General features: G+C 38.9%; 1 protein-coding gene across 1 annotated transcript; it reads right to left on the bottom strand.

Annotated features, from left to right (window-relative positions):
* Nucleotides 1-11,057: 11,057 nt before the first annotated feature.
* LOC127933944 (synaptotagmin-9) lies at nucleotides 11,058-55,121 on the bottom strand. Its single transcript, XM_052531082.1, has 7 exons — nucleotides 54,683-55,121; nucleotides 44,644-45,106; nucleotides 43,611-44,163; nucleotides 20,399-20,519; nucleotides 18,557-18,728; nucleotides 17,129-17,258; nucleotides 11,058-11,718 (listed from the first exon to the last, which is right to left on the bottom strand). Exons 1-7 carry the CDS (start codon nucleotides 54,828-54,830, stop codon nucleotides 11,650-11,652), a joined length of 1,656 nt encoding a protein of 551 aa, XP_052387042.1. The 5' UTR covers nucleotides 54,831-55,121; the 3' UTR covers nucleotides 11,058-11,649.
* Nucleotides 55,122-72,089: the final 16,968 nt, after the last annotated feature.

A 72,089-nucleotide genomic window follows, 5' to 3' on the forward strand; every position in this document is an offset into this window, starting at 1 on the left:
TTATTTGTAGCCTTTTTCACCGCTGCACAAGTTAGCATTTCCGATGTACATTTTCGATTTTTTTTATAAAAACGCCCCAGATCTCAAGAAATTCTCATACCAAGCTTTACTATCGTAATCGCGGGTTTATTATTCGGATATTTTGTGTGTACAGAGGTGTTTCAGTGTTGTTTTGGCCAGATAACTACCAGGAAGTGTGCAGGAAGCATGTGACACGATGGGGCGGTGTCCAGATATGAAACTCTAAGATTGGCGTTTGAAAGACCCAATCAGAGTCTGAGTCACACACCGCACGAGCTGTGACTACTGCACGCACACACAGATCACTGGGAGAGGCTGTTTATCATCTGATCGCGTAAATCCGTGGAAAATGAATAGAAATGACGATTCTGTCTGAAGAAATATGAAGTAAACATCAGTAAATATATCCATATATCTCCGCAGATATGCATCTTTGGTCTGTAAATCCTTATTGACGCTGTTCAGTGAGTCTATGTGAACACAAATAAACCGCTCTTGACGTGACTGAAAATGAGTGAGTTGTGAATTTCTATTCAAAATGTGGCATAATACGGATTTATTATTTTGCACTCCTGACATAAATCACTAAATATCTGTCACTGCAACAATGTTTTATCAAAATATTGGTCAAATATCGAAGCTTGAGTCTTTAAACTTTCCATTGATGCACAGTTTGTCCAGATGAAGTAAGACAGTGATGTTTAATGTGCTGTGAAAGTGAAACAATAATAAACTGGGGCCGTCAGCGATGTTTGCACGCAAAGGGGTTAACATCATTTCATATATAGAGTTATTTCCTGTTCATTTCCAATCCATTCTAGGACAGTGTGATTAATCGAAATCGTCATAAAATCACGATTTAAGCGTGCACGTTTCTGCGGCCCTGACCTCCCACAGTGGCCTATGCTGTCCGATCCAATCAGAATGCAACGTGCCTAGCGCGAGAACAGAACAGATTGGGCATATGCCTACTCCAGGTTCACACACTGTCTGTGATGTGCCTTTTTCCAGAGCCCAAGTTACGGATCAGAGCATTCACACTGCACACGGTAAAAAGCTAGAAATAAAAACGTGCTAAAAATGTATTTATTTCAATTTTTTGCCATACGTCTAGAAATTTTGTCACTGTAGTGATTATTTTGACTTATGTCTATTCTAGAGACATTACAACGTTTTGGTTTCTTTTTGGAAATATGTTTAAAATTCATCCTGAATGCATTTATGACTGTAAAGCATATATGTGTGTGTCAAAATTGTGATTAAAATCAAAATCGCAAAATTGATCATAGAAATCTATCTTTTTTTTTTGTCCATTTTGCACAGCCCTAGTTCATTCAATAAATACAGTTAACAATCTAGCTTCTGAGTAAGTTATTACCCAATAATACCGGGCTGAGTTAATTTTTTTGCAGCCGTGGGCCGTGCAAACATATGTGTTTGGTTGTGTGGGCCGCAAGCTGAAAAAGGTTGCGAACCACTGGTTTACAGAACCTTTCTGTGCTACAAAAGGGAACTCCAAGCTGTGTCCTCTGGAGGGCGCTAGGGGAATGCTGTAAACAAATGAGTGACTGCGGGCATACAAGGGCACCTGTAGAATATGTCATCCTGTTTTTTGTCTTCAAGCCTTGTGTACGGAAGCATATGCTTTTGACTCACGAGAGAGAATGATACGCTCTCTGCATTCGTGGAACTACTAGAGCAGAGGTCTCTAGTTTTTGTCAGAGTTTGCATGAGCGTGTTCGCCAAGCTTAATGCGATGCATTCACGGCGGTTTCTGTTCTTGCCTGACTCTTGAGGGAATTAAGTGTTTGAACAGAGTGTGCTTGGATCTCAGAGGAGAAATAGCCACGCTGATAGATGTGACTGCATTGAGATTGCCTGATTCTCTTTGAGAATTTAGCGGATCTTAACCACATTTCAGGGTCTCGCGGGTGCCAAGGCAGTTAATCAGGCCGATCACAGGGATTGTAGGCAGAGCATGGAAGATATCTGATGAGTAGTACTTTCTCTTCCAGAATTCCTTTTTGTTTCTATTTGTTTTACAGAATAGGAACTATGTATAATGTGAGTTAACTACATTATCAGTGAGCTCCTGACTTGGTGTAGCAAGTTTTTTGAGTTGTTAGGCTCTTGTTTGAGCCTCATCTGAGCTTCCTCATCCTTTCAGCCCAGGTACGTGTATTTAGGTTAGCATGGTTACTGCTATGCTGAGCAATCTGCTCCTTCGTATTTTTGTTTACAGTTTTTTCAGGTTGTGATGCTCTCTGTGAGCCTCCTTGATCAGCTATTTTTGAGCCTGGTAGCTCCCCTCCCTTTGAGGGTCGCTATGCTGAGATCATAGTCCCTAGTGTTCTCTTAACAGAGCTCTGTGGCTGTTAGGTTGTTAGGCTCTTGTAGGCCTCATTGATGAGTCACTCTTCGATTACTCCCCTCACATGAGGGCCTTCGCACCGATTATGACACTAAGGAGTATGGGCTGAGCGTTTTTAGGTTTCCTCTTGTTTTAGAGAGTTGTCCTGCTGAATCCTCCACTTCCTAGAGCTCCGCCAAGGTAGTAATGAGAGTGTAGGCTCTTCTATTTTGAGCCTCACTTACTGACTTTGACACTAGGTCTCCTCTCATTTTAGAGAGTTGTTAAGCTGAGGCCTCTACTCTTAAGAGCTCAAGCTAGGATTGAGCGTGTTATGTTTCCTCTCATTTAAGAGAGTCATTCTGCTCTACATAGGTCTGCTTGTACAGTACTATTGGTAGGTAGCTATCTTTTTGTGAGCCACGCCAACTGTCTTTAGTGCTGAGTGTAGTCAGGTCTCTCATTCTAGAGAGTCGTCATGCTGAGGCCTCCACTCTTAAGAGTTTCTCTAATAGGGTTGAGTGTTAGGCTTCCTCTCATTTTAGAGAATCTTCCTGCTGAGGTTTCTGCTCTTCAGAGCTCCGCTATGGGCAGTGATATGAGTTGTAGACTCTTTCTATGAGACTCGCTAACTGCCTCTGGTGCTGAGTGTAGCCAGGTCTCCTCTCGTTCTAGAGAGTTGTTATGCTGAGACCTCCACTCTTGAGAGCTCCCCTACCAGGGTTGAGTGTGGTAGGTTTCCTCTCATTTTAGAGAGTCATCCTGCTGAAGCCTACGCTCCCCAGAGCTGATGCTTAGGAAGTTAAGTATACACGCTCAGCTCTGTGTACTTTCTGAAATCCACATAACTGTAAAGTGTGCAAGCTAGGACCTTTGCACACTTTCTAAAATCCACATAAGTGGTCAGTTTGCACACAAAACTCTGCACACCTTCTGGAATCCTGTACGGTAAGTGATACGCATATTAGCTTCGTACCCTTTCTCTGAGTTGGTTAGAACCCGGTACCTTGAGCTCCACTCAACCAGTGTGTTTCTACTAACACACTTTGAAGCATTGCTCCACTCAGCTTTGAGGATTATGTTGAGTGGGGTGCTTCCTTTTGGGCACCTGTTGCTTCCTTTTTGGGCTCCTGTTGGCTTCTTGTCTGTTAGGAGAGTCATTCTGTTGAAGCCTCTGCTCTCCAGAGCTCCGCTTACACAGTACTAAGGAATGCAGGCTCCTTTTTTATGAGCCTCGCTGACTGTCTTTAGCACTGAATGTTGTCAGGCCTCCTCTTGGTTTAGAGAGTCATTATGCTGAGGCCTCCACTCTTAAGAGTTCCCCTACCAGGGTTAAGCATTGTTAGGTTTCCTCTTGTTCAAGAGATTCATCCTGCTGAAGCCTCTGCTCCCCAGAGCTCTGCTTAGGCAGTAATGTGAGCTGTATGCTCTTTCTATTTGAGCCTCAATACCTGCCTCAGGCACTGAGTGTAGCTAGGTCTCCTCTCACTTAGGTAGTCATTATGATGAGACCTCCTCTCTTAGAGTTACAGACACTGGCGGTTGAGTTAATCTATGATGACTGGGGCTTGAGCCTGCCGTAAAGCCTAGCGGTTTCATTAGCAGGGATGCTGTTCCTTAAGTCTTGACTTGGGGAAACAGTTACCTGGACACTCTTCCCTCAGCATGGTGGTGTTGGTATACCATTCCCCTAATGCCCTCCAGAGGACACAGCGTGGAGTTCCATTTTGAAAGGGAACGTCTCAGGTTATGCATGTAACCATGGTTCCCTGAGAATAGGGAATGAGATGCTGCATCTCTGTGCCATGCCTCGGTTACAGGGCTGTGTCTCTTCAGACAAAAAAGAGTTGACCTATTCTACAGGTGCCCTTTTATGCCCGCAGGCGCTCACTTGCTTACATCTTAGGCTTCAGCCTGGCAATGACAAGTTCATTGTCATTTTTTCATTCATCCTTCAGACACCAGCCACGCAGACAGCATTCCCCTAGCACCCTCCAGAGCATTTATCAGGGAACCATGGTTACATGTGTAACCTGAGACCTTTATGTGCTACAGAGCACCTTTCTGTGCTACAGAGCACCTTTTTGTGCTACAAAGAACATTTTGTGCAATGGAAAGTTTCTTTGGATATTAAAGGTTCTTTATGGAACCATGCACCATTCCAAATAACCATTTAAGAACCTTTTTTTAAGTGTAAATTGTTAAAATACATAATGTAATACAAAATAAACAGTATTATTCAGTCTGCCCTGGCTAGCTGTCCATTAATTATAATGATCATTTGTGTTCAGCCGCAAACTTGCGGTGAAAGTGGGCACGCCGGTGCAGGCGCAGATCCAGAATGATTTTTGGTTTGACTGTGAAATAATTCTTGTTAAAACTACAAAGTAATTCAGTCAAGAACTTTGAGTGATTTTCTTTCTTAGCCTACCACTTCATGGCAGGGGGCTGCTTATATTGTGCAAGTTAATGAACTACTGGAACCTTCCTAGACCTGTACACGCCTTATCGTTGCTCTGAGACAAAAAGCAGCTGTTCTTGTGTGAATAAGTAAGTGACTGAGACCTCACTGTGTTCAGTACACAGTTGGGAAAGGAAAAGAAGTGATTGGGCAGCTTACTTTCATGATATAAAATATGTCATACTCACTTAAACACTGTAGGGAACGGCAATCCAGGCACCATCCACTGGAGAGCGTGCCTTCAATGGCAATTTTTAGGAGGCTTCATAGCTATGTGTAGGAAAAAAGATTTTGAGGTAATATGGCACTTGACGCTGCATTTATAGAGGCTAAGCCTGCCAATCTGACAAGTGCTCAAACACCACTGGCTACTGCAGCACGTTAGCGCAATTCAGTGAGGCTTCAGGAAGTTTTGGAGAAAGGGATTTCACCTAGTATTCTTCGCAATGTCTAGAGACATACTTGAAAGGGAACAAAAGCTAATAATGCCTTTTTTTTGGACAAACAAATGCTTAATATGCCTGAGATATTACAGTTTTTCTCCATTGGTTTGGCTCATTTCTTGAAACAGAAATTACATTCTGAAAATTCTAAGATCATTTGGCAAAACAGTCTTACAGTTCAGCACAACACTATAGCTCACTTGCAAAATCTAATATATCTCCCAAAACTGTTCACTCATGCTTCAAAACTAAATTCCTTTCCCATGTAAAGAGTCAGTGCCACGAAAATGGCAAAGATCCTTCTCAATTGCTTTGGCTCATTTCTTGAAGCAGACCGGACATTCTCAACACTCTTGGTGCTTTTGCCAAAATAATGTGGATGGTTCGGCACAACACCATGGTTCACCTGCAAAAGCTCATATCTCTCCCAAAAAAATTCACTCATGTGTCAAAACTAAATTTCCTTGTCATTTAAACAGTCAGTGCCCCCAAAATACTTCGTCCCTTTGGCATTGTGTAAGCACTGCAAGTCAAAATGATTAGATGTTTTGTCACTATAGCAGAGGACCATTGAAATATCCCTCATGTCCACCTTTCAGTCTTAGCTCAGTCCTTTATTGACAATGGTTACTGTACAGTTTTTGTATAGCTAACAGAATACAATTTTGTATAAAACTGAAAAAAAAGAAAAAGGATTTTAGGGTAAGAGTAGCCTCTTAGGTTTAACAGCACACATTGCACTCATACTGCCAAGGAAACTGTAACCATTATCATTCACACACATAGTAACTTTCATACATCAGAGTAAAAAGAAAATGTATACAGCATAATATACTTTATAATATGAACAAAAACAAAAAAACAATGAAAATGATATGCAGCCTACAGTGCTGTAAATAATGCTTGAGTTTCACAACTAACAGTTCTTCACTGGTCGCTATCCTCACCCTCCCTCTCCTGGCCACCGTCCTCACCCTGCTGGCCATCTACACGCTGCTGTCTGTCTGGCCATATATCGTCCACATCACAGCGTATATTGTACCTTGCGATGCAACGAGGGAAGAAACGGTGCGCATGTCGCAACCATCCCCTAGACTGATCTCCTGTAATATCCTCACACGCATCATCCATTGCATGGAGCAGGGACCTCTGATCTTGAGCCCGATGCTCATACACTCTCCACCTCCAAGCGGAGAAAAACTCCTCAATAGGATTGTGGAAAGGAGAGTAAGGTGCTAGGAACACTATGACCATCCTTGGATGAGTAGTGAACCAGGCCCTGATGAGCGGGCCACGGTGGAAATTCACATTGTCCTATACAATAACGTAACATAACATATAGTGGTAGGTGAGGCCCTACAAGACCTCTCTCATTTTCAGGGATCAAATCAAAATGAAGGCGGTCCAAGAAGATGAGGAGCTTCTGTGTATTGTATGGGCCAAGACTGGGGATGTGAGCGGCCACACAATTCTCAGATATGGCAGCACACATCGTTAAATGTGTTTTTGCCCCCTCACTGGCCTGGGACATCCACCGTGGCCCGGTGGCCAATAATATTACAGCCACGTCTTCGGCACATGGCCAGGTTGAAGCCAGCTTAATCCACAAACACGAGGATGTGAGGGGTCTCATTTCCTTCCAATGCCATCATTCTCTACAATAGCGTAAAAAAAAGAAAACGAGTCATATACTACAGTTACAGACAATTACATAGGAATGTTCTATGTTCTCCACAAGTTCAATATACTACTGGCCACTACTCCAGTGGTTCCAAACCTGGGGTACATGTACTCCTATGCAGAGGTACTACGGGGGTATTTGACAGAAAGGAGAGGGGGAACATCAATGACTAATGAAATTTTACAGTAAAATCCACAGTATTAGATAGATTTACATGAGTGGCACTAATTGCAGCTAGTTCACCTTTTTTCATATTGTATGTTATATTCTTCAAAATAAGGATTATAATGATCATTGCATCGTACAGTAAGCTGCAGTTTTTAGGCAAAATGTTGAAGTCAGATAAAACAAATACTTTCAAACCTGGATTACCTGGATACACAAATCAGGTAAAGTGGGTACTGAAGCCAAAAAAGTTTGGGAACCACTGCTTAATTGTAAAAAGGTTTTAATGATGGACAACCAGTAACTGACTTACATGTACATACTGGTACCGCAGCTCTTTCACTCTATCAGAGTTCCTCTCAAATGGTACCCTGTAAATTTGCTTCATTGTCATCTGATGCTTCTTCAATATCCGGTCTATTGTGGAGATGCTTATAGAGTTGACATTTTGGAATATGGCATTGCCTTGTAGGATTGCAGTGCGGATAGGTCTCATTGTGATGGCATTATTTGCTAGCACCATGTTACAGATCTCTTGTTCTTGTTGTTCATTGAGAAGTTTCCCTCTGCCACCCGTGTAAGGTTGTCGTCTAATCCTAGACATAGAATTCAAAGGACAACACTTAATGTATACCTTGTGTATTCCTTACAGAATGAGTTACATATATGTAATTGTATTGTTGTTTTACTTACAGTTTTTCTCAATCGCTTTGGTACATTTCTTGAATCAAACTCACAATTTGCAAAACATAAAGTGCATTTCTCAAAACAACCCGTACAAATAGCAAATCACCATGAATTACCTGCAAAAGCCAGTCTCCTGCTCAAAATCCTTAGTTCATCTCTCAAAAGTAAATAGCTGTGTCAATGAACATATCAGTGCCATCAGAATGACAAGTCCTTGTGTCATAGTGTACGGATAAGACAGTCAAATTGCTTAGTCATGTTGTCAATATAACAGTTTACTCTGGAGGGATGATCTGATGTAAACTACTGTATTGAACAATATGCCATATGCTTATGTATGCCATATCCATTTCAAACGTACACATTTACACATTACTGTATGTGGGATATTGACTGAAAGAGACTGGATAGAATTCCCAGTTACACTTTTACAAAGTCTGACCAAAAAAAAAAACCTTTACAATGTCATTGTGATATAGAAAAGGAAAAACAAATATGGACACAAATATGAAAATAAGTCCATTTTCAGAATGTGTAACTCTTGTGTTGTCCTCTGTCTATACAGTATAAGCTTTTCAACTGAAGATTCATGAGATGAACCTTTGAGCTATTTCAGAGAAAGGGTTTATCATTGGTTTATCATCTACATTCTCTTCATAAGTCAAGATTCACTTGGACAATTCATGCCAAATGTACAAAAAGTCTAATAATAATGTGTAAAAATAAATATAAAAAGTGTGCTAGGCAGTTTTTGACAACTAGATTAACCATTTTGCATTTAATGACTTATATGATGAACTAAAGACTAGATGTTTTGAAGGGTAAGACTGTTGCACAGAAAACTATGCAATACGTTTTGAGCAACATGACATGAGCAACTGATAATGTAGGAAACTGCCGATAAACATGCATAATCAATTGCATGAATGTACAAAAGCAATCACAACTTGTTCAAAAGAATGAGAAACTGGTTTTATGATGTGTATAAATGACTAGATGATGTGGAGGTTGTACAAGTAGTTTTGAGAATTTCATTTCGGTTTTGAAAAATGCACCAAAGTGACTGAGAAAAACTGTAAAGTAACTTTACCACAATTCTAATGCATCACTGCACAGTGACTGGAATACTACTGTAAACTGTATCATCATCAATACTGTAGAAAATAAACTATTCCATAGTTTATGGAATAGTTCCATAGTTTATTTTCTCCAATGTTTTTCTTGTCATTTTTAGTATCATAACATCCCAGGCCTATCACACTCACACTAAATGAATAGGTAAATGTGTAAATAAATATATTTCTTGCTCTATGCACAGTGTCCTGTCCTATACAACATATAATTCCATCATTGACTGACTACATACCTGTTTTCTCTGTGAAAGGTTTGGATGATGGAGGAGACTGTAGAGCGAGGCAAATTAGGCTGCACTCGGTGACCAGCTTCCGCCATTGTGAGGCCATGGTTGATGACATGGTCTATAATTGTGGCCCGAATTTTTTCCGGGACAGCCTGGTGTCTTCGTGCTCCTCGGCCTCTTCCCCCTATTCCACCACCACGCACCCTTACTCCTCCTCGTCCTACTCCTCCACCTCCTCTTCCTCGAGCAGGCAGTTGCCCTTGTTCATTTACTTGGCCAGGTGCCTCCATGTTCAGACATTGTACTGGTCCTGCATGGTCAAGCTCTTTACATACATTTTTGGCAGCATTCACAGTCATGGACAGCACCTGTCAGGTACCTAAACATACTGTTTGATTGGTCATCTGAGACGTGTGGAACTCCTCCTTCGTTAGTCAAGTTCTAGTTTCACCTGACTGTCAATTGCTGTAATAAATTTATCAAATGTTCCAAGGGATTCATATATCGTATTCATGGTATTATGTTCTTGACTAATTTTGACAATTGAACAGACTATTGTGCATGTGATGACTTACACAATGAAATTATGCTGACTCATTTTGGAGCGAACAACCATTAGACTGAGAATCAACAATCAGTTTAGATCAACAAGATCTATTCACTTGGAAATTGTGCTAAATGTAGGCTACCTCATTTGCAAAGATGTACTGAGACATTGAGACATGTACTAAGACATTTGCAAATTGATGAAATTAATGAGAAATTCCATTCTGTTGTGAACAATTGCCAAGTGGTTTGGAGGTTTGTCCATGTTGTTTTGAGAATGTAATTTCTGTTTCAAGAAATGAGCCAAACTAATGGAGAAAAACTGTAAGTAGGGATGACCTCCAATTTTGAAAACAATTCAGCATAAGGGATAAGGTGCTGATGCATAGGTTTTTGTTCTATACTGCTTTTTTTGTGTCTGAAGGAACCAGATATATCTCATGAAAGCAAGTCCTCTGGACTCTGACAGGAACAAATGGAGTGTGATTGGCGACAAAGCAAACAGATCAGTGAATGCCTAAATAAATTTTCATGAATCAGAGCCATCTGACATGAGTTGCACCATCCCTGTGACACTTAACACAGCAATTTCAACACGTCTGTTGCTTTGTTTATAATGAGCATACTTGTTTAGAGCTGTATGAGAACAAAATAATTTCTGTCAAACTCAGAATGGGAAAATTAACTAGTCTTAGTCTCTGGAGTCATTACAGCAAAAACTTTTTTTTTTTTTTTTTTTTTTTTTTTAACAACTGTTGTTCAAAGTAAAGTCTTTTTTATCTTAATTCAAAATTCATTGTCAATGAATGTTGTAAAAATATTTACATTCATAAACTGATATAGTGTGCAATACATTATATGTGGTTTTACTAAAAAACAAACGCACACACACACACACACACACACACACACACATATATATATATATATATATATATATATATATATATATATATATATATATATATATATATATAATTATTTCCCCCCTTGTTTTTAATCTTAGAAAAAATAAATAAAGAGAAGATGTTTGCTAATTGTCTTAAATAAAATAACATATAATAAACTCAAATACATTATATAAAGTACTGGGCAAAATCTTATAGACACATACATACACAATCTTTAAAATGGTAATCTTTTGCATTAAGTCAGCCAGTGATTATATATTATATGAAAAAAAAAGATCCAAAATGCCTAAATCCATGATATGTGACATCTTATTCAAGTAAGGTAAGTGCAAGGAAGTATTAAACTAAATCTAAAGATGAGAAAATGTATCCATTACACCCCTAAAATGCAGAGTGATATCAATAATTGAGAAACGCTTCATTTAAACCAGATTGGTTTTGTAAAAAATAGATGTTTAATAACATGAGAAATAACAGTTTACTTTTGCAAAGTCTGTAAACAATTCATCACCATGACGCTTTATGACAAGATCCACAGTATTTCAAACAAGAAACAGAGAACATCTTTACCACACCGAAAAACACACTCATGCACTGTGAGAGGGTATAAATTAAAAAAGGAAAATTGACATTCTATCCTCAAGAGCACTAACACACTGACATTCCATGTAAAAACACACACTGAGAATGATTTAGAAAACATTTACTTGGAATTAAAACATTGAGAACAACACATACTCTTTCCCACTTTTCCCCACTACATTTTCTTTTCCAATTCACCATGATTAGCACAAAATAATCGTACAGTATGTGACCACTCAACATGCAGCTGAAACAATCATGTATCCCAATGCAGTGGAAGGGTTTCCAGGTGCACAGGTAGAAAAAAAAAAATGGCACACTATTCCCTTTGTTGTCAGGAACAGCCAACTGGAGCTCTCTGATTTTGGGCTTCTGGATCCCAGGACAGAAAATCTTGTGCATGTATTTTCTTCTCTTGTTGGTCTAAAGATGAGAACTCAGGCTATGGTGATGGAGGCGCCTTTAGGGAATTACAGGAACCTCCCTGGCTTCCCCCTCCAGTACTGTGATACTGCAGAGAGTGGAGGAGAACAAATCACGAGTCATATTAGCTCACTCAAAACTTGTTATGATTATGAAAACAATCCATGGCAGAAATTAACACATTTAAGAAGTAAAAAGCTGCAATATGTGACCATGTGTCATATGTGAACTGTAAGAGTGATAAATAATAATGATAATGATGATTATAATAATAATAATAATAACTATGCACCCATTTGTAAGGGAGCTTGTAAATTAATTTCTCTATCTAATGGTGTCACATCACATGCTAAAAGAACGAACTATAGGTTAAAGTATTTTATACAGTCTATGGTTAAAGCTTATGGGGCAGTCACGTGATGAAAGAACGACTCAAACCAGAAGACTTATCATATAAGAGGTAGGGTGAGCTAATCATAGACTGAAGACCCAAGTAAACAATGAATGAACCTTTTCCGTTTCTTATAGCATTATAGTTTTGTATTGTTTGTGGTGTGATAAATGTTTGCGTAAATGCTAGTAGAAGTGTTAGGGTAGTAACATGTAACATTTTAATAATATTTTGATAAAATGAATGAAATGACTCAAAAAAAAAAGATTCTGTAAATTTTGCTCATCGAGACACAAAGGTCTGACTCGGTAAAATGATGGGAACTTCCCATCACTACTATATGCAGCTTTTGTGAATATAAAGCCTACCTTCTTTGAATTGATCGGTTATCTCAAATATTTTTGGATATTGATGAGTGGTGACGAGGAAACAATTCTGAGGTCCAGACCTTGGTGACCTCATAGCTGGCTAAGGCTTTGGTCTACTAGTACAGTATGGAATTTACTCCGTCTCTTCCATTCAGCTTTTTACCTTTTGTCATTATAAAAAAATCATGTGATAGCAAACAAGCTATTACAGATATAAATCAATGGTCCTAAACCAGACCTTTTAATTTATTTATTATTTTTGTTCTAATATGTGAGATATAAAGTGGAAGTTTGTTTTGTTCGTTTTTTTGGGTGGGCGGAGAGTGTTAAAAAAAGTTAGCCTATAGGCAACAAATACACAAAAACAGGATCTCTCAGTACTCTTCACCTCAGCCTTCAAAACCATCTGCTGTGAAAGAAAATTATTTGTTCTGGCTCCCTGCAGTGCCACAAACAGAGTATGTGCACAGTGTGATTTTGACTGGAACGAGGAGTGGATTTTTTTAAAAGTCGGAGCATCATGGTTTTCTCTCGCTCCAAGAGTGCTCCACCACTGCTCCATCATGAGTACAATTCATGCCAATGACCCGTAATATAACAACATACTTATTTAGCTTGATAGAGAAGGATCACTCAAATTAGAAATAATGTGAAGGCTATGTTATGTTATTTTCCCCTCAAACTAAATTTGCACTGCAAAAATCAGTAATTATACCTTTCAATGCTGATGACCATGTCATGAAGTAGGAAAAAACTTTGCACACTAGTGTTCCAATAAGCCACTTTAAACTATCCTGTTATTTAGTTTATTATTATTATTATTATAATTTTTTATTTTTTTATTTTATTAATATACGTTATGAACAAAACTGTGCCATTTTAAACATACTGAAATACTTTAGACACTGAGCAAAGGTGGAGCGGTGTTTCTAATCAGTGGAGGAAGGAGCAGGAAATGGTGAACCCGGAGTGGAGCTAGAGCGGAGTGATTATTAAATATTCAGAGTGTGGAGGGGAAATTGTTGATGCTCCACTCCGCTTACATACTTCGGCCACAAATGATAGATTTACATATACAGTATTGTTCAAAATAATAGCAGTACAATGTGACTAACCAGAATAATCAAGGTTTTTAGTATATTTTTTATTGCTACGTGGCAAACAAGTTACCAGTAGGTTCAGTAGATTGTCAGAAAACAAACAAGACCCAGCATTCATGATATGCACGCTCTTAAGGCTGTGCAATTGGGCAATTAGTTGAAAGGGGTGTGTTCAAAAAAATAGCAGTGTCTACCTTTGACTGTACAAACTCAAAACTATTTTGTACAAACATTTTTTTTTTTCTGGGATTTAGCAATCCTGTGAATCACTAAACTAATATTTAGTTGTATGACCACAGTTTTTTAAAACTGCTTGACATCTGTGTGGCATGGAGTCAACCAACTTGTGGCACCTCTCAGCTGTTATTCCACTCCATGATTCTTTAACAACATTCCACAATTCATTCACATTTCTTGGTTTTGCTTCAGAAACAGCATTTTTGATATCACCCCACAAGTTCTCAATTGGATTAAGGTCTGGAGATTGGGCTGGCCACTCCATAACATTAATTTTGTTGGTTTGGAACCAAGACGTTGCTCGTTTACTAGTGTGTTTTGGGTCATTGTCTTGTTGAAACAACCATTTCAAGGGCATGTCCTCTTCAGCATAGGGCAACATGACCTCTTCAAGTATTTTAACATATGCAAACTGATCCATGATCCCTGGTATTCGATAAATAGGCCCAACACCATAGTAGGAGAAACATGCCCATATCATGATGCTTGCACCTCCATGCTTCACTGTCTTCACTGTGTACTGTGGCTTGAATTCAGAGTTTGGGGGTCGTCTCACAAACTGCCTGTGGCCCTTGGACCCAAAAAGAACAATTTTACTCTCATCAGTCCACAAAATGTTCCTCCATTTCTCTTTAGGCCAGTTGATGTGTTCTTTGGCAAATTGTAACCTCTTCTGCACATGCCTTTTTTTTAACAGAGGGACTTTGCGGGGGATTCTTGAAAATAGATTAGCTTCACACAGACGTCTTCTAACTGTCACAGTACTTACAGGTAACTCCAGACTGTCTTTGATCATCCTGGAGGTGATCATTGGCTGAGCCTTTGCCATTCTGGTTATTCTTCTATCCATTTTGATGGTTGTCTTCCGTTTTCTTCCACGTCTCTCTGGTTTTGCTCTCCATTTTAAGGCATTGGAGATCATTTTAGCTGAACAGCCTATCATTTTTTGCACCTCTTTATAGGTTTTCCCCTCTCTAATCAACTTTTTAATCAAAGTACGCTGTTCTTCTGAACAATGTCTTGAACGACCCATTTTCCTCAGCTTTCAAATGCATGTTCAACAAGTGTTGGCTTCATCCTTAAATAGGGGCCACCTGATTCACACCTGTTTCTTCACAAAATTGATGACCTCAGTGATTGAATGCCACACTGCTATTTTTTTGAACACACCCCTTTCAACTAATTCAACTAATTGCCCAATTGCACAGCCTTAAGAGCGTGCATATCATGAATGCTGGGTCTCATTTGTTTTCTGAGAATCTACTGAACCTACTGGTAACTTGTTTGCCACGTAGCAATAAAAAAATATACGAAAAATCTTGATTATTCTGGTTAGTCACATTGTACTGCTATTATTTTGAACAATACTGTATATACAGTGGAAGTTTTCTTTAAATAAAGTCCTTAAACAGTGAGCTTTCAGAGAATTTTGATTTTCAGAGAAATTTGGACCTTTTAAAGTAAGTTATGTTTAAGCGTTTCCTCATGTGAATCAGAATTCCTTCTCAAAAGAAAATAATAATAATAATAATAATAACAGATGAAGAGTCTTTAATAATGTGAAGGTTTTTTTTTTTTTTTTTTTTTTCTTCTTTCCCTGCAGAAGGACTAGTACCTTGACTCAGCTGTCCAGGGAAATGTTCCTTAAAATAGGTCAGATTTGCTTCAAACCATCAGAGCAACCCAGCCATGTCATGTGTGTTTGAGATATATTATTTGTTCTAAATAATTCTAAACTATTTTTTTTTTTTTTTTTGAAGTCAAATTCCAGGCTTACAAATAAACACTGTTGGGAACGTTACTTTAAAAAAAAAAATTAGTTATAGTTACTCACTACTTGTTCCTAAAAGTAACTGAGTTAGTAACTGAATTACTCTATAATAAAAGTAACTCGTTACCAGGTAAAGTAACTATTTGCGTTACTGTAAAAAAAAAAAGTTGCTATATGTCAAAGAATTATTATTATTTTTTTAGCAGTTTTCACAAGTCGGTTGAAATGAGTAGAACAGACAAGTGTTCGTACACAACTTTCGATATTTATTGCACGTCAAAAGACAGCAAGAGATTTATCCTGCACTTCAAGTATTATCTTTGTAAGAAAAGTGTTGTGGGCCACTAGCTTTGTAGATGCGTGTGTCACACATTGCATGTACACATTTCATGCACATTCTTGCCTTTGACCACAATGAATTTGAAATAGCGCTTATATCTCCACCTTGAAAATGCCATTTTCATCGGATTGATCCTGACTGGCCATTTCTGCTGCTGCGAATCTGTGTAGCTGTTGTGTGTGTGTTTGTGTGTGTGTGTGTGTGTGTGTGTGTGTGTGTGTGTGTGTGTGTGTGTGTGTGTGTGTTTGTGTGTGTGTGTGTGTGTGTTTGGCGCCGCTGGCGCGTGTGACGGCATGTGTGTAAAAACACTGACTCTGATTGGCTACCATGAAACATATGACTCGGCCTTACCGAATCATAATTGCTTATCTTGTTTTTAACCCACCTCCACACGCGCTGTGTGAGCCAGGGTTGCGTTCGGATTGCATAGTTTATTAAATCAATGCATAGTAATGTACCGCATTTAACTTTCAGTAATGGTAACGGCGTTGTAACGATGGGAAAAGTAATTAGTTAGATTACCCCGTTACTGAAAAAATAACGTCGTTACCTAACGCCGTTATTCCAAACACTGCAAATAAACACCAATTATATTTATAATTTTCCTTCTCAAGATCAGCAGTACTCAGGGTTTATATGTTGGCAGATTAAAATTAATTCTGAAGAAGTGTTTCATAAATAATAAAGAAAGTTCACTCTACGAGTGCTGATTGACAATTAGTCAAGATACCTGCTGTTAACAAAAAGACATCACCGAACAGAAAAAAAGAAAAGAAAAAGACAAGCAGACACACAAGGATTACAGACAACTTTAGATAACTGCAAATATGAGGATGGTTGAAACATCTGTAAAACATTATTACCATGCTCATTTTTTTATAAAGTAGTATGTTAGCAAAACTTCAGATTTCACATTCAGCCATGATGATCAATCAGCATGAACAAAGGTTTAGTGATAAGCTGATGTAATTGTTGAAATGACTGTCTGAAAAAAAATATTTCTGTAAATATATAAACTATAATACTGCAAACAAGAATATACTCAGTGAAAGAGAATGTCCATATAGTACATGCTTGGTTTTGAAAGATCTCTATTATCTTATATATACTAAACAAAAGGGATTCAAACAGAATGTCAAACAAATCACTGTTTTAATCACTTTTTTTTAAGCTGAAGTGTTATATTTGGGACAGTAAGTTTCATGCCTTATGTATTAGACCTGTTGCCCACGAGAAACTATTAAATCTGTCCTGAATTAACTTTTGAAAGAGAATGTCCATGTGTTCTTACCTCTATGAGAGGGTGCCAATGTGCGATGGGTTTTCGTGGGTATGTCAACATTTCATTCCAGTGTTCTCTGCCCAAACCCTCAGCATCATTCCCTACTCGGCACACGCCAATGACCTCATTGTGACCAACACTGTGAAAGAGAGAGCAATATACTGTGTTTACTTCATAATACTACTCTTTGCCGAATCATTGCTGTAAAAAATCTGACTGTATTATGTATCTCCACTGCCCCTTCTATAAGACTCACATACTGTACGTCTTCATTAAGTTTGAATCACAAATGTGTGTATATGTTGTGTTTTTTATTTTAAAATAGTTTAGATTATTTTAAGAGGAACTAAAAAAAATCATTAGATTGGTATTTGTTTAATATATAAAATGTTTTAATTTTAACAAATCAAAGTTACTTTCAAAGTAGCTCCAACTTCCATGTAAAGTGTAAAGATCAAGGGAATTTTTTGAATGCTGTTACTAGAGAAGACTATTTTAACTTATCTCTCATTTAACAAATAATTCAATGATAAACTGCCTTTAACTGTCATTTTGCGCTATTGACACACTGTTCTCCTAATGAATGTTGTTCAGTTGCTTTGACGCAATGTATTTAGTTTAAAGCGCTATATAAATAAAGGTGACTTGACTTGACAATAATGTACAGTATTTGAAAAATAATGTGTTTTTGAACATTAAAGCATGTCAAAATATTCTTTTACACCAAATACACAAAATAATGATCGCTAAAAAGCATCATATGAGAGGCCTTTAAAGTTCACAAGCATAAGCTACATCCTTATATCCTTGTAAGTTTTAGCTTTGCTTACTAACCTTGTCCATGTAAAGTTATTTCCATGAATAACATCTCAGTATTAAACAATCCAAACAATGCTACACTTACCAATAAATAAATGTAAAAAGTGACTGTGAACAAAGAGAATATTCTAATTTGCAAATATATTTCTGCCTTTAAATGATATTCCTAAATGTCACAAATCACATTTGACACTTTAAAGTGGAATAATCTTTAGAATATTTTTTGAAGGTGATAAAAAAAAAAAAAAAAAAAAAAAATATATATATATATATATATATATATATATATATATATATATATATATATATATATATATATATATATATATATATATAAGAAAGTCACGTCCCATAGAGTTCCATTGTAAGTGTCTTCTGTAAATATCATTATGAAGGATGAGTCAAAATTAATGTCTGGTAATCCACTGGATTTAACATATGATTTGCACAGAGCTGATCTTGTTTTGAGACCGGAACATTGCTTAAAAATCAGAAAGAAAAAAGGAAAGAAAAAGAAGACATTCCAAGAAAGCGATCATATTTAATTTCAATAGTTGCCTTATACCATGTGTCTGTAATGGTCAGAAAGGACAGAAAAGACATTTAGGAGACTCTCACCGGTCATAGTCCATAACAGCTATGAGAAGGCTGATTTGGTCAATGTTCTCTGGAGGGACATCAAACACTATGGCCTCATTGTACACAGGGTTCAATGTGTTCCTCTTGGTAGAGGTTTTTCTTTTCTTCAGTCTCCGTCCATCACACATCAGAGAAACTTTTACATAAGGATCTAAGAAAAGAGTCCATGTGAGTAGAGAAAATATGTAATGTTATCCTTAAAAAAAATATATATATATATATATGCCTTTTCCAGGTGTGCAGTATTCAGTAAAAGTAGAACTGTGTGAGAATGTTGTTGTTTAGACTTAAAATCTATTCAAAATATTTGCTTCAACATTTGTGGAGATATTAACTCCAGGGTGTGAGCGGATGTTCAGTGCTCATGAAACCGCAGAGAGCAGATGTACCTCAGCCAGTTCTTCTGGAATTTACTGCTGCCCCTGATGTCTAAATAGCTGTTAGACATGAGAGATAGCTTGTGTTCGGGGTAAATCTAATGGGCTATCTTTGATCTCATTAATCTATTATTTGTTCCAGAGCAAATAGTTTTTGCTGAAGGCAACGTCTCATAACAATATATATTATGCCTTTGTACTTTTGAATGATTTGCCTAGCAAATTTTATGATGGCTGTTGTTGTTGAATATTAAATATTATTATTCAAAAAATTATATTTAATACAAATAATAGTGGCATTTAATAGTGGCATTTAGTGTTGAGAAAAGATAATTTGTTACATTATTCCGCCATTAGATGGCTGCAAGCGACTGTTTTATTTGTGAGTCAGCAGTTAAGACTTCTATATTGAAGGAGACTGAAACAGGGCTGTAAACAAGGAAGTTATTTTTTCTTTCAACAACACCTTGTAAGATGCAGCCAACAAATGAACTGAGCAGTGCTGTCATCAGAAATCACTATTAACAGATTGAAATACAAAGATATCACTTTCCACAGTCCACATTCAAAGTAATGTTTTATGCGGAATATGAGATTGAGCTGAAGAATGAATGCTGTATCAGATGCAGCTAATCACACTCACTCAGTCCACCTGTCTCTCACTATACTCTATTCTAAATAACACAGTGATTTGTTAATACAGTAATACAATAAGCTTTCAATGAAGCAAATCAATGTTCCTCCGTTATTAGTTCTAGAGTGACATTTTCAAATTGGTAACAGAGGCTTGGGCTCAGCTGACAAACTGAGATTTGAATCCACGTCAGAAAGAAATTAGTTCCATGCAAAGGAGGGTTTTTGGGACACTCCATTGTTGTCTTTTTTATATTTACACACTTGTGCCAACAAACTGTTCAAATAAATTAGATATCACACTCTAAGCTGTGCAATATGGCTGTATATCAGCACGCTGTGTATTACCTATAACCAAATACATCATTATGATCATTTAAGACCATAACCTTGTATCAATTATTGTAGTATTGAACACAAATTCAAGGAATGACCAGAGATGGCAAATGTACACACATCCTTCACTCAAGCAGAAGTACCAATACTCATTTTTAAAAAGACTATGGTAAAAGTTGAAGTACTGACGACACTTTTTCACTCAATTTAAAGTTAAGAAGTATGCTCTGGCATGCACTTTAGTAAAGAATAGCCATTACTACTGCCTGTTTTAGTGTCTTGCTGGTAACTGTACCTCACAACATATTATTACATTAATACAAAAGAGCTTCCATTACACCAGCTTAAAACTTTATCTAGCCTCTTACATATCATACCATTAGCTGCAAATTCATACATTCTGTTAAGGAGGAAAGAAAGAAAGGTAATATGTAATTTCTAACTGTAGTTTAATAGAATCTGAATCTGCAAATACCTGAAGCTCCAGTGATGTCCATGGCTTTCAGGTTTCGTGCTTTGATCATGGTGATCGTCAGTCGTCCGGCAGTGGGCAGATAGCATAGAGAAAACATCAAATCCCCCAGATCCACATTGTCCTGGCAACAGAAACAAGATTCACTTTTTCACATTTACTATTAAACCTGTACAATAAACACTTTCATTCATATCAATGACTGTTTGATTCAGTTATTTATTCATGCATTATTTCATTTATTCACTCATTTACTCGATTTTCATTGAAAATTGTGCAGACCATGGTAAATATAGATTACATGGAGTTCACCAAGGAAGTAGCCGCCACGTTTTTATTATTTTTTCATGGTACTTTGCATAATATCAGAACAACACTTACGTCAGCAGCGTTAAAAAGTAACAGCCTCATTATCACTTGCTCTGGAAATAACTCAGCCGAGAATGTGAGATGTGCTTCTCTATATAACACCTATTCTTTTGAACTTCAGTGAATCATGGCTTACCTCCAGTCTGTTAAAAAATGAGGATTTAACTGATGAGATTCATCTACACCTGACCATCAATTCACTGCATTATGAACTTCACCAACATAGTTTAGATTGACAGAACCCAGAAATTGCAGAAAAGAGATGTTATGCTGATTGGTGTATCAAAGTAATTCAAAACTGCCTGATATAAAGAAGGACAGTTGGTTATTAAGCAAAGAGAAATAGATTTTTATTTTGAAATGTGTATTATTGCTGTGGTAAATTGAATGTTAAAAATTATGTTACATTTTACATGCCATTTAAGGCAATAACAGACCACAGTAATAGACCACTGTGAGAATAAATGAATGGATGGATGGATGAATGAATGAATGGACATAATGAATGAATAAACGCATAAGCCATGTTGAGCAAACATGCAGAAAACAAAAATGTATGCAATCAGAATTGCATTCAATCGAAAGTACAGATTATTTAATACAGAACACACAACTAGGGCGGTCACTTTTGTGAAAAAAATCATTTTAGATTTTTAAGACATAAGTGTTCATCAAATCGATTGTAAAATTGATTTTCCATTTAAAAAAAAAAAAGACGTTTCCTTTTTGAACGTCAAATAACGGACGAACGTAACGAGAGCGCTGGAAACGCACAAGTCAGCAGTATTTCTTATTTAAAAGTATATATGCAGAGGGGACGGCTGGCATAACAAAAGAAAAACATCACTGCAGGTTTCAACCCAGCTGCATTTATGATTTAAGCAATTCAAAAATCTCCAAGATTATTTTTAATAATGATTCAATCCATTTCAAACAACTGTTCAAAAAAATGAAACTTTAAATGGGCTTGAGAACAGGCCGTGTGTGTTTTTTTATTTATTTTATTGAACGTAACTGACACTTAGGCTAGGCGGCACTAGGCAGGCATAATTAAATCAAAATTTATATATATATATATATATATATATATATATATATATATATATATATATATATATATATATATATATATATAAATTATATATATATAATTTGTTTATTATTATTATTATTATTAATTTCATTTTTTTTTTAATTATTATTATTTGTATGTGTGTGAACAGGGTGAGCGTGATTTCATGTTCCTGGATCAACATCCTTATCAACCAGTCAGAATTCAGATATAACCTTTCAGGAAATATCTGTTTTAGGCTTAAATTCACCGTTAGGTGCTGGGTTAGGTGCTTCTACACTCTTGTTAATCAGCTATAATTTCCCACTGATTTTAGGAATAAATTATAGGTAGGGTTAATTTAGACGTAGAGGTTAGGTTAAATCCACATTTTTAATAATAATGTTGATCCAGGATCAACAAAAGATGTTGATCCAGGAACATGTCGTACTTGTCAAAATCACGGCGACCATGTGAACAGCATGTAACAAAACTTTAAAAATGAGAGCATACAGACTATTTTTATGTGAAGGACTCCAAGAGATACTTTCATAAAATCCAAGGAAAACTATCATAACAATGTCATTTTAATGAACCTCATCTGTCGACATTATGTCGGTGAATCACACTGGCTGTCACTTGCTTGCATTACTATGCTGTGTGCAAGAGCATGAGCACAATGGACACCAGTGTAACTAATAAAAATGGATTCTGAATTTCTGCATAGAGCCCTTTAACAGCTAAATATAAAAAATTGTATGAGTTACTGTTTACTGTCGACAGTGAAATAGCTTGAGCCATTCTCTAGGACTAGGGGGTCCCTTATGAAAATTAACCATGATTTTACTACAAATAAAACCAAAAAACCATAGTTCCTATAGTTAAACCATGGTAACCACAAATTTACCATGGTTTTGCTATATTAACTGTTATATATTCATGAGGCCAGCCACCAAATGCTATCAAAACATACTTTACTGGTGTTCAGATCACATATTGATTACATCACATTTCACACATGCAAATCACATCACGTGATTTAAATACCCTCTTCCCAGGCATAGGAACCAATGACTGCTCATCATGCATATATACACATTATCCCAAATACACCACATTTCCTCCCCCATTAAAAATAATACACCACATTATCAGTTCAAAAGCACCACATGTGTTCAAATTCTCAATTTCTAAAACGCTGTGGTAATTTAATAGTTCGTTTAGAGCGACGTAGACCCCCTGGACTTGGAATCAGGGGTTCTGTTAGTTCAAAAGGTACCTCAGAGTCAAATGTACCTGGAATTCCAGCAAATCCAGAATCTTGATCATTGAGTTCAGCATTTTGAGCTTGATCATTAGATTCAGCAGATTGAGCAGTCTCCTTTTCATTCGGTGGCATTGGAATCTCTGAGGACGAAGTGCGTGGTCTCAATTGATCACCATGCCGTCTATACACAGTATCCGATGCTGGATCACGTACCTTGTACGAAACAGGTCCTGTCTGTTGTGTAATCACTCCAGATAACCACTTCGGATCTCCTCCCACTGTACTTCGCAGGAAAACAGAATCATCCACAGCAAAGGATCTCTCTCTTGCCCGATAGTCATGTTGATTTTTCTGCAAATACTGTTTTCTGCGAACCGTCTCATGAATGTTTGGTTTCCGGAAGTCCAGCCTGGTGCGGATGTGTCTCTTTAAAAATAAATCAGATGGTGACTGACCTGTGGTACAATTAGGAGTTGTGCGATAGCGCAATACAAATAAAGATAGTCTATCATCAATGCACATTTGCTCATTAGTCAATTTCTTCATACCCCTCTTAAACGTCTGGACATATCTTTCTGCCAATCCATTTGTTGCTGGGTGTTTTGGTGCACTTCTGGTATGCATAATACCATTCTGCTTCACAAATCTTTGGAATTCATCAGAAGTAAAAGTAGTTGCATTATCAGTCACGATTTGTTCAGGTAATCCATATGCAGAAAACAATCTCTTCAATCTGGTAATAGTAGCTTGAGAAGTAATCTGTGACATACGAAAAACTTCCAACCATTTAGAATGAGCATCAACAATGATCATAAACATGTTGTTCAAGAACGGACCAGCAAAATCCACATGCAACCTTTTCCAACACTCACCCGGGAATTCCCAAGGATGAAGAGGGACGTGACTTGGCATTCTTTGTTCTTGTTGACAGATTTGACACTCCTTGCAAACTCTTTCTATATCCGTATCAATTTTAGGCCACCACACGTATTTACGAGTCAGAGCTTTCATTTTAACAATGCCAGGGTGTCCTGAGTGAATTTCCTGTAACACTGATTTTCGAAATTTGAATGGTACAATCACTCGTGTGCCCCATAGCAGACATCCCTGTTCTACTGACAGTTCATCTCTTTTCGCGTAGAATACTTTCAAATCATCTGACACTTCAATTGGCCAACCTTCCATGACATAACGAAACACTTTAGAAAGTTCTTGATCTGTTCTTGTCATTCTGGCAATCTGTGCTGCATTTAGAGGAGCTTCTTGAAGATGGTTTGTCAAAAGTGTGTTGATATTTGCTGAAATGGCTTCTGTTCCTACATCGGTAATTTCAGGTAATGGAATTCGTGACAAGCCATCTGCATTTCCATGATCATCTGCCTTGCGATACATGATATGATAATCATATGCCGACAAAATTATCGCCCACCGCTGAATGCGAGCGGCAGCCATCATTGGGAAATGCTTATGTTCACCAAACAGAGTCACTAATGGTCTATGATCAGTTATCAAATTAAAAGATCTTCCCCAAAGATACTGATGGAATTTTTTAACTCCATAGATCACACTCAAAGCTTCCTTCTCAATCTGTGAATATTTATTTTCAGCAGGGGACAAAGTACGTGAAGCATATGCAATGGGATGCTCGTCACCATTTGGCATGATGTGCTGAAGCACCGCACCAATTCCATAAGCGGAAGCATCACATGCTAAAGTCAAAGGCAGTTGTGGATCATAGTATACTAGCACTTTGTCACTGGTGAGCAATTCTTTACATCTACTAAAAGCACCTTGTTCCTTTTTCCCCCAGCACCAAGCAGTTTGTTCTTTCAACAGTCTATACAGTGGTGCCAACACTGTGCTCTGCTGTGGTACAAAGCGTCCATAATAATTTACCAAACCTAAAAAAGCTCGTAGTTCCTTCACATTTGATGGTGCTGGCGCATCTTGAACAGCTTTTACCTTGTATTTTGTCGGATACACCCCTTTTTCATCGATCACATGACCCAGGTACTCAATCCGTGTTTGTCCCCACTCACATTTACATTTCTTTACTCTTAAGCCTGATTCTTGAAGACGCTGTAAGACTTTGCAAATGTTTGTTAGATGTTCTTGCTCATCTTTACCTGTGATCAACAAATCGTCCAAATACACAATCACTTTTAGATCTTTCATCAAATTTCCCATTATTCGTTGAAAAATGGAAGGGGCTGAACTGATGCCAAAAGCAAGACGATTATACACATATAATCCCTTGTGAGTGTTGATTGTCGTATACTTCTTAGAATCATTATCCAGCACGACTTGTTGATATGCTTGTGCCAAGTCAATCTTGGAAAACAACTTCCCTCCACTCAAAGTGGCTAACACTTCCTCGATCCGTGGCAAGGGATACACTTCAGTGTTGGCAGCTTGATTAACAGTGACTTTGTAGTCTCCGCATAAGCGAATTGTGGAATCTTTTTTTATAACAGGAACAACTGGAGCAGCCCACTCGCTGTATTTTACTGGGGATATAACATTAGCTTTTTCAAGTCTATCAATTTCCTTCTCCACACGCTCTTTCATAGCAAAAGGAAGAGGACGACTTTTAAAAAACTTGGGTGGCACATCTGGTTTCACTGAAATAGTGGCTTTAATGTCCTTTAAAGTGCCCAGCTCATCCTTAAAGACTTCACTATATTTGTCCAGCACTTCTTGAATGGACCCAGGCTGCTTCTTCACATGTCGAATTATCTTCCAATTCAGTTTTACTTTCTGAAGCCAGTTTCTCCCACACAGGTTTGGACCATCCCCTTTGACTACGATCAGTGGTAACTCATTCACTTGATCCTCATATTGTACAGTAGCTGTGAATAGACCCAACACTGGAATGCATTCACCGGTGTAGGTCTTTAACTTGACTCTAGCTCCCTCCAGTGGCAAATGGGCAAACGATCGTCTATACTCTTGTTGTGAAATGATGCTTACAGCCGCTCCTGTATCAATCTCCATCAATAAATCCTGCTGATTCACAGTAAAATTTACTCGGAAAGACTGTTTCTCAGTATCACTTAACATGGAAAACATTTCCAGCTCTGGCTCTTCAGCATGCATATAAGCTGTTACTTTGTGCTTGTTCTGTTGTTCAGCATATTTACTGTTAGGATGTGACTTCATTTTAACTTTGCAAGCTCTCTTTATATGCCCAATCACTCCACAATTGTGACATTTAGAGTTTTTAAAATAACACTCCTGTGCATTATGGTTTTTCCCTTTACAACGATAGCATTGTCTCTGGTTATAAACAGTCTTTGCATTTACCTTATGCACTGTTGTATCCCATCCTCGTCGCCAATTTATGTTATATATTCATGAGGCCAGCCACCAAATGCTATCAAAACATACTTTACTGGTGTTCAGATCACATATTGATTACATCACATTTCACACGTGCAAATCACATCACGTGATTTAAATACCCTCTTCCCAGGCATAGGAACCAATGACTGCTCATCATGCATATATACACATTATCCCAAATACACCACATTAACCATAGTTTAACCATGGTATTTGTATTAAATCTGTGGTTATACAAATGGTAGTCAATACGCCAAAAAACCATAGGTTACTACAGTTTTACTATAATAAAACCATGGTTATTTTTTGTAAGGGGTATGACAAAACAGTCCATACTTCTTTTGGATGTCACAGGATATAACAGTATTCAAATAAACAGTCATTTTTGTCTTAAAGTGAAGTGAAACAGTTAGTCAAGTTTACATTATTTAGTAAACTGATTTCCACTTAAATATATATATATATATATATATATATATATATATATATATATATATATATATATATATATATATATATTTATATATTAGGGATGCACCGAAATTTCGGCCACCGAAAATTTTCGGCCGAAAATGGCCTTTTCGGTTTTCGGCCGATAGACTTTTATCACCGAAACAACACGGCCGAAATGTTGTGATGACGCAAACAGTAACCGCGATGTGCACCTGCATAACGCAGACAACGAGCTCCACGCAACATTCACTTAACACCAGTGAGAACATTCTCTCTCTTCGTATTCCTTTATTCGCAGCACTAAAACGTCTCCTAACAAAGAGATTAAGACGGACCACGAAGTAAAAACAAAGAAAAGTACAGTCTTATAGAGTCTGTTAGCACACGTCTCACTGAGATCTTTTCGGATCCTCTGCACTTCATCGCGAATGTGCTTGATCCGCGTTATAAAGACCATTAACGTTACTTGGATGCGGAAATAAGGCAGCGCGCACAAGAAATGATCCAGGCCGCGCTGGATGCAGAGAACCCGCGTGGAGACGGAGAAGCGCCAAGCGCAGGAGACAGATCAGAGCGCAGAAAAGACTGGTCTCTGCACCAGATGAGTGGCATGCACCATCGCTGTCTGATATGTTCAGTGGAATTCTGCAAGAAAGTGCCTCAAATAATAATAATACGTTGGCTATTTTGTTCTTAGGCTACTATATATATACACACACACACACACACACACAAACATACATACATAATATCAGATTGTAGCCGTATTTATGCTAGATTTCTGCTTTAATTTGATAAAAATGTTTATTTATGCCCTGGCCCTATTTAAATACACTCTCTCAAATGTCAGGCAGATGACAAGCTCAACTGCTCAACAGCTAGATGGTTATCTGTCTGAAGTCCCCATCCGCAGAAGTGATAACAGTCTTGCCAACTGGAGAAGTAATGCACTTTCTAGTCCTACATAGAAAAATTTCAAATGCACTTCACCTAAATGCACTTTGTTTTTATGAGAGAACTGTTCATTTTAAAACCTTTCTGCAGGCCAGTAGGCCTGTACATTATTATTAAATATACAGATGAGTGGGATACATTTTTAGTTTGAATTTTATTTTATACTGTGCATTGTTACAATGTGCTTAATAAATATTTGCATCATTTGTAATTGTGTATTTTTATGTTTTTTTTTTTAATAAGTTATGTAATTGTAATTATCTTTGAAACTTTAATATTAATTTATACAATTGCAATGTCTTAATTTTAGTAAAGTTAGTACACGGTCATAGCAATAAATGCAATGGTACTAATAATTGGCATAATTTCTTTCGGTGTTTCGGTTTCGGTTTTCGGCCTTGGTTTTCTCTTTTTCGGTTTCGGCCAAGAATTTTCATTTCGGTGCATCCCTAATATATATATATATATATATATATATATATATATATATATATATATATATATATATATATATATATATAAAGGATTAATTTAACCATTTTAAAGAAGAGTTCCTCAGAGTGTGTTACGTCGCATGGTTGGTTCGCTCCATTGCAAATATAAGCATTTTTTACATTTTTTGAACTCACAGATGTGCTTGGCTTCCATCATAATTGTATGAATATCCAACACCAAACTGTTTAAATCACAAAGTTTTGATCGTGGTATCCCAAACATTGTTTTCATAATGCAAGGCGCAACATGATGTTGTGGTATTGCCGGCCCAAGACTCAAACCCAAAACCTTAGGGTTGGGAGTCAAACTCTCTAACTACTAGAAAAGTTTATTATTCTTGTATTATTCTTTTAAAGTTTATCATTGTTTTAAGCCTTGTCAGTTTCATTAGACGGCACTAAAGAGATTTCAATGCAGAACTTGCGTGCTGTGATTGACCATTTCTGTGCACACACACTAAGATCAGACTGATCTTAGTGTGTGTGCACAGAAATGGTCAATACTTGTCAAAACAACATAACTGGCATAATTTTGTGTGCATTTGCTTAAGACGACATGAAAGACAACTCAATTTGAGTTCTCTTTCATGTCGTCTTAAGCAAATGCACACAAAATTATGCCAGTTATGTTGTTTTGACAAGTATTTATATAAACATGTGTTGTTTCCAAACTGCCCTTCACCCCGTATAACAGTATAAACTTCACACAGTGTAAATTTTGCAAGTTATTACCCCCTTATTACTCTATAGTTACAAATAGGTATGCTGTAAATTCAATGTAATTAGGCAGTACATTGCAAGCTGTAATCTAAAGCGTTACAAAAACACCATAGTACAAGTGTGGCACCCAAAGGGTTGGTTTTGTGTTTTGTTAATTTGGACTATAATTACAAAGGTGGTGGATTTCTAGAAACCACTGGACATCTAACTCTTTGTAACACTGACTACGCCACCCTGGGAATAAGGACACAGGTTTGTTACACACATCAACCATGCAATATTGTATTCACTCCACCACACAAACGTGCAATCAGGTACCAGAAAACTACAATTAGATCATTCAGTGAACAAGGATACCCATTAGCTTAGAGTGGGTAACACTCCTTCCTAGCCATAGTAAGAGTTAGAAAAACAAAAAACAAAAAAAAACAAAAACAAACATAAACTTTAATAAATTCAAGAAAACAAGTAAAACATCAAATAGTCACACACAAAAAAAGTTCAAATCAAATAATCTAAATACATTTTACAAATTACATCATAATCTCATACAAAATACAAAAAGTAACAAAATAACATATGTGATCAGATTTCACATTCCCCAAACATTGGACCATAACCCCTAAATGCAAAAAAACAAATAAAAATAAGACTCTGTAATAACACACACAACCAAATGACTCAAACAACTTGTAAATTCACTCACACAACTATAAATATAGCATACAAACCTCACAAATACGCAATCCTCTTGCTGAAAGAGTGGAGGGTAACCAAACAGATTAATACTCGGATCTCACAAACCTACAATGTTCAAAGTTCAATTGTTACAGCATTGCCTGATGAATGCAAACGATGAGATGACAGAATGCTGCAGCAATGCACAACACAAAAGAAGTGTCACACACACACACACTTCAAGACCAGTAGCTATCTCAGGGCTTAAACTGAATCCATTGTTTTGAATACACTTTGGGGATATAAGGTACCTTTCTTATGAGATCAGAGATATGATCGTAAGACACCTTCAGCTTATCTTCCTTCTATTTCCTCTGTTTTTCTCCACATTTGTCGGAGGCTATGGGTATGATTATTAAGCCATGGCTGTGGTAAGGCTTTTGGATTTAGGATTTTGAAAGGAGCACACAAATCCATAATAACATTACAGGTGGAATTAAATATTGACACTGAATCATTTATGCCTGATCCAAAAGACAGAGGCAGAGCTGGAAATATGTATAAGCATTTGAAAACTCACTGGCCGTTTAAGATCTCAAAGAATAGACATACCGGCCTGGTGGCTTACAATAAAAAAATGGACTGGGTAATGAAATATTAAAAATAACTGGGTTATGATTGGAAAGACAAGCATCCTTATATATATATTGTCACGGGGTGAAGAATCACTCGACAAGGGGTATGTGAAATCAAAAGCCATGGAGGGTGGATTTATTAAACACAGTGATGCCTGGTGAAAGGTGCTGCTCCGCTTTCTGGTGGCCGGTGCTTCCCGTGTGCTCTTCGTGCTTTTCTGTGCCAGTTAAGGTGAAAGTGGGTGTCCAAACGTGCTCCAAAGTGGCTGGGCTGTCGGTCACTCACTGCTTTCTGAAAAGTGAAGAGAGAGGGGTTAGACCAGCGTTGCATTCGGTTTAAGACTGTTCTCTGAGTGCAGCATGTGCTCCTTTTGAGTGTGCTGGCTGATGGGGAGCAGCTGTGACCGATCAGCCGGTGACGAGGACGTGCAGGTGTTTTGCTTTGGTTTCCAGGGCGACGCTGATTCCTCTGGGAGTGCTCGTCACATTCCCCTCCCCTAAGCGTCGTTCTGGTCCTGTGAAGACATGTAGAAAGTAGGGGTGAAATTAGGGGAGGGTGGGGAAAGACCCATGACAGACCTGCATAAGCTGTCCAGATCCGGGAGAGGCCATCGGCGTTCGCGTTGGCGGCCCCAGCTCGATGGCGGACTTCGAAGTGGAAGTCCTGGAGTGCTAGGAACCAGCGAGTCACCCTGGCGTTGGTGTCCTTGGCACGGGCCATCCACTGTAGGGGCGCGTGGTCGGTTACCAGGGTGAACTTGCGGCCCAGGAGGTAGTACCGGAGCTTCCTTCTCCACGGCGTCGTACTTCCTCTCGGCGGGGGACAGCTTCCTGGTGAGGTAAATGATCGGATGCTCATCATCTTCTAGAATTTGGGAGAGGACCGCTCCGAGTCCTGTGTCGGAGGCATCCGTCTGCAGCAGGAAGGGGCAGCTAAAGTCTGGGGCGTGGAGTACCGGTGAGGACGTGAGTGCTGCTTTCACCTGGGAGAAGGCCTCTTCCGCCGACGGGGTCCAGCATACTTTCTCCGGCTGCCCCTTCCTGGTCAGGTCTGTCAGGGGGGCGGCTAAAGAGGAGAAGTTGGGGATAAAACAATGGTAATAACCGCCAACCCCAAGAAGGCTCGTACCTGGGTCTTCGTCTGTGGTCTTGGGGTGGCGTGGATGGCTTCAACCTTTTTTTCTTGCGGCAGGATGAGTCCTCGGCCGACTTGGTAGCCCAGGTACATGGCCTCAGAGAGGGCTGGTTGGCATTTTCGGGGGTTGGTGCTAAGTTCAGCCCGCCGGAGCTCTGAAAGCACCCTACGCAGGCGATCCAGATGTTCCTCCCATGCTTCGGAGTGGACCATGACGTCATCCAGATAGGCGGCCGCGTAAGCCTGGTGGGGCCGCAGGAGGATGTCCATCATCCGCTGGAACGTCGCGGGGGCCCCGTGTAGGCCGAAGGGTAGGGTCCGGTACTGCCAATGGCCACTGGGGGTGGAGAAGGCGGTCTTCGGTTTGGCGGCCTCGGAGAGCGGCACCTGCCAATAGCCGTTGGTGAGGTCCAGGGTACTGATGTACCGGGCCCTTCCTAGGCGGTCCAGCAGTTCGTCCACCCGAGGCATGGGTACCCGTCAAATTCGGAGACTTCGTTCAGGCGGCGGAAGTCGTTGCAAAAGCGGAGGGTGCCATCCGGCTTTGGGACCATCACAATGGGGCTGGACCATGGACTCTGGGATGGTTCTATTACCCCCAACTTCAGAATTTGTTGGACCTCTTCCTCAATAGCCTGCCGACGAGCCTCCAGGACTCGGTAGGGCCGTAGCCTAGGGCTGGGGGGAGGAGTCCTGGGTGACGTGGCCTGACAGGTTGGGCAGGTTTGGCAGAACCGCTTTACCTCGGCGTCCAGGCCCGGCCAATGGAAGCGGTCATGGATGCGTTGAGCGGTATTTGCTGCCGCGAGGTGTCCTGCCATGGGGTGGGAATGGGCCAGCTCTAGAATGGTCTCAGTCTTGGCTCGAGGCACGACTAGTAACTTTTTCTCCTCCCCCCTACGCTGGGCGGCACAATACAGCAGGCCATTCTCTACAACAAAATGTGGGTGAGGGTGGGGCTGGGGGAGGACGTCCTCTCCATCTACGACTCGCACCTGGCTCCAACAGTGCTTGAGTCGGTCGTCCTCCCACTGTTCCTTGGCGAAAGAGCCCCCTCCAGCGGCCTGTTGGTAGACATCATAAAACAGATTAGTAGATTGGGAGGGGCCTCACCTTCTCTCCCACTGTCGGAGACGAGCAGGGCCGGTCGGCGGCGGGGTCCAGGCGGCCGCCTCGGCCTTCGACGGTTCCCCTTGGGGATGGCAGGCTGAGCAGCGGCGGACAGCAGCTTCTTGAAGACGGGCCAATCCCTTCCAAGCAGTACGGCCACCGGCAGGTCCTTCACCAGGCCTACCTCCACCGGCCAGGTGCCCTGGGCGGACGAAATGACCATCTCACGGGCCGGTACTTGGCGAGTGTCTCCGTGCACACAGGTAATCTGTAGGAAGTTTTTCCGGCCGCTTCGAGGGGCGCACAGCCTGAGTCCAACAGGGCCCGGAACCGTCTTCCATCCACCTTCACGTCTGCTTCGGGGGCTCCCGCCGGCACTCGTTGGTGAAGGATGCAGCCTGCCAGCCAGGCTCGCGGACGTGACGGTGGTTCTGCACTTGGCATGGGCTCATCTCGTGGTGGGGGAACCGTCGGCCTGCTGACTGGTCGCACGGTGCCTTCGAGCAGGCGTCACTCCCCGCTGGGATGGACAGCATCTGCCAGCTCGATCGACTCCACTAGTACCTGGACGTCACGTGCGTTCCTCATGCCGACAGCCTGTCGGTGGGCGCAAGGCAGTGCGTGCAGGAGGCGATCGACCACCACTCCTGCTACCTGTGTTGGGGTGGGGTTTCCTTCCAACAGCCAGTGCTGGGCGATGCGGCTGAGTTCGGCCGCTTGGGCAAGGGCTGGCACCCGGGGCTTGTATTCCCACTCGTGAAACTGCTGGGCGGGGCTCACAGGGGAGAGGTCCAGCCTCGCCAGGATCTCTCGCTTAACTTCGACATAACTGTTGGCACTCGTCAGGGGGAGCGAGAAGTAAGACCTCTGTGCTTCACCGGTGAGGAGGGGTGCAGGGGTGCCAGCGCACGTGCCCACTCGTCCTCTGGCCAGCCCTCTCGGTGGGGGGTGTTTTCGAAGGCCTGAAGGAAGGCTTCCACATCGTCATCGGCTGTCATCTTAGGTAACAGACGGGTGGCTTGTGCCCGAGGCTCAGGTAGCAGAACGCGCTGGGCAGCGCGAGTTCATCCTCCGTCCTGCCCAGGCGAGTGGCGAGGTGTTCCGCTATTTGCTGCTGGTGGATGCTAACTTCAGCGAGGCATTGTAAGATGTCCTCCATCGCAGGGACACGCATGTCGCCTTCCGTGGTGCTGGTGACAGAAACAGGGAAAAAGGGAAAAAAATAGGAGTTGGCGCGGTGATCTTGTCGGTGATTCCTCACTGTTCTGCCCGCATTCTCCACCACTGTCACGGGGTGAAGAATCACTCGACAAGGGGTATGTGAAATCAAAAGCCCCGGAGGGTGGATTTATTAAACACAGTGATGCCTGGTGAAAGGTGATGCTCCGCTTTCTGGTGGTCGGTGCTTCCCGTGTGCTCTTCATGCTTTTCTGTGAAGATGATGTCACTAAAACAGTTTTTTGACTAACCTCCGCCCACATGAATTCACAAAAAGGGGGGTGTGGTCTTGTTGCGCTCTCACAGGGAAGAAGGAAGCTGCATTTGTGTCTGTCGCCATGTCGGTGAAACGCTCCATCATCATCTTTGTTTGGCCTTCCCAGGGATGCTGTACTTGGAGATTAACGGTTACAATTTATGTTTAACTCGGTTCCCGAAAATTATAATCCACATGTAAAACTATGTGCAGCACATTTTGCTGAGGACAGCTTGCTGAGGACAACTTCCTCAATCTCTATCAGTTTAATGCCGGATTCGCAAACAAATTATTCTTGAAAGATAGAGCAGTTCCCTCTTTGTCTGGAGAAGGCGTTGTTTATGGACCACAACCGGTAAGTGTATTTTATTATTTAAGTTGGTGCGTTTTAACAGTTTCTGAAACTTATTACACAAAGGGCAATGCTGTTTAGCTTTTTTAACTAGGGCTGTGCAAAAAAAAACGAATGCGATTTGCATGCGCATCTCATCGGTAAAAACGCTCCTGTGATTATAAGTACATCTCCAGCACATGCTCCTGCCCACTTGCTTTTCAAAACTAGTCCAATCGCGTTTGCAGGAGGGCGGCGTGCGCTCAGCTGCTGTCAAATCACAACACAGGAACTGCTGGCACAATCAGAACTCGTTACGTATTTCTGAAGGAGGGACTCTATGAGCAAGGAAGTCATCAGCCCGTTTTTATGACAGTGAAAACAGCGGTATACAGATGTGAATTGTGTGAAAAATAATGTGTTTTTTGACATGCAAAATATGAACACATGTTATATTGCACACTGTAAACACAATCAAAGCTTCAAAAAAGCGGGACCTTTAAGACAAACTCTGTGAAATAAACTGAATCAGTAAAATGTAAAAACTGCCTTACCACAGGCTCTTTGGGAAAACAAATATGCAAATTAAAATCACCTAATATTAAAATCCTCTCAAAATAATTGCAGTTATGAACTCTAAAAATTAATGAATAAACAGTTTGGTCACAGTCTGGTCACTGAACTTCTGTTAATTCACTACCCCCTCATTGTGGACACACTGGCCCACCCATGGCCCAATGTGCTGATCTACACCTTTTCTTCACTCTGGCTGATATCTCCTACTCTGGTCAGGGTGAAAGAACAGATCCTGACTCTGATTTTGATAGCACCCAAGTGGCCCAAATCTTAATGGCTGGCATAGATAGTTCCTCTTCTGTATGCACAGCCATGACCCCACCCATTACACATAGACCTCCTGTCTCAAGCGAATGGGGAAATATACCACCTACCTGAGATGGGCACTCGAGTAAGTGACTCACATTTTTATAGACTTCAGACTCGACCTAAAATGACTCCAGACTTGACTCGACACGAGGAAAAAGACATATAGACTGCAGACTGCATCCACACCCCTACATCCATCTGGACCACAAGCCATAACACCTCACCATGTTAAGTGAACAGCGCTTCTAAACAGTGGAGTGGATCACATAACAAGAACTCTATGAACTGCTATGTTTATCTGCCATATTGGGAGGATCATGTTGTCCTTCCACTCTTGAGTTTAGGGCAGTATTTTGAGTCAACAGTAGTTGTGATTGTGAAAACTGGCACCATTGTATGTCATTCATGCTGCTTTGAGAATAGTAGCTCAGATCATCTTTCTGAGAGATAACTTACAATGCAATATATATATTTTTTTTCTATTCTAAGTATAAAACCCCAAGGGAAACAGGTCGTGGAGATGACAAGAAAACGCAGAGTGGTAAATCTATCAGTTATGTCACTGATTAAACCCACTGTGTATTACTCAATAAAAGAGTCACATTGCTGGGTGATTTTTAAAGTATTATTTTGTATGGTTTAATGGTAACACTATTTTGATGGTCCCTTTTGAACATTCTGTTAACAACAAATAACATTGCACCTTCATGCCTACTAACTCGCATTAGAGTATTAGTAGACTTTATGCTTAATATCTGCTGTTGTGATGGTCTACCAACAGACATTCTACTGACTATAAGTAACTTTGCAAGTACATGTCAACTTATTCTAACCCTACCAGTCTACTAATAAAAAAATTAACATAGTTTCATTTGTAAATGAAAACACAACACACTGATTTCTCATTTATCTTACAATTATGCCAAAAATTTTGACTTCATGATTGTATTTATGCCCATGTGTGATGATAAATAAGTGTATTGTTTTCATTTACAAATTAAACTATGTGAATGATAAGAATGGCATATATTTGTTATATTAGTACTTATGTACTGTCTCACTCTTATCCTGAGTCTACAATAGTCATCTGTATTAAGTCAGCGTCAAGATCAGGTGGTCGACCTGCACCCAGGAATGACCACAACGCATCCCTGAATGCCAGTGGAGACCATGACAACTAGATGAACTCTAGTGTTGGATTTCCAGCAAAGACCTCGACAGCCAGTGGCACAGATTCTTAGCGAAGGCCACAAGTACCAGACATGTCTTCTTCACAGACTCTTATGGCCAATGATGTCAATACGCAATTTGATTCGTGATGCAGATTGGTATAATAATCACACCATGTTTGTTCATTTGTCCAGAGAAAAACTGGTTTCCTGACTGATTCTGGTTTTGATGGAGTTTGGGTTCCCTTTGTCTAGCACCTGTAGACGACATCATCCTCTTTTTTTGTCTTCAAGCCTTGTTTATTCAATTCAATTCAATTCAAGTTTATTTGTATAGCGCTTTTTACAAAACAAATCGTTACAAAGCAACTTTACAGAAAATTATGTTTCTACAATATTTAGTAGTAGCTAGTAGTTTGTGCACATTTGACAGGATTTTTAGAAAAACTAAAAAATAATAATAATACAAGACGTAGTCAGCTAGACGATGAACTATCAATATTATTAATTAAGTTATTATATGATTAAGTCACACATTTAGGAATAATTGTTAGTTCTGTTTGTTCATTCAGGGTTAGCATCATCTGAGGTCCTCTGAGGGTCAGCATCATCTCTTCTCAGGTGTTCTGGATCCAGACTGGAGCTTGTGTAAATCCTAGTTACCACGGGATGTGAATCCCGTGGCAAAACATAGAAACAAAATACAGACATCATTAGCATAGCTGCTGATCCAACAAAGTAAAATTAGTTTAACCCAAGCTAATGAATAAAAATGCACCTTTGATCAGATGCAACTACACTCACAATTAAAAAGATACATTATTCGAATGCTTGGCGAAAGAGATGTGTTTTTAATCTAGATTTAAACAAAGAGAGTGTGTCTGAACCCCGAACATTATCAGGAAGGCTATTCCAGAGTTTGGGAGCCAAATGTGAGAAGGCTCTACCTCCTTTAGTGGACTTTGCTATCCTAGGAACTACCAAAAGTCCAGCGTTTTGTGACCTTAGGGTGCGTGATGGGTTGTAACGTGGTAGAAGGCTAGTTAGGTACGCTGGAGCTAAACCATTTAGGGCCTTATAGGTAAGTAATGATAATTTGTAACTGATGCGGAACTTAATAGGTAGCCAGTGCAGAGACTGTAAAATTGGGGTAATATGATCATATTTTCTTGACCTCGTAAGGACTCTCGCTGCTGCATTTTGGACGACCTGTAGCTTGTTTATTGAAGAAGCAGGACAACCACCTAGAAGTGCATTACAATAGTCCAGTCTAGAGGTCATGAATGCATGAACTAGCTTTTCTGCATCAGAAACAGATAACATGTTTCGTAGCTTGGCAATGTTTCTAAGATGGAAGAATGCAATTTTTGTAACATTGGAAATATGATTTTCAAAAGACAAATTGCTGTCTAATATAACACCCAGATTTCTGACTGTAGAGGAAGTTACAGTACATCCGTCTAGTTGCAGATTGTAATCTACAAGATTCTGTGTAGTGTTTTTTGGTCCAATAATTAATATCTCCGTCTTATCCGAATTTAATTGGAGAAAATTCTTTGTCATCCAATCTTTTACATTTTTAACACAATCTGTTAGCTTAGATAATTGGGAAGTTTCATCTGGTCTCGTTGATATATATAGCTGAGTATCATCAGCATAACAGTGGAAGCTAATTCCGTATTTTCTAATAATATTACCAAGGGGCAACATGTATATTGAAAATAGAAGGGGACCTAGGACGGATCCTTGTGGCACTCCATATTTTACTGATGATAAATGAGATGACTCCCCATTTAAGTAAACAAAATGGTAGCGATCGGACAGGTAGGATCTAAACCATCTTAGAGCCTGCCCTTGAATACCTGTATAGTTTTGTAATCGATCTATGAGTATGTCATGATCTATGGTGTCGAACGCAGCACTAAGATCAAGTAAGACTAGAAATGAGATGCAGCCTTGGTCTGACGCAAGGAGCAGGTCATTTGTAATTTTAACAAGTGCAGTTTCTGTGCTATGGTGGGGCCTAAAACCTGACTGAAATTCTTCATACAGATCATTTTTATGCAGGAAGGTGCTCAATTGAGCAGACACAACTTTTTCTAAAATTTTAGACATAAATGGAAGATTTGAAATAGGCCTATAATTTGCCAGTACACTAGGATCTAGTTTTGGTTTCTTAATAAGAGGCTTGATAACCGCCAGCTTGAATGGTTTTGGGACGTGTCCTAAAGATAACGACGAGTTTATGATATTGAGAAGCGGTTCTTCGGCTACAGGTAACAGCTCTTTCAGTAATTTAGTGGGTACAGGATCTAATAAACATGTTGTTGGTTTAGATACAGTGATAAGTTTATTTAGCTCCTCCTGTCCTATGGTTGTAAAGCACTGCAGTTTATGTTTGGGTGCGATGGATGAAACTGAAGTGTTAGATGCTGTAGAATCTACATTCGCTATTGTATTTCTAATGTTATCTATTTTATCAGTGAAGAAATTCATAAAGTCATTACTATTTAACGTTGGTGGAATATTTGAATCAGGTGGCATCTGGTAATTTGTTAACTTAGCCACTGTGTTAAATAAAAACCTTGGATTGTTTTGGTTATTTTCAATGAGTTTGTGTATATGCTCTGCCCTAGCAGTTTTTAGAGCCTGTCTATAGCTGGACATACTGTTTTTCCATGCAATTCTAAAAACTTCTAAGTTAGTTTTTCTCCATTTGCGTTCAAGACTACGAGTTACTTTCTTGAGAGAGTGAGTATTACTGTTATACCATGGTACAGTACGTTTTTCTCTAACTTTTTTCAATTTGATTGGGGCAACAGCTTCTAATGTATTAGAGAAAATAGTGCCCATGTTGTCAGTAATTTTGTCTAATTCATGTGTATTTTTGGGTATAAATAGCAGTTGAGATAGATCAGGCAGGTTATTTGCGAATCTGTCTTTGGTGGCTGGAACAATAGTTCTGCCCAGACGGTATCGCTGCGACATATAGTTAATATCAGTTATACGCAGCATGCACGATACGAGGAAATGGTCTGTAATATCATCACTTTGAGGTACAATATCTATAGCAGTAAGATCGATGCCATGCGATATAATTAAATCTAGTGTATGATTAAAACGATGAGTGTTTATGAAGCTCGTATGCGTTTGACTCACAAGAGAGAAAGATACGCTCATGTAGCATTCAAAGAACTACTAGAGAAGAGGTCTGTACTTTTTGTTTTTAGAGTTTGCATGAGCGCATTCGGCTCTTGCGGGAGTTGAACAAGCATAATGCAATGCATTTGTGGCAGTTTTTGTTCTAGCCTGATTCTTGAGGGAATTAAGTGTTTGAACAGACTGTTTACGGCTCTCGGAGGAGAGATAGCCATGCTGCAAGATTTGCTTGCATTGAGAATGCCTGATTATCTTTAAGAATTTAGTGCCTCTCACCTGCGTTTCGGGTCTCGCGGCTGCCGAGGCAGTTAATCAGGCCGATCACGAGGATTGTAGGTGGGGCATGGAAGGAATCTGATGAGGAATGCTTTTTTCTTCCAGAATTCATTTTTTTGTGGGTTTCTCTACATTATTAGTCAAGGAGGCTCCTGACTTGGTTTAGCAAGTTTGAGTTGTTAGGCTCTTGTTGAGCCTCATCTGAGCCTCCTCATCCTCTCAGCCCGGGTACGTGTATTAGGTTAGCATGGTGTCTGCTGTGCTGAGCACTCTGCTCCCTAGTATTTTTGTTTACAGTTTTTTCAGGTTGTGAATCTCTCTGTGAGCCTCCCTGATCAGCTGTTCTTGAGCCTGGTAGCTACCCTCCCTTTGAGGGTTCCAATGCTGAGATCACAGTTCCTAGTGCCTTCTCACAGAGCTATGTGGCTGCTAGGTTGTTAGGCTTTTGTAGGCCTCCTTAAGGAGTCACTCTTCAGGTTGAGTTTTCGAGTACTCCCCTTATCTGAGGGCCTTCGTTCCGATTACGTCACTTGGATAGTACTCCTAGCTTAGTACTCTGGCTTCTGATACGTTATGCAGTGTACTCTGCTCCCTAGAGCAACCCTTAGGCAGAACTATTAATATGTAAACTTTATTGTGAGCCTCACTAACTGTGTCTAGCCTTGAGTGTAGTCAGGTCTCCTCTGGTTTTAGAGATGTTATGCTGAGACCCCCACTATTAAGAGCTACCCTACCAAGGTTGAGCAGGGTAGGTTTCCTCTCATTTTAAGAGTCATCCTGTTTAAGCCTCCACTCCCCAGACCAATGCTTAGGAAGTAAAGTACACACGCTGAGCATCTGTGTACTTCCTGAAATCCACATAGTGGTAAGTGCGCATGTGAACACTTTGCACACTTTCCAAAATCCACATAGGTGGTAAGTGTGCAAACTAGCACCTTTGCATAATTTTTAAAATTCCACATAAGTGGCAAGACTCTGCACACTATCTGAAACCCTGTATGGTAAGGTTTAGGCGTATTAGCCTTGTTCCCTTTCTCTGAGTTGGTTAGACCCTGGTACCTTGGGCTCCACTCAATCAGTGTGTCTCTACCAACACACTTTGAAGCATCCCTCCCCTCGGCACGGGGGGTTATGGTGAGCTGGATGCTCCTGTTGACTTCCTCATTCTGCTGAAGCCTCTGCTCTCCAGAGCTCCGCTAGACAGTACTGAAGAATGTAGGCTTCTTTTTTATGAGCCTTGCTGACTGTTTTTAGCACTGAGTGTTGTCAGGCCTCCTCTCGGTTTAGAGAGTCTTTATGCTGAGGCCTCTCCTCTAAAGAGCTCCCCTACCAGGGAAAGCATGTTAGGCTTCCTCTCGTTTCAGAGAGTCATCCTGCTAAAGCCTCCGCTCCCAGGAGCTCCAGCTAGGCAGTAATAGGTGTGTAGGCTCTTCTATTTTCATCCACAATAACTGCCTTTGACACTGAGTGGGGCTAGGTCTCCTCTCATTTTAGATCGTCGTTATGCTGAGGCCTCCACTCTTAAGAGCTCAAACTAGGATTGAGTGTGTAGTTTTCCTCTCATTTAAGAGAGTCATTCTGCTTAAGCCTCTGCTCTCCATAGCCCTGCTTGGACAGTACTATTGGTAGGTAGGCTCCTCTTCTTTTTGTGAGCCTCGATAACGGTCTTTAGCGCTGATTGTAGTCAGGTCTCCACTTAGTGCTGGGCGGTTTGACCAAAAATAAAAAATAAATTATACCAGTCTGCTACTGATCCGCATCTGTTTAGTCCACACACATAACATTTGTTAATTGTTTTGATTTCATATCATGTAAAAAAATTATATATATATATATATATATATATATATATATATATATATATATATATATACTTTTTTTCAGCATTGTTAGTCTTTTATCACAGAACAGTAACAATCTTTCATAGTTATAGACATTAGTTTAAACTCAATAAATATATACAACACATTATTCACGCATTTGACTTCTAGGTTTGTATAATAAGCTGCTCAAGCAAGCTGCAAAACATTTGAACACAATAATCAGCCTACTTTTCTCGTTAAAATATTTAAAATTAAAACACCACAGACAGAAACAATCTCGTTCTTTTGCATTTGTAGGCTTTAATTAGTATACATTTATTTTGCATTTCCATGTCAATCCATGTTAATTTTTCCCGTGAACAATGTGCTTTCACTTTAATTCAGTGCGTGCAGCACAGCAAAAATAGACTCGGTACGTAAATGGCTGCACTGCTGCAGACGCATCGCTCCTGGAACGCACTGACGGACCGTCACCGCGTGCAGTATGAATGCTGGAATCCGTTAACATGTGTCACGACCGGCTCAAAGCCGTGACAAATGGGAAGGAGGACATAGTCAAGTTGGTATGTTGCAACAAAGATATTTATTAATATAAATAAAGAACATAAAATAAGAAATCAACAAACCAAAACACGATTCCTTCAAACAAACGAATGCTCCAAGCATCCAACAGAACAGAGTTAAACTAATCATAACCTTAAAATAGCCAAAGCAAAACCAAACAACCGGGAGTTCACACTCCACACCAAACAGAGCTGAAACTATATAGGGAAGGAACAGGTGTACACAATTCCGTTGACGAGCCTTCCAACCACGCCCACTGACCGGTCTAAGTGGAAGTAACGAGGGACTCGTCACACATGGGAGCGTAAAAAAAAAATGCAATGCATACGCATACGCACTGTAGACGGAGTATGTGTGAAACAGGCGTTATAACATAACAATAGAGCACTACTGAGTTTACCCTCACCACGACTCGCAGTCGCTGCTTAGAAGTGCAACATTGTAAAGGGTCCGTCTGAAACAGTGTCGCGAGGCCGCGGCACAGCATAACGTTCGTTCCGAACGTCGAGTAATCAAATACATCAGTATAGTAGTATATAAAAAATTATATTGTAATGAAAATATACACCGGTTTTCAGTATGAAGTGGTTTACCGCCCAGAGAGTCGCTGTTTGAGAACTCCACTCTTAGAGCTCCAGACTCTGGGGGTGATTTAGTCTTTGATGATTGAAGCTTGAGCCCGCCGAAAAGCATGGTGGCATTGGTATATCGTTCCCAAAGCGACCTCTAGAGGACACAACGTGGAGTTTCCTTTTGAAAGGGAGCGTGTAAGGTTACGCATGTAACCATGGTTCCCTGAGAATAGGGTACGAGACGCTGCATCTCTGTGCCATGCTTCGGTATCATGACTGTCTCTTAGAAAAAAAAGAGGATGATGTGTTCTACATGTTACCTTTTATATCCGCAGTCACTCATTTGCTTATGTCATAGGCTTCCACCTGCCAATGTCAAGTTCATTGTAGTTATTTCATTCTTGCTTCAGACACCAGCCACACTGACACCATTCCCATAGCACCCTCTAGAGGAAGCAGTTTCTCTTTCCCTATTCTCAGTGAACCATGGTTACATGTGCAACCTGAGACATTCCTTGCCATTGCTACCTTTGGCTTGCTTGGTTGGGGAGACTTAATATTCAGCAATATTTCTGACTTGACTGCACTGACACCATTAAGATAAGACCTGATCTGGCCTGGATGATGACATTACAGTTTTGAATCTCTCAATTGACTCTTAAATGTTTTGAGGTCTATTTGCATTCAGACTCATTCTGATCTTATTCTTATTATAGAATTTACCTTTAAACAGAAATATGAAAAATCTACTCACCGAAGACACATACTGGATATCCCTGCAGAGTTTTGTCTCCCTAGGAAAGTCTACTAGATCCAGAAAATTGTCAACCACCACCTGCCCAATAATATCGTGGCGTGAAAAACGATCAAAGTCATAGACGCTGAAGTGCAACTTCCTTGTTGGCAGGTCTGCATACGCCACAGGGAAGAGGAAGACCTCATCAAATACAGGGTTTAAAGTCTTACGATGCACCTTGGTCTGGTGCTTTGTTTTGCGGTCTGGGAGAAGGTAGATTTTTACATATGGGTCAGAGGTTCCGGAAAAGTCCTTGGCAGGGAGGTCTTGTGCTCGGTGCATTTTGACAATGAGCTGCTCTAGGTCACAGTCATATTTAAGAATAAAGTGGAGGCGTCCACAGCTGCCCACATGACTGTTTCGGTTGTCCTCATCATCTAGAGATCGTTGTTTGTAGAGTTCTGGTTTTAGCTGGCCCAGACTCATGCCAGTCAAAGAGTCCTGCCTCTGGAACTGGGTTACTGTGAAGTCAGGGTTTGACTGATTAATCTGACGACGAATGGAACTTTGCCTGTTGACATATAGTGGGAGTTAAAGACAATAATACTGGATATGAGTAAAATAAAATTAAAAACAATATCTCTTACCAAATAAATCCTTTCAGGCAAACCTTTGATACACCATCATAAAAAAGCCAAATTAAGGATAAAGGAATAAAATAATCCTCTAACAGATCAGAACCAGAATTGAAATCTGTTTTATAGTGACACTTTGCCAATGTAAAAGGTATTAATTATCATCTTATTTTGTGTTTCATAATAAATAAACTCATCCAGGTTTGGATCAAGTGAAGGGTGAGTAAATTATGACAGAATTTGCATTTTAGGTGAACTGCCCCTTTAATTCGTTAACAAGATGGCATGGGAAGTCATGGCCCAATGGTTAGAAATTCACACACACTGGTAGACATCAAACTGACCTCTCAGCCTGTCCTACTGTTGAGAGACTAACGTTTTACCAGAACATATTAAATTATAGAAGGTTGACTTACCTGACACATGTCGAGGAGAGTTCTGTGATTTGCCTCTGCGTTCGTAAGTTGCCATGGACACCATTTTCTTGAGTCTTAGACTCCACCTCCAGCGGAATATCAGGTGAAGTGTGGCTTATTTTGAGAGCTGCCTCGTGCACTGGCATTGCAGGAGGAGATCCTGGAACTTCCGGCGAGACTGGAGTGACCAGCAAAGTAGTCTCTTTTATCACTGAACTTTGAGTAATACTCCGGCGGTCAAGGGTGGCGTCCACCTTGGTATAGATGGGACGGGGTAGAAGGGGCGGAGGAGGAGGATGAGGATGTTGATGAGGGGAGTCGGCATGACCCTCCTTGGTGCCTGGAGAGAGGCCTTGCTCGCGCCATGGGATCCAGCACAGTTTCCATGAAACGAAGATAGAGACACCAAACAGGGCCAGACCACAAGCAGTCACCACCAATGACAGCAGACTAATGGATATTTCTAAGAGAAAGGATTGAGTGCATACAAAAAGAGAGTGAGACAAAAATATAGGCCTTTCAGTCCTGTACACACTATTCAGATTTGATGAAAATCTGGTTGTCACTACCAAGAAAAAAAAAGGAAAAAAAAGAAAGAATTGTTTGTAGAATGCAGTTGTTCCTGTCATAAAGAAGTCTGTGTGTACACAATGGAACATATGCATTTTGCTGAAGTTTCAAAGTGGCAAGTAAAAAAAATAAAAAATAAAAGATGTAACAATGCCTTACAAGTAATCTATCGAGCTATCTATACTATACATAATACATATGACGTTAGGTACGTTTCAATTTTCTTATAAATAAAACTGTGTATAATATCACACAGTGCCACGGGTCCACTACTGTGGAGTGAGGAGCCAGGAATGGAGGTAGACGAGGAGTAAATCAATCCACAGAAGCTTAATGATCACAAGGAACAATGAAAACTCACAAAGCACATGTAGACATAACAATACTGGATGCCAAAATGAATTACAGGGAACTCTATATAAAATTGTGACAGGATCAGGAAATTATGAGACACAGCCCTGATCAATGGAAAATAAATGGGGAACACCTGGAAAAAAAAAATCAACAAAATTAAGACAGGATCAGGAAACTTATCAAATATGAGAGTAGGAAGACACATGGGGAGCAAAACACACACAAAACACGGAACAAAGTCAGACATTACTCCCCCCTCCCAGAAGGTGCATCCTCGTGCCACACAACATCCAACGGGAAGGGTGGGTGTGTGCTCTTGAGGTCTCCCAAGACATACATGGTATGGCAGGTTTCCAGAGCAATACCCGTTCACGGTGCTATGGTAGATCAAGACACTCAGGAGGCCATGGCAGATCTGGCAGTTTGGTGCGCCATGGTGGATTTGGCCATTCGGGAGTCATGGAGCATCAGGAGACTTGGGAGGCCATGGCGGATCAGGAGGCTCGAAGAGCAATGGCGGATCTGGCAGCCCAGGTTGCCACGCCGCAGCAGGTAGTTCACGAGGCCAAGGCAAAGCAGCCTCTGAGGCCGTGGCCCCATCCCCCGTTCCCACGGCTGGAACACCTTCATCCCCCTACCCGAATATTTGGGGACAATTATGGGGCTGAACTCGGGGACTGGAGCCCTCCCTGGGCTTAACAGGGGAATCAGGAACCAAGATTAATGTATCATAATCAAGTGAGTACTGGAAAAAGTGGTACCTGTGCATCCCTACTTAAAACTGTATCATCTGTGCCTGTGGCAAGTTGAACATTTACAGCTGATGAAGGAAGTTCAACCTCTGCTGAGCCTTTTTCACAATAGAGTCAATGTGAATATCCCACTTCAGGTACTGAGAGATGGTTGTGCCCAGGAACCTGAACCTGATCAGCTCTAGTGCTGATAGTGTGTGTGTTGGATGTGAGTTTCCCCAGCCTCACTAGCTGCTGCCTGTATGTCAGGAAGCTGATGATCCACTGAGAGATGGAGGTGGGCACAGAGAGTTGTGTGAGTTTATTCTGAAGGGTGTCCGGGATGATGGTGTTGAAAGCAGAAGTGAAGTCCACAAACAAGATCCTTGCATAAGTCCCTGGTGTAGTGCAATCCCATATTGACTGCATCATCCTCAGACCTGTTTGCTCAGTAAGCAAACTGCAGGTTTGTCTTTCAAGTAGTGCCAACATTTCTTAAATGACGTCATGACCATGTATGTTAAAGCAACAGGTCTCTAGTCATTAAGTCCTATGATTTTTGGGTTATTTGGTGCAGGGATAATAGTGGAACATTTGAAGCAGGAGGGAACTTCACACAGCTCCATGGATCTGTTGCAGATCAATGAGAAGATGGATGATAGCTGGACAGTAAAGGCTTTGAGGTAGGCTGGAGAGACACCATCTGGGCCTTTGGCTTTCCTTATCTTCTGCTTCCTGAAGACTTTGCACACATCCTCTTCATAGATCTTGAGTACAGGCTGAGAAACAGTAGGGGGAGGGAGGGGGATGGTGTTGATGGTTGTGCTGTGAGATGGTCAGAGCAGGTGTGGGTTGTCAGACCAGGTTTTTGCTTTTAAAACAGCAGTAAAAAATTGTCAGGTCTTCAGCCAGTTGTTGACTGGCCTCAGTGCTGGAGGATGGGGTCACTGACTACACTGATGTAGAGTCATTACTTGAAAGCTGTTTAGATTTTCAGAGTAGTTTAACTTTCCCACTCGTATCTCCCTATTCAGTGTGTTTTTGGCCTGTTTGTACAAGTCTTTGTTCCCACTCCTGTAGGTGTCCTCTTTGGCCTGGCGAAGCTGTTTGAATTTTGCACTGAACCAAGGTTTGTCGTTGTTAACTGTTAAATAAGTCCTGGTGGGAACACACATGTCCTCACAGAAAATGATGTAGGATGTCACAGTGTCAGTAAGCTCATCCAGGTCAGTAGCTGCAGCCTCAAAAACACTCCATTCAGTAAGTCCAAAGCAGGCTTGTAAATCTTGCTCTGCTTCAGCAGTCCATCTCTTTATAGTTTTTACTACAGGCTTAGCAGATTTGAGTTTCTGCCAGTAGGCTGGTGCCATGTGGTATGCAGCCTTTAAAACAGTGTAGCAGTGGTCCAGTATGTTGCTGTATATGGTGGGGCATGTGATGTTCTGTCTACATTTAGGCAGTTCACAGGTGAGATTGGCTTTGTTGTTATGTGTGTGTGATCTGATCGGCCAACAGTTCTAGTGTGGTGCTCTCTCACACATCAGGAGGAATGTACAGACTCACCAGAAAACTGAGTTAAAAGGTTTACAGTTAATGAAGAGGGCTTCCAAATTTGGACAACACATCTTGTTTAAAACTGTTATATCTGTAAAAATGTCCAATAAAAAATCTAAATGCTGATCAGGAAAATATTGCTTAAGACTTTTATCACAAGAATGGTATATTCACTCCATTCATTCACAGCCATTCGGTATGAACATGTTTGAGCAGCCACTCAAAAATTAAAGAGTCATTTAATGTTCTTGAATGAAGAAAGAGGCTATAAATCTCCTGTCAAATACTACCTTTTACTCAAATCTCTCATATAGACATTATAGTAGTATCTTCACCTGTTTTACTTTGATAACCACTTCCTTTCCATTTGTAAAGTGTCCTGTTCCGATTTCCAGATCTCATCTGCCTTGCTTCCTTCATTAATGCAGCCCCTATTGAGCACACTGTATTGCACTGACCCCTAACTGAATGCCTATTCTAAGCCACTGCAGTTAGAAACACTGCTATTGTCCCTGTAATGATTGGCCTTAACCACCAGTCACTCTAATGAAATCGCTGATCTTTAATTAAAACCAGGAATTTAAGTTAATTACAGTATGAGTAAGCAGTATAAAGGGAACCCTCACACAGTTCACTCAAAGCAGGTGATATGTTTACTTAGGATGGACAAAATGGGTAGTCCATGCAACCACGACATAACCATGACATGCAAGCCCCTTTAATAATTTTCTCAGGAAGTCAGGAATCAGTCCAAACACCCTTATTGTTTTTTTTTTTCTTTTTACCCCATTTTAATAAAAGTTGAGTTATGAATAATAATAAAAAATATATCAATTTATTCACAGTACACAACTGATGAATTACACAGTAAGAAAGAATATATATATATATATATATATATATATATATATATATATATATATATATATATATATATGGTGCTGGTCATATAATTATAATATAATCAAAAAGTTGATTTATTTCACTAATTCCATTCAAAAAGTGAAACTTATATATTATATTCATACATTACACACAGACTGATATATTTCAAATGTTTATTTCTTTAATTTTGATGTTTATAACTTAAATCTAAGGAAAATCCCAAATTCAGTATCTCAGAAATTTTGAATATTGTGAAAAGACACCTATTATTAAAGACACCTAGTGCCACACTCTAATCAGCTTATCAACTCAAAACACCTGCAAAGCCTTTAAATGCTCTCTAAGTCTAGTTCTGTAGGCTACACAATCATGAGGAATACTGCTGACTTGACAGTTGCCCAAAAGATGACCATTGAACACATTGCACAAGGAGGGCAAGACAAACAATGTTATTGCAAAAGAGGCTTGCTGTTCACAGAGCTCTATGTCCAAGCACATTAATAGAGAGGTGAAGGGAAGGAAAAGATGTGGTAGAAAAAAAGTGTACAAGCAGAGCTAAAGGCCAGTATCAGATCAACCTGGGCTCTCATAACACCTGAGTAGTGCCACATACTGATTGCCTCCATGGCCACGCCACATTGCTGCAGTAATTTAGGTAAATGGAGCCCCAACTAAGTATTGAGGGCTGTACATGCTCATACTTTTCATTTTCATACTTTTCAGTTGGCCAATATTTAAAAAAAATCTTTCTTTGTATTGGTCTTAAGTTATATTTTAATTTTCAAAGATACTAAATATGGAATTTTTCTTAGTTGTCGGTTTTAACCATCAAAATTAAAAGATATAAACATTTGAAATGTATCAGTCTGTGTGTAATAGTTGAATACAATATACAAGTTCCACTATTTGAATGGAATTATTGAAATAAATCAACTTTTTGATGATATTCTGATTATATGACCAGCACCTGTATATATATATATATATATATATATATATATATATATATATATATATATATATATATATATATTTATATATTTATATATATATATATATTTATTTATATATATATATATGTATATATATATATATATATATATATATATATATATATATATATATATATATATACAGGTGCTGGTCATATGCAGTTTTTTTCAATCGCTAACAAGCACTTAACCATACTTCAGATACTTTTTCTAAACTCTTAACACAGACTCACACCTACAAAACACAATTGGCCAAATGGATAATTTTCTTCTCAAAAACACATTTTGTTAAATATATACTAAATCTTCATTTCAAAATAGAACGCATCTTTCTCTGCACACACCAACTTTACCAAAACACTGGAAATCTGGCTCAAAATTAATTTATTCTGTCAAAGAATAACACTTGTTTTCACCTCAAAAGGTACATGCAGTCAATCAAAGTACACCAGGTTTCAAAATACTGGCTATTGTTGACATTAGAAAAACTGCATAGACTTTTATGTTTCAGTTTTACAGGTATTTGCATGCAAAACATGCAATTCACAGTTTTACACTAAATTTCTTGGTTAGGAACTGCATGTCCAAATGTACAGTAATGTTCACATTCAAAAGCATTCCAGTAAAAATAAAAATAAAAATCTCTCACTTCTCCTGCTCCTCTCACTGCTCCTGCTCCTCTCACTGCTCCTCTCACTGCTCCTGTTCCTCTCACTGCTCCTCTCACTGCTCCTGCTCCTCTCACTGCTCCTCTCACTGATCCTGCTCTTCTCACTGCTCCTGCTCCTCTCACTGCTCCTGTTCCTCTCACTGCTCCTCTCACTGCTCCTCTCACTCCTCCTGCTCCTCTCACTGCTCCTGCTCCTCTCACTGCTCCTCTCACTGATCCTGCTCCTCTCACTGCTCCTGTTCCTCTCACTGCTCCTCTCACTGCTCCTCTCACTCCTCCTGCTCCTCTCACTGCTCCTGCTCCTCTCACTGCTCCCCTCACTGCTCCTGTTCCTCTCACTGCTCCACTCACTGCTCCTGCTCCTCTCACTGCTCCTGCTCCTCTCACTGCTCCCCTCACTGCTCCTGTTCCTCTCACTGCTCCTCTCACTCCTCCTGCTCCCCTCACTGCTCCTGTTCCTCTCACTGCTCCTCTCACTCCTCCTGCTAATCCCACTGCTCCTGCTCCTCTCACTGCTCCTGCTCCTCTCACTGCTCCTCTCACTCCTCCTGCTCCTCTCACTGCTCCTGCTCTTCTCACTGCTCCTGCTCCTCTCACTGCTCCTGCTCCTCTCACTGCTCCTCTCACTCCTCCTGCTCCTCTCACTGCTCCTCTCACTGCTCCTGCTCTTCTCACTGCTCCTCTCACTCCTCCTGCTCTTCTCACTGCTCCTGCTCCTCTCACTGCTCCTGCTCCTCCCACTGCTCCTGCTCTTCTCACTGCTCCTGCTCCTCTCACTGCTCCCCTCACTGCTCTTGCTCCTCTCACTGCTCCTCTCACTGATCCTGCTCTTCTCACTGCTCCTGCTCCTCTCACTGCTCCTGCTCCTCTCACTGCTCCTGCTCCTCTCACTGATCCTGCTCTTCTCACTGCTCCTGCTCTTCTCACTGCTCCTGCTCTTCTCACTGCTCCTGCTCCTCTCACTGCTCCCCTCACTGCTCCTGTTCCTCTCACTGCTCCTCTCACTGCTCCTGCTCCTCTCACTGCTCCTGCATCTCTCACTGCTCCTCTCACTCCTCCTGCTCCTCTCACTGCTCCTCTCACTGCTCCTGTTCCTCTCACTGGGCCTGCTCTTACTCTTCCTCGTCCATACATTACAGTGTTTGTCTTTTTCTGTTTCTGTTTCCAAAAATATCACTCTTCAAAGTCCTCCTTTTATTGTATAAGTGTCAATGTAATAGAAAAAAATAACCCCTGCCATTGAGTCTAAGCCAGATTGGAATCAGATGTGGTTGGCCCAATTTACACAACATAAATCAGCTAAGATATATTGTTTTTGAACTGATATCATTGCAGAAGCAGATGTTTTTATACTGTATCTAAGTTTGGAACATAGTTTTTGCTATTGTGGGATGTTGTGTATTAACATTTGTAAATACTACAAAAACGATCCATAATTTTGTTGGGAGGTCTAGCTTGTCTGTTCAGAAAATGTAAGCATTGTGCAAATGTGTTCAATGACTCCATATTGTGTGAAAACGACATGAAATGTGTGAATGGTATGGCCACAATAGACAGATGCTGTGCTAATTGTGTTTAGAGTTTTGGAAATGTGACAACTGCTTGGACAAATGCTTGTTAGTGACTGAAAAAAAAAAAAAAAACTGTAATATATAATATATATGGGTGCTGGTCAAATAATTAGTACCATTGGCAGTCCTTTCACGTCCATCAGCCCAAGAGTTGAAACAGCACTTCATCTCTTCACCTATACTCCATCACCCCAACCCTTCACTCCTGTTTGTGGTTGAGATGGACGCCTTCAGTACCAGGTTGGGTGCGATTCAATCACAGTGCCAGGGTACAATGTCTAATTTGTACCCATGTGCTTTCTATTCCAGAAAACTGAATGCTGCTGAACGTAACTATGATGTTGGGGACAGAGAATTGTTGGCGATGAAAGCTGCATTTGAGGATAGAAGACATTGGCTTGAGGGTGCAAACTACCCCTTTACAGTACTAACTGATCACAAGAACCTTGAATATCTTCGCACAGCAAAGAGACTCAATCCCAGACAGGCAAGATGGTCACTCTTCTTCACTTGCTTCACCTTCACTGTCACCTATCATCCTGGTTAAAAGAATACCAACAGTTTGAGGAGGATTTAACCCCTGCTAATCCTGAGGCCATTATGTCCTTTCAAGTCTCTGTAGCACTCATTCAATGGGATCTCATGACCCAAATCCAACAACAGAATGGGAATGTGGGGGATTGGATTGGGGCTCTGTCATAAGGCTGTACGATTGTTTATACACTAAAATAAAAATTTCCTCACCATTTGCAAAATTCTACTCCAATGAGCAAAACACCTCCACAGATTTGCACAACATTACACACAATGTCTGCTTCACCCTTTTTCACACATCGAAGCATCCTGGGCCTCCATAACACCTCAGCAGTGCCACAGGCTGATTGCCTCCATGCCACGCCGCATTGAAGCAGTCATTTCTGCAAAAGGATTCCCGACCAAGTATTGAGTGCATAACTGAACATAATTATTTGAAGGTTGACTTTTTTTGTATTAAAAACACTTTTGTTTTATTGGTCGGATGAAATATGCTAATTTTTTGAGATAGGAATTTTGGGTTTTCATGAGTTGTATGCCAAAATCATCAGTATTAAAACAATAAAAGACCTGAAATATGTATTTATGTATGTATATGTAATTCTATTTTTTTTTTAGAAGCACTGCTCTTGTTACTCAATATTTTCCCTTGTGTAATCAAGCCCACTCTTAAAAAAAATAAATTATAATAAGTTGATAATCTCTCCTCCAAAAAAAAAAAAAAAAAAAAAAAAAAAAACGTTTTCATGGCATTCAAAGAAAGGTGACCATTTCGGCACAGTGAGACACTGGATAATGATTGTTTTGCTTCTTCTTTTTTCACTCCGGCTTCATGCTGCTGATTTTCTAATTATAGTTTACACAGCCACTTGGTCTGAATGTCTTGATTTCCCATGGAGCTCCCATATTGGCGTATAACTGGTCAAGTGCATCTATTTGCTTATTTAATCACATCCAAGGTATTTGGGAAGCATAAAATACATTACTGTTGAATTTCTGCTGAAAATATTAAGGGAACCATCTAAAACTGAAAAATAATTGTTTGTCAGATAACCTTAGCATCTTGCCAGAGCTGTGGCACATGTACATACTCAGGGCATATAAAAGCTGTTGTCTAGCCAAGATAATGACGCCCAATCATCCTTTCTCTATCCTACTTTCCTCTCTGCACTATGCTGACCTATAAACAAAAGTGAAAAATAAATAAATACTGAAGAAACTTGCCATTTGGCTGGTTACATCATATCTACATGTGGCAGAGGTTGTACAGTACTATGTCATTGGGTGTGATAATATATTGACCAACTGTTCAACCACCAAACAAATTGCAAATGTGTGCATGAATGTATGAAAAAAAAAAGAAAAATAGTAAAAAAAAACAAACAAAAAACAAAGAAAAGCTGTCAATGCAGCCATGGAGGCATGGGTTGTGAAAGTGCAAGTGAGATGCCGATATAGCTTCTAATCTTGAGCTGGTGTGCTTCTATTGGGGGAGGGGATTCCATTTTGGCTTACATATTAGCTTGATGACTGTTAGATCTGATCTAACTTACCCCGTCATACAGTTAAGACATGTTTCAAAATAGTAGTATTGTCCTATGCAGAGGGCAATGCAGTTAAGAAGGTTTGGAAATCCAGACTAATGATGACATATATTCAGAAAATCTGGAATTTCCATATCACAGAGTTCCTCTAAGGATCATGCAAGAATGAAATATGGTTCTGATGCATACAGTATATTGCAACTGTTAATAAATAAATAAATAAATAAATAGGCCTATTACAAACGGTTTATTTATTAATCTTATTATATTTTTGTTAATTTAATTAGTCACATTATATATATATATATATATATATATATATATATATATATATATATATATATATATATATATATATATAACAGTATTTGAGTCTATACACCAAACTGAATCAACACCAAATATCACGACAAGTAAAGTATATCACAGTGAATGCAATCGACATTCCTCACATCTTGAGGATAAAAACTGAATACATTGTTGAGCAACAAGTCAATACTGAATCTAATTAAAAAGAATCGACTATGTAAAAATACAAACGAAGTTGCGATAGTACTTTATTATTTTCACATAGCTCCTGATCCTGATGGGGAAAAAAGCGCATGCAACCGTTTCGTGCAGGAGTGTCGCCTACCTGAGTCCGAATTCCTCGGCCTTGCAAGGTCTCGGAAATAATAAATGAAATCCAAACAGTTTTCATTCTGAACCTCCCCCTTAGAACAAAGATCCGATAAGAGTTCTAGCGCTTTTTGACAAATCTCGTCCTCTCTGTCGACAGGCATTTCCCACCAGCATCCTTCTGGATTGTGGAGCTTCTAAAGCGCAATTCCCCCACAGAGAAACATCATCTCGCGGACAGTATCCCACTCTCACGGACAAATCTGACTTTATTTAACGTGGAGATGCCTCCGTCTTTTTTTATAATTAGTGGTATTATTATTATTCGCAGTTTGGACACGGTGAAGTTCTTGCGTGATGGCAAGCCAAGTCGCGACGCGAGTGGAGTCAGCAATCAAAAGCCACCGGTTGAGTCTTCACACACACGCGTGAACTAAAGTGTGTCGCTGTCCACGCTCGACGTGGTGCTGAAGAAAGTGCGCATGCTCACAGCCTTAAAGTCACGTAATTACTGATCACGCTTACTTATTTAAACAACGGTTAAGAATCAATTTATATAACGAAGCCAGGAACTACAGTTTTCACACATAAATCTGTGGTGTAACCAATTTTGTATTTATTATTATTATTATTATTATTTTTTTTTTTTTACAGTAGTAATAATTACTGGAGGTACTATGAGGTGTGAAGTACATAGAGCGTGGCTGTCATGTTTGTTTATTTATAGAACATTTTCTCAAAGCTAGTGAAAAGCTTGGCAATATGTTCTATCTTGGTGGTGTTTGCCTTCATCTGGCAGGATGTTGTGGTGATTTGCATTAATTAATGAGAAACTCTTGGTTGACGGTCTGGGAATGTATTAAATATCAATATGAGTGGCCACACGGATGTAAAACAATGTAAAATAAATTAAACATTTGACTTATTTAACGGATTCATTTTGCAGATAATTGACACAGATATAGTTTATCAGCATTTTCTAGAATCGTATAAGGCAATGTAAATTATGAACTAACCACTTAAACTCTAGAAGCTGGGCTTTTAAATATTTAAACAAGTTTGATATAATTGTGTGTTTGTGTGCATGTGTGTGTGTGTGTGTGTGTGTTTCAGTTTATAGATTTAACATTCAGCTAGCTTTTGATTTATGTGTAGAAAAAAAAGAAAACTATAAAATTCTCAGTCCCAGTATATTTAAGACAACATCGATTAAAATACTGTGCCAAAGTCAAACCTCTTTTTCTTCTTGTCACCCGCAGTCTGCATTTTCCAAAAGACTTTCTTGAAGTGACAGTGGGTTGTATAAGCCCAGTATGTACAGAACTGCACAGATCTTGTCCAGGACCAATAATGAAGATACATGTACCTTGTTGGAGAGTAACGTCTGAGCCTTCATTACATGCTCCATTTAAAAGAGAATACATAATATATAGTTATACTGAGGTCATCTTTACAGATGCAAATTTTGGAATAAAAAACAATAAACCTACAAGAGAACAAATTATAAATTGTATGTTGCTGACTCCAGTGTCATATGATAGCTTTGTGTGAGGAATATGTTATAAATACAAGTCAACACAAGCCTCATTTGAAAATTCAAAACTAGCCAAAAGCCTGTGAATGTTTGGACTAGCCTTTGAAACAAAATAATATACTTTAAAGTAAATGCTGTTTTTACTATTAATTGCAATCACCTGATGCATACTTCAGGTTTTAATATCAGATATTATTCTTATGAGTATTGCAACTGTTTATCCCATTCATAAACAGCACCGATGACACTGGGTCAAATACAGTTTTGACAGTTCAGAGCCACCATACAAGTGAACACCAAAATCCAGAATGGCGATTGTCAAGTGGTCTTTTATTTAATTACACCCCACTATATTTCCATAATATATAATGCAAGTTAGTTGATATACTGTACACATAGGATATGATAAAATCTGAAATAGAGGACATCTTTGTTTGTCAAAGCATTTAGCTTTGAAATGGTTGGTTAAAAATTACACAAATGGAAAGCTGAGAATCTCAGTGAAGGAACCCAATAACCCATGTTAATGGCAAGAAAATTCCATATCCGTTCAATAAAGAAGACAGTTTAGCTTTAATAAATTATTGTATTCATAAAAACAGTATTGCAAACTAAACTGATTATAAATAGATTTGTATTTATTATTATTATTATTATTATTATTATTATTATTTTACAAATATCAACAATATATTATGCTAATTAGTATTGCAACTAGTATTTGTTTATTTGGTTCATAAACAGCATTAATGCCATAGGATATAATATACTCCCACCATCTATCTATTCAGGCTACTACTACTAAAGAAACCAAAGGTATTTTAACAGTGTAATATTGCTTCACAGAATGTCACTCCGGGATAAATCCCAGGTTACTGTATCTTATGACTATGTATAGAATTTAATATATTCTTAATTGGTGTGGTGATGTTGTCTCATCAAGTTTAATATGTAAGAGATTTTAAAGAGATGTTTAATAAACACTGAGACTCAGATGCACAATAAAAGCAAGATTGCAGAGAACACATTTCCCTGATGAAGGATTGTAGTCTCATTCATAAGGTGTAGTGTATAAACCTTGAGAGATATTCAGGAATGTCAGTCAACTCAAATAATGAATCATACACAATGGACTAGTTATGTGTCCACTGTGCTTCCCTGTCTATGGCCGAGACAATAGAATGGACTAATATTTCACAATATAAAACCATACATTAAAATAACCCAAATTCATATCAAGATTTATCTAAATCAGAGTGTTGCTTTTAAAAAAAAATTGACTAAGAGAACATTTTTACATTGTGAAATCAATAAATATATAAATATAATAAAGTCCCCATTTAATAAAAATGTAAAGTTTTTTGGGTGTTAGTATCAATATGTTAGTCTTAAGGTTATCTAGTGTTCGGTGCTCAATTTTTATAATTATTATAATTATGGCAGATCACTGTATAGTTAAGTATTTATTTAAGAATCTGGCTATACGTATCTGCCTATTAAACACATTTTGAAAATGGACCCTTTCTTGAAAATGGCTGCTTTCTCTTCAGTGGAGTGCAGCCTAACCCTCCCCAAGGCCTGTCAACACCATGATCAGACCCCCAGCTGAGGGCTGACAGAAGTGGAGCTGCCAACCCTGTCAGTGGTAGGTTCCTCATGAGTGTTGTAGGTTACTGCACCTGTTAACCTTGCTGCTCACTCTTTGGGGATAATGTTCACACATCTGGTTGTGTGTGTGTGATGTGACAGTGTCAGTGGCTCTGACAGCTTGTTTCATAGCAACAATCACTGCAGCCTTGATGAATACTTGCAAAGGCTTTATTCTATACAGATATCCCTAGCCTTGACATATAGCTTGTTACATCAAATCTGTTTGTGCAATGCTGTCTTTCATGATGCAAGCAGCTCTCAAGAGTCACAAAATGCCACATCATTACGTTTACTGAATTGCAGTTTGTCCTTTTTTTCACAAAAACATTATGCTCAAAAGTATAAGATCTGTCTGGAGCTATTCAGCCAAGCAAAGATAGTCTCGACAAAGTCCTAAAGAAAAACATAAGGAAGAGCTACCAGCCTCTATTGAACCACTGAAATGGATTTCATTCAAATACTTGAGCACTCTGTTGGTCACTGATATAATTTATTGAGCATTTTCGTGTAAGTGTCTAAGTAAATATATGTACTGAATCAGATAAAAACTAAATCCAGCCACTGATAAAAGCCCTCAAAGGACCCTGCAAGGACTCGTAGCATGGTGATGTATGGGGAAAAAAGACGAGTCTGTCCTGTGGCAGTTCTGCAGACATAGTGTTCACTGACCAAATAATATGCAGAAGAGATTTATGTCATTAAAGACATTTCATCCACATATTATCACCATTTATTTATTCTTGTGTCATTATTTCTTTGGTGGAATATGCACAAAGACAACTGCAGAGTGTCTAAGTTGCTCTTTTCCATACTTGCATTGGTAAATGGGCTGCTGTGCTCAAAAACTGACAAAAAAGGGATGATATTGTATTATTGCTGTATTATGATTTTATGCATTTATTTATATATGCATTTACATATATTCAAAATTTCAGGCTCATTTTTCAAACTTGCCAGTGTGGACATTCTTCTTGTACATTTTGCAACAATTTCAAAGGGAGATGTCCAGTGAGCGATGTTAAAAGTGATTTTAGTTTTATCCGAAACAGATGTGAATCTGGCATGGTTTTATTAGGGTTTTTATTTTTCATTTTTTGACTTGTGATTCATGAGACTCATACCCAAACACAGACAAAATAATTTACCAGGTGAGCTACTGAGTATATTTCCTGCCTCAAGCCATTATATATGTTGCTAGTAATGTGATGCGAATGTGAAAACATACTCGATTACAAATCATGTACTATGGGAAAATGTTTTGAGTTAATGACTCAGCATTGTGCAAAGAACTGTAAAAATAAATAAATAAATAAATAAATAAAACTACATAATTCATCACTGATATGCCCCAGTAGTCAATATTTATGTAAATATTAATAAAAGCAGTTAGTGTTTTACTGCCACCGGCATTCTTTTAAGCTGGAAACTGCAGTGATTTGTGTGTAGGCAATTTATTTTATTTTATTTTTTTTGAGTTTTGCAAAAATGTATGTAGATTATTTATAGAATATTGTATATAGAATTTGATTTCAGAGGACATAATAGTTTTCTTTAACTAACAATTTAGATCATTTAGATGCCATAGGTGAGTCAGTACAAAGTGAAACTGAAGTACTGGACAATACCATATTGAAACGACCAACATTCCAAACAACCTAGATTGTCTCTATTCTTTGAGCTGATATCCTGAAAACTGAAAGTGCAAACAGTGTGGAAGGGAGATCCATGTTTCCAAATTAATAATTCATAAATAGTTCATCACTTATTAAAAACTCTTGTTGTACTCACTGTTGTACCCATGACATGGCAGGATGGATGCTCATAAAATGAAAGAAAGAAAGAAAGAAAGAAAGAAAGAAAGAAAGAAAGAAAGAAAGAAAGAAAGAAAGAAAGAAAGAAAGAAAAATGGCTGAAATGCAGTAGGTTTTCAGTGCAAAACTGCTATTGTGTCATGTTGTATGCTAAGTATATATGTATACACGTAATGACTGAACTTGTATTCAGAAATGACTACAGTCCTTGACTGTCACACTTATGTTTTACTGCAGAGTCCAGAGAGATGAAAATTTATATTTTCATAGACAGGCTATGTAGGTAGGAAGGCAACAAGGAATGTATGAATCTAACGTTAAGTAACATCATTGAATCTCTGGGCAAGAAAACTTCCTTAGTTTCTGTACACAGCAATATAGAAAGCCATATTATTTTTTGCAGAGGTATTTTTTGCTTTATTTATTTATGTATTTATTAAACACTGTACAGGACTGATATGCATGTAAAGGTCTTTAATTGAGTTTGTATTATATATTAGCTTGCAGCTGTATCAGGGCACCTTGATGAATAAAACAGTTTTGTCTGTGAATATTAAGGGGATGCAGGTCACATACAATGTGCCATGACATCAGCAGTCTTTATTATCTGCAATTAATGTTGTGTTAAACTTTCATATCTAAAGGGCCATGCTGAACAGATGATTGACTGCTCACAGTGAGAGTAAGCTGCTTTATTTCTCTCATACTCTATGTGCAGTATCAAAAACCCTAGTTCTGAAACAAGATCGATCATATTTCCATTAGTATTCATATGTATCTTTATATTAGGCCTATTTCACATATCAGGCCCATTAATGAAATGCCACCAGAACAAATTGATGTGCAAATTTTTCAAAATATGTTTTTACTTAAGTTTTTTATGGCCACTTTTGGCCTTGTGGACTTTTAGAATTCAAATTAACTTAAAAACACAACACATACCTGTATAAATACACAGTAGATAAATGTGTTCAAGGGCATGTAATACAAAGTATTCATATAACATTGCCAGTAGTTATTTATGGCAGATGAGTGAAACAGTGTTCAATACTAATATATATATATATATATATATATATATATATATATATATATATATATATATATATATATATATATATATATATATATATATAATGCTAAAATGCTAAAGTTTAATTTAAGATAAACAAATGAGAAAGGTATCAACTTTATTGTGAATATATTAAAGGCAATAGCATGCTGAACATCTTGACTGTGGTGTTATAATAAGTTTCATTTCCTTGGCAGATGTAGTGAACTATACATAAACTAGCCCTTATGATGTAGGCCCCAAATGTCCTGAGGAAGAGGTTGTAAAATAATGAATTCACTAAAACACCCTCTGAGTCTCCCTGCACTCTCAGAGTGACAAAAACAATAATAAAACATAAAATGAGCAGAAATTTGTACAACCATATCTTTAGAAATTAATAATTTAACATATACAATAACAGTAGATAACAGTAAACTGTTCTTCTTTTGTTTACTGAATAAGCTTGCAATGATGCAATGTTTGTGTGTATGTATATGTGTGTGTGTGTGTGTGTGTGTGTGTGTGTGTGTTTTGCCAAGTGAGCACTAGTAAACCCATTAGGTGGCTTTGAACAGCAGAAGGCAGCAATTAACCTGGGTCAATTTATCATTCCCACACTCCTCTGTTTGACCGCCTCTTCTCATCGGCTGCTCATCCCGGGGGAGCTTAAGTACACTGCCTGAACAGAAAAAAAACTGAATGGAATTAAGGATGAAGGACAGTAAAAACTCGCTTCCATTTCAACTCATGAATATTTAATCTCTAAATGACCAGTAAGAATCTGTTAATATGTGAGAGACCAAAACGCACATATCTACATTTATTCAGCAACACAATGACTAACATGGGACAAATGTCCTAAGGACTGTGGCAAAACTACACTCCAAAAAAAAAAAAAAAAAAAAAAAAATTATGACATTCAAGCAACAAACTCATATCATGATATACCTAATTAGATTTATTAAAAAAAATATATATATATATATGGACCAAAATGCATGCCGACATACAGAGTACATATATAACCTATATTTATTTAAAGTAATTTAAATACTGTTTAAGGAAACATTTCTCATTGAAATCTTGAGATCTTGTCTGTAACTCCAGAAGAGAAATGTGAGATTAGATAACACATGCAGTATGAGAGGAAAGAGGCAAACATCACTCTTTTGTTTTCCATTTAATCTCATTGTTTTATATGGGGAGTATTTAAGAGATCTTTGATTATTTTTTTTTCTTTCCTATGGGTAAAGAATTTGGTTTTATTTGTTTCTTTCCTTGTGTTTTACAGTGCAATTTAATTATGAAAATTAAGTCCTTATGCTTTTTAAGAACAAGCTGTATGATAATATGATATAATAGCATTACAGTGCATAAAATGATTATGTGGACGCAATGCACTCCAACATATTTATAGGGCAGCCTGGGTGACTCTCCAGTAGAGCAGAACTATTACATTCAGTTCTCTTAACATATGCAGCAGAGACCGTAGAGGCTTGTTAGGGAGCTGAGATGCTATTCAAATCCTGATAAGCGTAAGGGAGTCACCTGATGGGATGTTAGCTATGCTGAGAGATCCCCACTGCACCTCCCAGCTCCCAGCTCAGCTCTGGAAGAATAGATCGATGGTCGCCTCCTCCTCTTGTGTGTGGGATTTCAACTTCATGCTTAATACACACACATTTATAACAGACCAACAAACACTTTTACATTTTGAGGGAAGCTGTTGCCACAGAAACACATGCTGATGCGAGCCACAGGCGAGAATGTTTTATCCTGCGAAGCAACAATGCAGCCGAAGTCTGGAAAACTGATGCTTGCCCACTCTTTATACAGCCAGAAATAGATTTCCAGAGTCTTGATATGTGTGGCAAATTCTACTGTCATCTTGGAGGAGCAATTTCACCTAACTGCTAATTTTTGGATTGGTTTGATCTCCTGCATGTAATTTGTTATTCCATTCATGACACATTACAGGTAGCATTGCCAAGCTGTCAAAGGTGGTGCATTTCTGATTTCACTCTAATATACAAAATTGGTACCTTTTCCATGTCTCTGTGGAACACACATGAGCTGCCGGAGCTGAGTGTTGTTGTCATGGTGATGTAAGGCTTGATGAATGGCAGCGCAATTGTGAGCTCTTATTTTTAATTTGTTTATTTCGAAAGAACCTAGTATGTCTCTCTCTGTCTTCATTCCATGAGCTCCAATTCATTATAAAATGATGAAGTATATTTTCCTCTCAGACAGCCACTTCTTTCTAATAGTGTTCAGTTAAACATACATGAACATTCACATATTTAGCTACGATTCACTGGTAGTCACACCGGTAAATGTGGCTTGATTTTCATCTATTCTATTGTTAGTTTCATGGATTCTAGTTTAATTTTCACAATTTAAGGATCACATGCAGGAACTTTATTTTTGACCCATATGTTAAGAGCATGTGTAGCCAGACAGATAGTGATCTACTATATTAACTTGTTTTTATGTAATGAGCAGATTGACCAGATCCGGAGTCACCAACAGCAGCTGCTCCACTCTTTCCAGCCGTATCCTGGATAGCACTGCTGGAAATAGTCGAATTGGAGGAAAAGCATATAGCTGGTCATGGGCCAATTGTGAGTTAACGCATCCAAGTCTAGTGGCGATGGAGGGTATAGAGAGAACTACAGTCATGCTTTGCCACTTCGCTTCTGCAAATGCTCGCCACATAAGGCTCACCATTTGGGGGTGTCACCTCCATACCCCTTGCTCTAGGCTCTGAGAGAAACTCTGCTCCGAAGTTCAAATGTCCAAGGACATGAACCACTCGGATCGACAGAATCTGTTCTGAGACCAAAGAAGAATATTCGTCGCCAGCCTACATAGGGGACGAGAGCATAATCTTCGTTGATGAATCAAATACGACACAATCAAAATGTTGTCTGTCCTGACTAGTACATGACGGCCGATCAGCAGATTCAAGAAATACCAGAGAGCTAGAAAAACTGTTAGCAAACTGGTCAAAGACACATCTGTCATGACAATCTCACGGGAAACACAAATCTCCAGCTGAACTCCAGTTAACCCCTTACTAGTAACCCCCCTTTTTGGGCATGGAGAAAGAAATTGCATACCCAAAATAACATAATTTCTGACTAGATACATAATCAACCTTTTTTCACAAAGCTGACACTTCAAAGTTTACTGTTCAGGAATCAGAATCACTCAGACTGTTATGATAATAGAGATATATAAGCTCAAACATAAAAACAAAAATAAAAATATTAAAAACATATTTTTTAAATGTATTTAAAAAATTGTTGATGTAGGATATGAGTTTGAAAATACAGTGTAGCTAAAGCCACAAGTCTTCCAAAACTTCGTAAAAAATTTCATAATCGAATCTGTAAAACTGTGATTTTTGTGAAATATTTTCTAAGGCCATGTCATGTGTGTTTTTAGAGAAGGCTAATTAGATTGATTTATGGCACTTGTCATCTCTGTAAGATCTCGCATGTAAACTCTCTTGTATATTATGTATGTGTGTTGGCTTTGCAAAACTCCCCGATTCATTATTATATTGTTCTCACCAAACGAGTCTTTCACACCTTCGCCAGGTATGACACATTATCCGCATTATTCTTTTATCATTATTCTTTTGTTTTTATTCCACCTTTATTAGCCTTTATTGTGGTTTTTCAGGCTTTACAAAGACACAAAGCAGCGATCTAACTTAAGTCTCTGTTTGCATTTAGTTATGTTAGTTAGCATTGTACATTTTTGATTTTTTTTATAAAAACGCCCCATATCTCAAGAAAATCTCATATCAAGCTTTACTATCGTAATTGCGGGTTTATTATTCGGATATTTCGTGTATACATAGGTGTTTCAGTGTTTTTGTGATAAGATATGAACCAGGAAGTGCACAGGAAGCATGTGACACGATGTGGCGGTGTCCAGTTATGACACTCTAATATCGACATTGGGAAGGCCCAACCGGAGTCTGAGTGACACACAGCACGAGCTGACACCACAGCAAACACACACACAGATCGCTGGGAGAGGCTGTTTATCATCAGATCGCGTAAATCCGTGGAAAATGAATAGAAATGACGATTCTGTTTGAAGAAATATGAAGTAAACATCAGTAAATATGTCCATATATCTCCGCAGATATGCATATTTTGTCTATAAATCCTTATTGACGCTGTTCAGTGAGTCTGAATGTGAACACAAATAAACCGCTGCTGACGTGACTGAATATGAATGAGTGGAGAATTTCTATTCAAAATGTGGCATAATACGGATTTATTATTTTGCACTCCTGACATAAGTCACTAAATATCTGTCACTGCAACAATGTTGTATCAAAATATTGGTCAAATATCGAAGCTACAGTCTTTAATCTTTCAATTGATGCACAGTTTGCCCTGATCAAGTAAGAGAGTGATGTTTAACGTGCTGCGAAAGTGAAACAATAATAAACTGGGGCCGTCGGCGATGTTTGCACGTAAAGGGGTTAAAGGAATTTGGCCGACATCCACGGTTTTATTGACATAACACAACTCCGTGTCACCGACATTGATAGATGTAGAAAACAACGGGGTGAAATGTTTGGCTTTCCTTCCACCACAGAAATGGGCGCAAGTGAAGTAAGCCCAGATGGATTACAGGGCAAAATAGCATGCGCACTCAGGTATACTATGCGTACGCATGTGTAGGGCGGTGCCAAGTGCTATTTGGCCAATAGGATTGGCGGGATGGTATAGGGCTTCAGACATTCGACACACCAAAAGGTGTTCCCAATACGGTGACGTCAACACAGCATCGAAGTGACCTATCAAAGGGAAAAAATTTTTTGCTATCAAGTTTAATTTATTTTAATTGATTGCATTGTATATTAATTTAGACCCACCCTCTCATAGATGAGGCTTTTTTTTTTATTAAGAGCTGAGGGAAAGAGAAGACAAGCAGCATGCAATAGATCTGGGTGGCTAAAGAGTTCAGTTCTGATAAAATCTAACATTTATAACTGCAAAATGTGAGTTATATGATTTTTTTTTTTCTTTACAGTAACTTTTGGGTGTTATGTATGACCGTTAACGCAGGCTGTGTTAACTATTTGTTTATTGAAACTGTTCACGGGTTGAAGATATCAAGGCCTGTTGAGAACCAGCCATCTCTTTCAGCATTATTTGCCAGACTATTTTGCACTATTAAACTTGCAATTAGCGTGGTGCTCATTATTCGTAATGACATAACTGAGAAATCAGATAGACCTTTTGATTTATAGTGTAAGCACTCAAAGGTCCTCTGACGTCGAGGGAAGGTACGAGATGCTATCAGATAGCACACAGCCAGCCAGCCACCAGGAGTGTTTGGTGTTCCTCCGACCTCAGGGAACTGTTGGGTGTTCGATAATGAATATTGCATTCATTATCGAAGATCTTGGATCTGCAGTCATCTGCAGCTCTGTCTATTTAATGCCTCTCCATTTAAAAGCAGGTGATAGCGATTTAGTAGTAATCGCAGAACTGGATTTACTGACTAGGTGCGCATGATCATATGGTTAGATATTGCCCAGACCTAGTCGAGAGACACTAATTAAAGGAACCCATTGCTCCACCCTACAGAGCTTAGGTCAGGCCAGCCTAAGAGGGCAGAGGGTGCTACACATCTAAGATCAATTCAATATGTAACCCAATGTAATTATCTTTACATATAGATTCAAAGGACTCCCATCCATATTGTTGCAGCAGCACTGTACCAGACAGCACACTATTCAGAACTAAGAAACAGTGCCGTTCCTGCTGTACAGTGCTGCACTGAATGGAGCAGAGCTGTCACAAACCTAGAACAATGGTAAGCTGATTGCCCCCAACAGATGACAGGTGAGTCACAGCATGCATCACAAGCCATCACAAGAGAGTGCCAGAATTCAAATAAACAAGATTCTGCATATCTTTTGACTTTTTGTGGATGCTCTCATTTGTTTGTGAAACTGCTTTTTACTACCAAGATGCAGGTTTTTTTGAGCACAATTTATTCCATAATGGATACAAATAATAACTCACCGAAGAAATGAGACGTAAACAAAGGTACATCCATCCATATTACAATGTTATTGTTTCATTGCACTAAAAGTGTTCTATGGGATGTTGTTCAGTGGACCCTTACCTTTCTGACAAAACCGGTATTTACAGCAATGGATGTGTTTCTTGTTATGATGAATCTGGTACGAACTGTACTGCATTTTTATTATGCATGCTTTAATGTGTGCTGCTTACACAAATTTAGCAAATACATTCCTTATAAGATTTCAATTGAAAAAAATGTGATCTATCATTGATGCTTGAGGCTAAAATCTCAAGAATGATATATAGTTTGTCAAGATTAATTTTGTCCCTTTTCATTTAATCTATTCAAAATGGTAGCATGTAAACAATTATCTGCACTGTTGTTCGCTTCATTGATTTGCACTCTATCTGCCATGTGCCTTGTGCTGCTTTATTTAACTTTATTTTTTTATTTTATTATATGTCTTTTTTACATTCCCTTATTGTATAGTTGTATATCTGCATTTTATATTTGATCTAGATTTTTAAGCTCTAATGTTATCTGTATGCACCGGGGGTCTGAGAGTAACGCAATTTCAATTCTCTGTATGTACAGTATGTACTGTACATGTGGAAGAATTGACAAAAAAGCAGGCTTGACTTGACCTGACAAAGAGCGTTCAGTGCGGTCAACATAATCTAAAGACATTTAGGATTCAAAATTGGAAAGGGATTTTTGATATCTCATTGGATTTTTATCTCGTTTGATTTTGATCAAACCTCAGCTGTTTGTTTGTTGTATAAAGTCTGATGGCATAGATGTGACTCTTAGGCGTCAGTTATAGCGCCACCAACTGGCAGCAGGAAGAGAGTCATTTTCAATGTGCTTTGAATGTGTCTTATTTTTACTCATTTTGACTTCATCAGAATATTGTCAAAACAAGGCAGATGTAAAATTGCAAAGGAATCATTGATATATTGAATAGTGTTGTCTAGCAATGAGTCAAACTTTTTTGGATCTTTTTGTGGTACTTTACATGCTTAGAATGTCACACACATCACAGTTATCAGCTGTAAGATGTTGGCAAAAGCTCATACATAGGCATGAAGGAGTAACACATAGATCCATATTTTGACAAAAGTGGAGGATGGTAGTTTATATTGGAACTGGGAACACTGATCAGTAATATGGGCATTATGGGTGATATGTAGTGCTGTCGGCATGCCTGTGTTTGGGAATTCAATGTGGGTGATGTAGATTGTAGTGGTGGGAGATGGAGCCCTAGCAGTTATGTGGTCTGAAATAATGCAATGCAGAACTTTTTAACTGGCTTAAAACTGGCTTATTTAACTAAATATAAAAATGTGAATTTAAAATAACATAAAAAAATATATATATAAATAAATAAAACACCAGATAAAAATACACTCTCATAGCAATTCATTACTATTTTACATTTTAAGAAACTGGTGGCTGATACATATGAATTTGTACAATCTTATTTGTACATTTTCACACAATCTACACATTATTTGTACATGTACATACATCTAAAAAAAATTTGTTTTATCTTCATGTTAGCATAAAATTGGTAGATAACTATAAAACTTGCCGGAGGAACAGTTTTAATTAATAAATGTAATTATTTATTGAATAATATATCTGATTTACCCTGAAAGCGGAACAAAGTTTGAACTGTAAGGCAGCAAAACTGCAACTTCTGCTTGTTCAGTCAAGACATATCAAATACCATTTCTGGGTTCAAGCCTCCACAACATTTTAGTTGAGAAAACTATTTCAAGCACTATTTATCAGCATTTTTAATTTATAAGAAACATTCAATCTAAGCTTTTTAAAAATTTACAGTGCACATTGCATTTTTTGGGCTCATGGTATCCCAGACATAGATATGTGTACACATAGATATAGATCCACAGTCAACATCTCCAGACATGTCCATGCATTTGCCATCTAGAACGTTCGCTCCCTGAAAAATCCCCCAATGCACCGTAAAATCTAGAGAACATCCGTGCTCACTATGCTCACTTACTGGAAATTAAGTCACATTTCTGAAGTGTGAAACATAAACATGAGCCAACTCGATAAATATGATACGCGATAGAAGATTTAAAAAGACAAAAATATATATTTTTTTGTATATTTCAACATGAACACACATCGCTAGACGAGTAATGATCAGATCTAGTTAGAATTTATAATTCATATTCTGCCAAAATAGATTTGTCCTGCTTGTTGTTGATTAACAGCAGTTATGTTCTATAATGTTGTCCGTTAACATTTTACCATGTGTCATGTCACCGGAAATTAGGTAATCAATGTCCCAATGTGCAATGAGCCAGGGAACTTACCAGTGTCCGAATTTGTGTACACTGATTCACAAGCCTGGGATCTACAGTCTGGCTTTGGCCCATCCAATATGGCGGACGTCTTACGTGTATTGGCCCATAGAAACAGCAACTAATAAGGAATAGGTTTGTGTGTGTGTGTGTGTGTGTGTGTATATGTGTGTGTGTGTGTGTGTGTATATATATATATACGCCTCTACGTTCCCAGACACCAATATTTGAACAATGTAGGAAAGGCTAATTACTGTCTTCCCTTCTGAGATTTCAGTATGGAGACTTAAGTTAGAATCATGACTTTTCATTAGTACTACAACACACCATGAGTGCAAATAACACTGGGATTTGATAAAGCATTTGGACCCCAAAACGATGATGTGTGATGTCAGACTTAACAAGCAGATTGTGCTTGATGCAATGCTTATGCACCTGTTAACATGGGTGCTAAGAAAATATGCACTGTTGTGTGCCTCTGACATTTGCAGTGTGAAACAGGCATTAGGCTATTTTATCATATTGCTGTTACTATTTCCACAGGTCAGGCAATATATTTTTAATTCACTGTCTGACATGGCACATTTCTGTAATGTACAGAAGCACTACTGTATGCATTTTCAACATCCCACTATTTTCAACATCTCAAGAAGTCAGGCTTTTGTCCCCACAGGCTTCAAAGTTACCACTATCATACCCGAAGAAGCTGTCTCCATACTCCTTCAATGACTACCGTCCAGTTGCACTTACACCTATTCTCATGAAATGATTTGAATGGCTAGTCATGCGCCATATCAAGTCGCTGTGCAACTGGCTGTTGAACTTTCTGACTGGAAGACCTTAGGCAGTACAGGTCGACAGCAACACATCCAGCACCATCACACTGAACACTGGGGACCCCGAAGGATATGTGCTGGGCCCCCTCTTCTCCACTGCTGACACTCGACTGCACACCATCACACAACTCCAAAATTTTCTTTAAGCTTGCGGATGACACAACTGTAGTGGGTCTCATTAGCAACAGAGATGAGACAAACTACAGGAGAGAGGTGAACCGTCTGGCTGGGTGTTGCAGTGAGAACAATCTCTCTCTGAATGTGGAGATGACAAAGGCTGACAGGAAACTGAACTCCCTCCCGACCTTGCCCCAATTCCTCTCTTTTGCCCCAGGCACCACTGAACTCTGAACCTCCTCGCCTCTTTTGCCTCTTTTGAGCTTTTTTTTGTCCCTTCAATCCAAGTAATCTCTTTTGCACTACAATCTTCGTAGTTTGTTTACTTCACTGGTTTGCACGCTATCTGCCATGTGACTTGTGCTGCTTTAACTGTTTTTATTTTTTATTTTAAAGTATATATTTATATAGTAGTTTTTTCTTTAATTTGTATCCATCTGTATTTTTATGCTCTACTGTTAGTGTATGTTATCTGTATGCACCAAGGGTTTGAGAGTAACACACTTTAAATTATCTGTATGTATGTGCTGTACATGTCGAAGAATTTGACAATAAAGCAGATTTGACTTGACTTGGTTTATTTTTTAAAGAGACTACTCACTTAAAAATTAAAACTGTCAGTCAATTCAATTTTGCCTGACTTTTTTTGTGGATCAAGCTTTGTCAGACCCCTTTTGTCATGACATTGTTTGTATTGCAATGAAGAAAGTATCATTCAAGTTTGGAAGGACAAAAGGATGAGTAAATGAGTCATTCTATGGCGAACTACTCCTTTAATGCTTGATGCTGTTTGGTGAAAATTGTTACAAAAATAAATGAAAAATAGTTTTTACTTGTGGCTCACTGATTTAAAATGAGATTATCTGATAAGACATGCACATATTAGTGACCACCTGCATGTGCTAATTTCAATGTTAACTGGACTATGACACTGTTTATCCTCACAGTGACTTTAAGGGTACATGTGTCTCTATGTCCTTTTGAGTTTTAATGGATAATGCAAATGATTATAAATATAAAGATTATTCACATTCCCAGAGAGGTTGCATACTGTATAATATGTAGATTGTAACTTTTGTTCTGGAATTTATTGGTGATTTGTTATTAGTATTCACATTGGGTTTCATCTGACATTGTATTGCTAGCATTTTAAATAAAGTAGACCAAGAGATACACTATATAGATAACAATTCAATTTCTTGAAAGATTTAGTGACAGTCTACATTTCTGTGATCCCATTATATTCTTTAAAATTTCATATTTTTGAAAATTGCATTTCAATATTAGAATGATATTTAAGCAGATACTGTAATTTGTTGTCACTTCATTTAATTATAACATTATATAATAAATTGTCCAACTCCATCATCCTACTTTCTACATCTCATCAAGCAAACATCCAATTATTTATAATCATAAGCCACACTGTAGTATCTGACTTTGCATTACTTACCTGCATTTCCATTATCTGTGTTAGAAAACTGTCTGTGTGGGTTCAAATATCTCTGTCTCAGAGTCTGGTATTCCCTGAGAGAAGGCCAGACCAGCACCACCATGAAACTATACCCGATACATTCATCAACTCACTTTGTTGTGCCTCCAGTCTGAAGTATTAAACCATAGCAGCATCAAGTGGATGTTATGAGTATTCACTCCTCACCACCTACTGCCAGTGGTTGGAATTGGCTTTGTGAGTGAATCTCAGTGATTCATCCAGCTATCCATTCAAATCGTCCAGCAGATAAAGAATTGCATGGAGGAACATCATGCAGGCAGAGTGACTTGGCTTACCCAAGCTAACCCAGGGACTATGTTTATATTGTGGCACTGGTGGACACGTTGAAAGTCCTTCTGGACCTTAGAGGTTGGATGCTTGGATGCTGCAGATTTCACAGGTCTCACCTCAGGTTTTGTCACAGGTTTTATCACAGAGACAAAGTAGCTTGGAATAATCTTGACATTCACATTCCACGCAACACCTCTGGAGTCTTGATTAACATTTACAACTCTTCCAAACTTAAA

This window comes from Carassius gibelio, chromosome A18 (genome assembly GCF_023724105.1).
Source record: "Carassius gibelio isolate Cgi1373 ecotype wild population from Czech Republic chromosome A18, carGib1.2-hapl.c, whole genome shotgun sequence".
Taxonomy (NCBI): domain Eukaryota; kingdom Metazoa; phylum Chordata; class Actinopteri; order Cypriniformes; family Cyprinidae; genus Carassius; species Carassius gibelio.

Coding starts and splice junctions, on each gene's coding strand:
- LOC127933944 (XM_052531082.1), bottom strand. CDS start 54,830: ATGCCTGTCGACAGAGAGGACGAGATTTGTCAAAAAGCGCTAGAACTC. Junction 44,164..44,643: donor CTCTCCTCGACATGTGTCAG/GTAAGTCAACCT, acceptor ATATGTCAACAG/GCAAAGTTCCATTCGTCGTC. Junction 20,520..43,610: donor ATATCCAGTATGTGTCTTCG/GTGAGTAGATTT, acceptor TTCTGTTGCCAG/GACAATGTGGATCTGGGGGA.